Source organism: Lepisosteus platostomus, chromosome 5, assembly GCF_059453375.1.
Source record: "Lepisosteus platostomus isolate fLepPlt1 chromosome 5, fLepPlt1.hap1, whole genome shotgun sequence".
In the NCBI taxonomy this organism is placed as follows: Eukaryota; Metazoa; Chordata; class Actinopteri; order Semionotiformes; family Lepisosteidae; genus Lepisosteus; species Lepisosteus platostomus.
The window spans coordinates 52,151,710-52,223,798 of record NC_142615.1 but is presented as its reverse complement, the minus strand read 5'-3'; the positions used below and the strand labels follow the sequence as shown (position 1 = coordinate 52,223,798).

Sequence of the window (72,089 nt, the reverse complement as noted above, 5' to 3'; positions counted from 1 at the left end):
TTCAGTTTGAAGTGGTACAATGGATTCCAGGGCACATTAGTTCTTTATTCAGGATATATATGAGTGTGCTAATGGTTAAAACTGTGTTTACATGAGGTACAAACGGTAACCTTTTCATTCCGAGAAGAAAGTCAGTCTGTGTGTATTTCTCAGCATGCGCAGTGTCAGGAACACTAAACCCACAGTGACAGCAAACCTATCGATAGCCTGTAGGTACTGCCATTGCAAATGTAACAGGTTGTTCATACACACATATGATATCATTTCTATCTCGTAATTAGGAGATAATTTGGTATTTCTTAATTAAGAGAACTCTTAATTAGAAACTCCTTGGTGGCAACAATACGCTTCCACAATAAATCATAGACTCTTCTTTCAAAATAGCTGCACCAGGCACTTGGACACAGATAAACACAGGGATTTAAAATTCAGGAATATGAATGGTCAATTGCTTACAGTTGGGTTTTTTATGTTTCGTATTTAGCGATTTGTGTATCAATCTTTTAACAATTCATTAAAATGCTAACAATATGTAAAATAAAAACAACAGCACCGATAAATGCTGGGGAGACGGGTAGTTTTTTGTTTTTACAATCAGATTCCAATCTCTAATGCTGTGTGTGAGAGCTTGTAATGTAACTTTCCTTTTCTCACATTTTCTGACAACTATTCCAAAGGGGCACCCTGTCAACTCCTAATACTTTTTAAAAGTCTGCCTGCATGTTTGATTTTGTCGTTTAATTTAGAAAAAGTTCAATATTGATCATAACTAAAGAAAATTAGGATCAGGAATAAAAAAAGGGGCTAAAGATATGAGTCGCTCTTGAATCAGAGCTGGGTGACACGGGCTTCTGTTCTGATATAGTTGTACGAGAAGCAGGAGGAATCACTTCTCTCCTATGGAGCATGAGCTGAATCAGGAGGGAGACATTTCCTATACTCGTGCATATGTCAACGTTTGACCTACATCATAAAACTAAAACTAAATTTAAAACTAACATTAAGTTGTCAGAGACATTCATTTATATACGAACAAGAGACAAAGTAATAATTCTACATTAACTTGTCCTACACTGATCAGACTAATTGAAATGTATGGATGCCCGTTTCCGCCAGGGAGTAAAAAAAGATGCACTATGGTATCTCAGGATTCCGACTTAGTAACTCAGAATTCCAACTTTATATCTCAGAATTGCAAATTAAAAACTCAGAATTGCGACTTTATATCTCGTAATTTTGACTTTATATCTCACATTCGCGATTTCGAAATAGCCCATATTTCATTGTCTGTCCTTTCGTTATTGTAACGGATTCGGGTTCTAAGGGCTTGTGCCCTCACCACTCCCACCCTAGTTTGTGCCTCACTGCATTGCCTCGAACCCAGGTCTTGCCAGCTGAGCTTAAGAACACTTTCTTTAGCCCCGACGGCCAGCATCCCTGTTATGCGCAGGGGAGGGCGGTGCCATCACCACACTGCAACCAGATCGTACAAATTGTATGTTGCAAAGGAACAAGTAATAGGTTTATTCAATGCTGAAAAAAAAGAAAGAAACACAACGATCATAGGATCTATAGGCCTGAAGACTTGATAAAAATCAAATTAATTACACTAATTGTTATGGAATTCCATTTCTGCCGTGAGGCTTCCATAGTACCCGGATGGAATAGCGGCTTTTAAAAAAAATATTTAAACACCAAAAATACAAAAACGGACACAGAATATGAAATAAGATACAGAAGCGGCGAGGGCACAAACCCTAGAACCTGAATTCATTACAATAACAAAAGAACAGACAATGAAATATGGGCTATTTCGAAGTCGCAAATGTGAGATATAAAGTCAATTCTGAGTGTTTAAGTCGCAATTACGAGATATAAATTCGGAATTCTAAGTTTCTAAGTCGCAATTCTGAGATACCATAGTTTTTTTTTTTTTACTCCCTGGTGGAAACGGGCTTCCATAGGTTCTCAGTGCTGCGAAGCAAAAGCAATCTGAAAAATCAGACAAATTATTATCAGATCATGTCAAAAGCTGATCAGTATTTCTTTACTGGGAAGCAAAGAAATGCTTGTATTACACATTTTAATATGACATGCAAAAATGAAAAATAGTAAAATTATTTTAATTGCGTTACATGTTGATAGAACAGCCCCCTCGATAAAGGAAAGTGTGGACGGATGTGTCACATTTTCCGTACTCTATCTGACAGCGAGTTTAACACACTGTCCTCGGAAATTAGAAACGAACAATAAATTAATCTGAGCCAAATCTACTTGTGTGGGTGATTTTATTCTGTCTAAATTGCGTGGAACTCCTCCACTGAGGTCAGATACACACGGTGTTCAGGCGGCTTCACGGAGTCCTGCCTCATACTGGAAGCAGGTTCTAATTAGACGCTGAGAACAATCCGGGTCTCTGTGTGTAATTGATTGTGTTGATTGAGCGGTAGTGTGACCAGGTTTATGGTAGCAGGTCCTGCCAGTGTAAAAACCTAGTCACCGCGTTCATACTTTATGCTCTCTTGCTTCAACACAGTTTGGTGGTTTACTTGTCTTACTCCTGTAGCAGTTTGCCGGGACGTCAATTTGGCGATGCGCTCATTTTCTTTGTGCTGTGCCCGCACTGATCTCTGCCGGGCCGGCTGGCTGGGACTCTCGGGAATTAGCGCTCCAGGCCAACTTCCCGGCTCTCGAAGACGCAGCCCAGTCGGAGGACTTGAGCCTGGCAGATGCGCCCTCCGAAGACCTGTCTGCAAGCGAGAACAACTCGCAGTCCTCGGCTCCCGACCACCGCTGCCTTCCCGTGTCCAGAGACGCGCACTCGCCCTACTTCAACAAGGAGAAGATGTACCCCGAAGCCGGCAGCCGGCCCTTACCCGCCTACGTCAAGAGCGTCCTGTTCCCTCCCCAGCGAGGGCGGCAGCCGGCTCACCCGGCCATCGGGGGCACCCGAGGAGTGGCTGTGTGGTGCGACTCCAGCAACTCCAGATGTACGTGAGGGTCAGTGGGAGTGATAATGAGCTCAATCTAGCTCCCAACAGAATCCATTCTGGTTTGTTTACTGTCAGACTATGCGTCTAAGGATCTTTGGATTCCAACGTGAACAAAAGAACAAAAACAACTGCTCACATCGTGTGATTTCTACTAGAGGAAGGGAAGATATCACCTTAGAAAAAATCAGAACTTAATATTTGGATCTGGAGCCCCAAACTTATCAAATTATTAAAATATCAGATTGTGTTTCTGTAACATTTCGTGCACAATACGCCATATTTAACAAGAAAACAACAGTCACAACGAGGCCTTTACACGCAGCCTGGGGTATTTTCCCCTTTTATATTTTTGCCACTTCATATCGAACCTGTTATTTTCCCAAAATTGAACAGTAGCTTGTACTTAAAAAAATGTACAATTCACTGCTGCTATAAACAGATGTGTGCCTTGTTTGCCTTTGTAAGCATTTGTTTATAAAATAAGTTCACAATACGTTAAAAACACAAAAAGCACAAACTTAATAATACAACGATACAAAATCAAAACCAAATCATAAAGCCAATTAAGTACCTATCCTTTGAAAACAGAGAACACCTTTATATACAATAAAAATGTGACATTTGTATCTACTTTTGAATTACTATACAAAGTAATATAATAATAATAAACTTTATTTTATATAGCGCCTTTAAAGGTGGCTTCTCAAAGCGCTTTACAGGATGACAATAACAATAAATAAGAAGACTACAACAATAAATAAGAAAATTTCACAAGACAGGACACAATTATGATTACAACAATACAACAATAACAATAGAGGAGACCGTGGAAGATGGTATTAAGAAGAGCAGAGGGGTGAAGAATGGAACCAGTTAAGTAAAGGCTTTTCTGAAAAGGAGGGTTTTGAGTCTGGATTTGAAGGAGTTTAGAGAAGGTGACTCTCTAATATCCTTGGGCAAAGAGTTCCAGAGCTTGGGGGCATAGCAGGAGAAGGCCCTGTCGCCCATACAATGTAGACGGGCTTGGGGGACAGTAAGGAGGGCAGAATTTGAAGAGCGGAGGTTGCGAGGTGGGGAGTAGGGCGATAAAAGTTCAGACAGGTATTGAGGTGCCAGGCCATGTAAAGCCTTGTAGGTGAGCATGAGGATTTTAAAGTCTACGCGGAATTTGACCGGAAGCCAGTGCAAGGACTCCAGGATAGGAGTAATGTGAACACTTGCACTAGACTTGGTCAGGATTCTGGCTGCTGAATTTTGGACATACTGCAGCTTGTTCAGAGTAGATTTAGATACCCCAGGGAGCAGAGCATTGCAGTAGTCAATTCGAGAGAATACAAATATGTTGATTAGCTTTTCAGCCACAGTTAATGATAGCATAGGGCGTAGTCTTGCGATATTTCTAAGGTGAAATATCATAGACAGAATAGTCCCTGAATTCAAAGATCAGATCTTGGCCAAAACAAGACAATCAGACATGAGCTGAATTCGGAACAAGAGCCTCTGCTTCGTCGTTTATTGAGCTTTTGATCAAAGTCTGTGTGAAAAAGATTGGCTATTTTAACTCTTTGATTGAAGTACACAAAAAGCACCTTCCTTCGAGCCGGAGTCAAACCAACGACCTAAGGATTCCCCCATTTCCACTGCAGTCCTCCGCTCTACCATCTGAGCTATTGAAGGGATAGCAGGTATTGCTTTCTGGATCTCAATGATCTTGAAGACACGACCATGTTGAGCAGCATGTGATGATTTGTACTATAAAAGACCAAGTGCTCAAAGTGACGTTTACCGTTTACAGTTTTCATCTCAGGCGCACTTTTAGAAAGCAAAGATGGAGCAGTTGTGTTGAATCATTCTGCAGTAGCTGTGAGTAGAGTGGTGCAGCGGAAGCGTGCTGGGCCCATAACCCAGAGGTCGATGGATTGAAACCATCCTCTACTATGTGCATTTTTACGCACGATTGATAATTAAACTGTTTTTTTCCTCTCGTGTGTGTGATTTCTTGATGTCACACTTGCGGTACTCTTTAATCTTTACCAATAGCAGATGCCCAAATGTATCTTTGGTTGTTCTGAGATCCTTGATAGTTTCCTCAAATCCTTCAAATGAACATCCATATCAAAGCAATTATGTTTATATATATTACAATTAAGGTACATATTAAAAATATAAATGCACATTTGTATAATGCTCATTTAATAAGTATTGTCAAGGATTGTCAAGTTCTCCAACAAATCTGTGTTCTTATTTTAAAATATTTTTGCTAAGGATACAATGGGTGTATAAATGAATTCTCCGGAGTGCCAATTGAAGATACAATTCCACACGTGAAAATGGTTTTCTTGGACATTGACTTAAGTACTTAATCGTTTACTTGTTGTAGTTCCACACGAGTAAACCACGCACATTTCCAACAAAGTTCAAGAGGGTTAAGGTTTTGCGTAGAAATCCCATCAATTTTTTGCGGAGATAATCTGAAGCACATTCCTGAGTGTGCTTGAACCACCAGCCCTTTGTTAACAGCTGCACAGAGACACACTCCCATTGCTTTTCACCATATGTTTGTAGTTAAAATAAAATACTGGCATTTTCCTTCCAGCAGGCAGTATTTCTTCTGCACTGACCAAGTGTAACCAAGAACTTCATTTCATCTTTCGCAGGCTGTAATCTACAGAAAAGGAAGTGAATACTTGTATTAAGCTAAATTAAGCCGACAGAGATGCACTGCCGTTGTTTTTCTCCACTTTTCGTTAAAAGGATAAAAAAATCACTGGCATTTACTTGCAGTATTTCTTCTGTCCTGCTAAGGAAGATTTGTATTTTATCTTGTAGAAATTTTATGAATTTCCTGAAGTTCGGAAACAGCTTGTTCCAGAAAGGAAATGAACACTTGTTTCAAAGTAAATCAAGACGTATATCTCTCTCGTTGCGTGTGCTCTTATCTGTCTAACCCTTATCTGTCCATCTCTCTCCTCTTCTCTCTGGCAATCTGTGCAGAGTATCTGAAGGGGATGTAACACCACTTGGCAATGAAGAAAAATTCTCAGAGGCAGAATAAAAAATATTCTCTTCTCAGTCAGATTCACAGCTCAGACTCACACTTGGACAGAAGTTCATCTCCATACTGTTCTCTATCCTGACAACCCAGAACCAGAGTATATTCAGGCAATCAGTGCTGCTACATGAATAATATCAGACAGAACAGCCTAGACTCAGGTCTAATCTCTGGGCTCAGGGGTCACTGATCTGGTAGCTGTGGGCTCTGTTCCAGGTCAGAAGCAAGAAGATTCTATTAACCCTTTCCAGGACCTCAAGGCATTCAGTATTACTGTACTTTCTTTACTGTATATCAGCCTCCAAACACGTTTTACAAATGTTTTATAACACATGTGAGTGTGGAATTACCTTAGTTTTTATGTAATAAACACCAGTAGTGACACTCTGGTCAGTATATTGATTATTAGTAGTTGATGATCCGATGGTCATGTCTACAATAGTGACTAGTTGACCAGTCTGTAGCTCTGAGCAGTGGAACTCAGATCACACAGAAGATTCCACACCAGCCCTGGGATTCAGCTGCTCTCACAAGTGTCTAACAGTCTTCTAAATTTACAATTAGATTAATTATTGTAACAGTTACACAGTTAATGTAAACCATCAGACTACCTGTGGAACTGAGAGCAGGCTGGAAATGAAGCCAGGATACACATTTTAACCTCCAGGAACAGGAGTTGTTCCTCCTGGCTCCTATACTCTAATGATTCGTTTAAAACATTAAAAAATTATTACAGGGACTTGTGCTCGTTCTCTACTGCTCCACACGGGTGATAATGATAGTGTATGTATTAGTGATTAGTATTAGTGATAGTGTTACTGTTGTAATATGAGTAGTATTTGTGTTAATGTTAGTTATTGTGTATCTGTAGATACTGGACAGATAGCCCTCCTGCACATCAAACAGTCCGAGTGACTGTTAGTGTTTACTGACCATTGACAATATACAACTATTTCTTAGGGCCAAGTTAAGTAAGCGAAAGTGTTCAAAAATCCTTTTGCCCTGTTCTGAGGGCCTGTCCACATCCTATTCCATAATGTAATTATATATAATATAATACCTTACAACAGTGACCATTTCCTTACTAACTGCATGCGTTGTACATCAGCACATAGCAGCACATTGCCACAATGTATTATCAATTTTAAATTACAACCATAATATCGACAACATTAATAAACGCATATATTATTGAAATTGAAAACAAATCTAACACAGCATCTTTTCCAGTTATATACCAAAATGCATTGCTGATATTCATTGGTCGCCGTTTTGGTTAAATACTGTCACGTTTTTCAACAAAGGAGAAATCTGCAAAAATCTCAGCAATCCTCTTTTCACGAGTAAGTATAAATAATAATCATACTATTTTAATGCATCAGGTCTTACTTAATATTACTTTGATGAAAAATAGTATGTTAATAAGCAATAAATGACACATAAAAATAGTGTGAAGGTGAAGATCACACAAAATCAACTACAAATGTGGGAATTTTAAATTTTTAAGATTATAAATTACATGTAGCACATTAGCAACACTACAGTAATGCTAATATAACAATAGCGTAAGAAAATCCTGACCTTATTCCTTTCAAATGCTGATACAAGATGTGAATGATTTCAGAGTTTCAGAAGCAGGTATTGAGTCTCCTGACAGAGATCAGAGATGAATTGAGGCATGTGGGAAAGTGTACAGAATTGGTGAACTCCCAATTCCACATCAAAAGGCTGAGCACAATGGAAGAGTTCTGTACACGAGAGCGAGTCCTTGCTGCTGGTATGATACTATATTCTCTCTATGAGAAGATAAGTCCTTGAATCTGGCACCTTAGACCACTCGGCCATCCTGACAAGCTCCGCAAGTTGGTGTGTTGAAAGCACCAGTAGTTCACAAAACTGAGAAATGCTTTGCTGGAGAAGCGCCACGTTGCCTAATGTTGCCTAAACGGATCGCGGAAATCAAATATTCGGATCGATTTAGAGTGTGCTTTACAGCCTTTGTTTAATATTTTAAATTGTTTAAAGTGTGTACTGTGTACTACGTTAAGGACTAGCAATTGCGGTAGAATATGGAGGTCATCTCCAGCTCTGAGCTCAACTGCAACAACAAGTCCTGCTGAACAAAGTCAGAGTTCAGCTGAACGTGTGCTCAGTGTGGTGCTCAGGACTCAGGAGCATTGTTGTGGTTCTAATTAGCACGAACTGCAGGGGCTCTGAATCAGAACATTTTAATTTATCTGTTCAGTAAATTAAAATGCAGGACACTTTAAAATCGGATTATTACTGTGTCTCTGTCCCGTTTGTATATAACCGAATGTTTAAAAGATACCAGTAAGGACACACAACTACTAATGTGATACTCATTGGAAATAGTCCCAAAACAAGCACGTCTGGCAGCTGGTAGACCCCTGTAATAATTTTGCAGTGACAGAACACTTTGAAGATTTGCAATCTATTTAAATATGAATTTACTAAATTTCAGTTCTCTTTACTCCCCGGCATAACTGAACTCTCACTGTCGCATACTAAAGGCTTTACTAGCTGTGATACTGTTTCTAATAAAGACAGAATGAAACTGTTTTTTTATGTGTCTCATGGTGATCCTCTTCTCGATCCAAATGAAATGTTTAATATGATCCCCCAAGAAAAAAAAGGAGTCCATTTCCGCCTGGAATGATTGATGCTCCATCAAACATTTTGTAATATTCCCAGAAGTTTATACAGTAGAATCCTGGTTTGTGGCTTAAATTCAAGGTAAACAAGACTAAGGAAACGAGTTGGAAACTTGATGTCGAACTGGGATTTAAATCATCCGGAACATTTCACTACATTGGGAAGTATGTGCCAGAGAGCAGCTCTTGACATCTGACAAGTTCAGTTGGTAGAGTGGAGGACTGTAGTAGAAACAAGAGGGAATCCTTAGGTCGCTGGTTCGACTCCAGCTTGAAGAAATGTGCTTTTTGTGTATTTCAATCAAACAGTTAAAATAGCCAATCTTTTTCACTCAGACTTTGATCAAAAGCTCAATAAACAACGAAGCAGAGGCTCTTGTTCCGAATTCAGCTCACGTCTGATTGTCTTGTTTTGGCCAAGATCTGATCTTTGAATTTAGGGACTTCTCTGTCTGATTTGTACAGTAATTCAAAAGTAGATACAAATGTCATGTTTGTATTGTAGACATAAAGGTGTTCTCTGTTTTCAAAGGATAGGTACTTAATTGGCTTTATGATTTGGTTTTGATTTTGTATCGTTGTATTATTAAGTTTGTGCTTTTTGTGTTTTTAACATATTGTGAACTTATTTTTGAAACAAATGCTTACAAAGGCAAACACAGCACACATCTGTTTACAACAGCTGTGAATTGTATATTTGTATTAAGTAGAAGCTACTGCGCACTTCTGGTAGTATAACAGGTTCGATATAAATTGGCAAAAATATAAAAGGGGAAAATACCCCAGACTGCATGTAAAGGCCTCGTTGTGACTGTTGTTTTATTGTTAAATACGGCGTACTGTGCACGAAATGTGGCAGAAACACAATCTGATAGTTAAATAATTATTAATTATAAGTATGAGGCCCCGGATCCAAATATTCAGTTCTGATTTTTTAAAGTGATATCTTCCCTTCCTCTGGTGGAAGTAACACGATGTGAGCAATTGTTTTTTGTTCTTTTTTTTTCACGTTGTGATCCAAAGAACCTCAGACGCACAGTCTTACAATAACCAAACCAGAATGGATTCTGTTGGGAGCCGGACGGAGCTCATTCTTGCTCCCTGTGCTGAAAACAGAATTAGCTCTTACCCGAGCGCCATCTACAGCTGCTGGGTAGTGCTCTGCATCCTGCTGCTCCAGCAATTATTTTGATGAAAGACAGATTGTGCGCATTTAACTTTCTCGCAGCTATAGGTGATGCTGAAGCTGGCAATATGAAGGCACCCGCTGGTACACCTTCTCTAACTTTCACAATCGTGATAAACATTTTTTTTTAAAAAAGACCTTTGAAAAATTAGATATATAGATGTATGTATAAAACTAGATAAAAAACATTAGCTTTATCGGTTTGTACATTAATCGATTTTGAATCAAATTTGAACTTTTTACATTGCATTTTACATTGAAAAAAAGCGTGCATACCTAATCCACCAACAGACTGAGCAATATTTTACATTGCCTTCCAGAGCTTCCAGCATGTGATGGATTTGTATGATACCACTACAGCACTGGCGCAGGTGCAAAATCCCTTTCACAGGACTTTTTCCAGTGTCTTCTCTCTCAAATGGACCGAAGCACAGGAGCCAATATTATAGAAAACGACAGGTGTTTAAACAGAGGATGTCCCAATGTCTTGGACAATGCATTTTGATTTTGTATAAAAGCAAATGGTTTATCATTTAAAAGCCAACAACATTCTTTTTCTCCCTGGTGCTAATAAACTACCACACATGCGAGCTGTTGTGTGAAAGAAAATTCATATGTGCATAGGGAGCAAGAATAAAATCCAGAACTGTATTGGTGATATCGATAAACAGGGCTCATGTTCACAATAAAACTTTACTGTATAAAACGTTAAAATCCATAAATATATTTTTTAATTATGCAAAGTGTCTGTTAAACCATTCATGAACGATTTTTAGAGAAAAAAACACACCATTATATGAGAAAATATATTTACTATATGTGCATTTAACTTACTTTTTAACAATTTCAATTTCAAGGTCGATGAAAATTGTTGCCCTGCTTTTTTGTCATAAATACATAAGCTTGTTATGTCTTGTGTCAGAAATAAACTACATGAAATTTGCTAAAGCAACAAAAAGTAAGAGTAATGTTATCTCGTGTCTTTAAAATGACTTTAAACACAATTTGTTTTTCTCTGTGGATCTAAGGCTTTGTCATTAAGGTGTGCTGTTTTTTTACATGTTGTAAAAAAGTAGCTAAATCATACGAAACATAAAAACTCTAATTGTAAACAATTGACCATTCATATTCCTGAATGTTAAACCTATGGAGTATTTACATCTTGTCTTCGTATTTGTGAATATTACAGAACTCCTTTTCAAAAGCTGTCAGGTATGGATTAGTGCCCAGGTTTCCTGGTGTTCACCCAGGCGGTCCAGGTTTGACTCTTGGTATAGAAGCGCGTTTGTGTTGCCTTCCGGATTTCAAATGAGCAGCTCAGTGCAGAAAAGAGCCCTGTAGATCAGCATGTACATTTGCCTGGACAGTAGATTTTTCAGAAAGTATAATTGGATTATAGCACGTGCCCCTGACGATGTTATTAATACGTCATATGTGCTCTTTCTTGTATTATATGTATTTTTGTTGTTCAAATTAAAAAAAATATTAAAAAAAACTTTCAGGATGCATCCTGCTGTATAAATAAAATGACATTAAGAATGCTGTACGCAGAGGTCTGAAGCCTGCTCCACAGAAGAAGTTTATCTGGAGGTGTTAAAGAAGTCGAGATCTCTCCATGAGAGGGGAAGCATCTCAGAAAAAGCAGGTGCAGTCGGTTCCATGGTCATAAGCTATAAGCCACCTGGCTTCCTCTGGGCAAGTAATGAGACAGAGAGAGAGCACAGTGAGTAGTCTTTTTGGAGGCGTGGGTCCGAATCCCACCACTGCCAGATGCTTCTGTGAACCTTTTTCTTCTGACTTGAAAATTGGAATTGTGGAAAATTGTGGAAAGTGGAATTGTGTTTTGACAGTCCCTTGAGAACCTAAGCAAAGTTTTTAGAAATACTTTGTCAGCTTGACATCAAGGCAGAAAACAAAAGCTTTACTGCATCTTTTCAAACCAAATGCGCTTTGCCACCTTTAGCGTTATACAAGGAACAACGTCTGCTTGTTCCAGTCAGTGCAAATTGTACTGTGTTTTAATATTGGTTGTGCTGGCGTACTGCTTCTGTCTGTGAAACTTTAATGTCCTGCTTCTTCACTCCGAATCGTTGGCGAGAGTTGAGCTTGTTAAATCTTTGCACATGGTGCTCCATCAGAAATAACAAATGGAACATTTTTGGAACAATAATAATAATAAAAATCTTTCAATGCCTTGATTGCATAAGTGTGCAAACCCTTTATAAAGGGGATTGTAACTGTTGAAATTTAACGAGTCACATCCCAGATCATGAAGAAAGGTTATTTGCCTTCCCCAGACATCAATTGTATTGATTCTGATCAGTCCAAATTAATATCAGTTGATCTCATATAAAGAACCAGATTTTGGAGAACAAACGTTCAAACTGCACAGCAGAACCTGATGAGAAATCCATCTGCTGATTGACACCGAAGAACGTCGTTACAAATTTTTCTCCAAGCTGTTTTAAGTGTCCGGCCACCTCTGTCCTTCCTACTTTGCAGTGAGCACAATTATTTCAGTTTCTTCTCTTGTATTTCCTTGCTATTTTACTGTCTCTTTCTTCCATGTGGAGATGGATCCACAGCCCAAACCCTGTGTTTGTGCAGTGTCAGTCTGTGTAGAGAGAAAAGCTCACAGCTCTAGTGGTACAATTGGTTTCAACAGCAGTGTGCAGTGAAGCCATGCTGAGGTAGTGAGTTGCTTGGAGCAGTCTCGCCTGTGTTTTCAGGGGTAGAAGCTCGCTGTTGGATTTATGTTGGTTCTTCTGTTACTTTTTCTACTTGATGGAGCTGTATTAACTCAGGCACACCTGCTTCCATGGCAAGTTATTTTATCACTGCTCACAAACCTACATACTGCAGGCACCTCTAATACTGTCACTGCTTGTGGGCCACGTGTTCCTGCTGTCAGCCTACTATACCACGTTCATGCACATCTAGAAACATTACTACTCTAGAACAAGAGTGAAAAACGAAACGAAAGCACAACCACTTAAAAAAGCATATTTGTCAAACCCTGAAGTCGACGAGGATGGGACAAGAACCCACCTGTGCAGAGCACAATGGATTAACAGTCCATCACCTGTGCTGCACTGGACTCCCTGTAGATCATCAAAAGCATATTGAGCTCCTAGGTAATGAAATTGCCAGCTAAAAGCCATTTCACATCCTTTCTCAACTTGCTCAGCGAGCAGGCTCAGTGCACACCGAACAAAGATGTGACAGAGTGGTGTGTCCAAGAAGCTGTAAAAGGACAGTACTTCGCAGGTGCATGGCTTAGTTGGTTAAAGTGCTTGTCTAGTAAACAGATCCTGTGTTCCAGTGGTGCCTTTCTTCCTGTTTTCTCACACTGTTTATCGTTATAGCCATCAACATGCTTCTGCAATAAGTTTAATGGAAGTGTTCATTTCATTTTTTGCACAACTTTTTATTCAAAAAACCCACACATTGCGAAAGATAACATTCTCATCTTTCTTATTAGTGCAGAAAAACTACTGCCAGCTGGCAAGAAAACGACAACGATTTTCTTTGTCTTTAGCCAAAAATCTCTGAAAGTAGAAAAAATACGACGTCTTAGTTTCTATGGCACAATCAAGCAGGATGTCCTTCAGTTAAACACATCGTTGGTAGATCAAACGCACCCAGAGACACACTTCAAATTAATCTGATCTAAACATCACCTTCTCTAAATGTGATTGGGTTTCTTTGCACATTCTCAACCATCCTGATATTTGCAGAGATTTTAAACTTTTGGCGCGACTCAAACTACAAAAAGTAAATATTTGAGTACCTAAGTCAATATCACTGGGAATTTTAATATAAACATAAACGAAAATGCTATTCAATACTTTTTAGAATATTTTAGCTGGGGATCTTCAAAAACTGAGTGTAGAAAAGAGCTAAACACCATCAGGAGTGCAGAACATGTGATAAAAGTGTTCTTTAATCAAAAAGTGAGTTTGTCTTTCACTTAGATGTTAATCGAAAGCTCAGTATACAATGAAGCAGAGGGTCATGTTCTGAATTATCGCGTCTTATTGTCTTGCTGTGACCTTTAAAATGTACTGTCGACTCCTCACTCTTCCTAACACAATTAAAGAGCCTCAAGCAAAAGTACCAATTGGGATTTTAGTTCATTGGTAGAGCACATGCATCGTGTGTACGAGGCTCAGTTTTCAATCGTCAGCGTCTCCACTCTGGAATTCTTTTTAAAGCGATATATCTTTTCTGCGATTTCTTTCGTGTGACTTCCCTCATGTGTGAATTTCAGCACGACGGGTAAACAGACAAAATGAATGACATTGTATCTAATTGAGAAAAGTTTGACCGGGGCAGTGTTACTAGTCGCAGCTCTGAGATCAATGTGGTTGAGTTGGAGAATGTGACTCGAGGGCCAGGAGCGCTATGGGTAACGCGTCTGATTATGGATCATAATAGTAAAGCAAAACTGAATTATAAAATCATTTTAGGAATTCTGACCGATATCTCAAACAGGCGATTCAATAAGAACGTTGAAATCTTTGAATATCACCTCATTATATATAGTGCTGCTATAGTTTTTACTCGGAGTTAAACTATCGGATTGAAGGAATTCTTACCGCGGGGTTAAATGTATTGTTGTTATTTGGAGAAATCAATGAACTCGTGATTTTATATGCTTTAAAACACGGCCATATGCACAGAAATAAACGACAGTGCTGATTATTTTCCAGAGACTGAGCACTGATGACCTATCCGAGCGAACTGATAAAGCCCACCCAGAGGATACTCTAGCAGAACGTGGAAGAACGTTCAGCTTTGTAACCAAGGCAACCACAGGAACAACGTAAATAAGCACAATCAATTCCCCATTTAAGTCTTTCGTGTAAGGTATGCTTTGTGAAAGTATGAAGTAAATCCCCTAATCTCTTTTGAACATGGACATTGGAACAAGGTATTTCTGATGAAGCGTATGCGCAAAGATTCAATAAGCTCTACTCCTGCCGATGATTCAGCATGAAGAAGTTAAAGTTTCACAGACAAAAGCAGCTCGCCACCACAGCCAATATTAAACATACTTGCAGGCACACCACCACGTGCACTGGCTCATCAGTGATCTCGGCAGACGTTGCTCCCTACGTAAGGCTGAAAGTTCCAAAAGGCATTTCTGTTGAGAAAACAAAACATTTTTTTCTGCCTTGATGTTAAGCTTAGAGAGCCTGTCTTTTAGAAATTCTCTCTCTAAACGCCTTGCGCAGCCTTCAGAGAGACTAAAAATATATATTTTTTGAGAAATGGGCTCACACAACCGAAGACACCAACGTTTATCTGCGTTAGAGTATATGAATAACAGTTTAACCGAAAAAGTTTGTAATTCTGATTTTGTTAAAATTCAATAAATCGTCTATCAACAGTAAGAAATTATTTTATTTCATAAACTATAAGACAATTAAGAGAGTTTGTAGGTCTTATCCGTCGCTTTTGTTCTTTAACTCTAATGTTCAGGATCCAAACCCAGGTGCAGACGGTTGTGTTTCTTGAATCTCTTGTAATCATCAAAAGTCGATGTGTAGTCCTTCAGTACTTTCTCGAGTTGTACCATGGATATTTTATACGATCAATACTTGTCATGATCTTTTGCATTTTCCTTTACAAACTGAACAATTTCAAAGTGTGTTTATGTCTGTGCTTCACATCTACAAGAGAGCACTTGGTGGTGGTGGAGGGGAGACCCCATTACCTGTAAAGCACTTTGAGTGGAGTGTCCAGAAAAGCGCTATATAAGTGTAAGCAATTGTTATTATTATTATTATTACTTGTAACAGTACAGGACACGCAGTGAGGAGCTCGTGAAGCTTTCAGTTTAGTGCGGAGTTCAGAAGGAGGATTCGCTCGCTGAATGATCTCTCAAAAAATCCCAGGTGAGATTCAACAGGTGTTTTCTGCAACAGCCACGACAAGTGTGAAGCAATCTCAGGATTTCCTGAATTTGAACTAAATTATTAGTTCAAATAATTTAGGATTTAACAGAACTAAATGAGGTACATTTAAAACAGCAGAGCAACTCTGGAGCACGTCGAGTGTGCCTGCATTTAATTGTGTAAACCTGGCTCTCTCTGAAAACGAGCAAAGAGTTCTCACTCAACAGAAGATTGCGATGTGAGACCTGGAATACAAAGCACCTAGAGATGCCAGGGATTGAACCTGGGACCTATTACATGCAAAGTATGCACTCTACCACTGAGCTACATCCCCGATGGCGAAGGTAATGGAACAGACTTAGAGATGTGCAGATGCTCACTGATCACAATCCACCACTCACAAAAAATGCCTGCAGTTTCCCACTTTCGAGTTTCCTCTGAGTAAATTAATGGGAATGAAGAAATAAGGAAGGAAAAATAATCGCATTGAAGCTTCAAGAGACTGGGCAAAAATTAATCTATTATCCATTTGTATCCAGTCACACGTGCGACGGTGGTTAATTCCCAGATGAGGGAGAGCTTTTTTTCTACCCCCTTACTCGACTGTCTTTCAATTCTGTTTTATTTGAAAGCTTTTTGCATCTTTTAAGTGCTCTTGATTAAACTATGCATAGACAAACAGCACTACTGATGATTTTCATTGACCGATGCACACTTGTTCTGTACAACTCGAGTGATAAAGCCCTGTCTGCAAATATTGTAGAAGAACATAAAAGGGTGAAACAATGCCCCAACCACAGGAATGGTAACAGGAAGGATCGTATTCTTATTTGATAAGTCCTTTTGAGATGTCTTGTCAATGCACACAGGCGTTAGAGCTGAATAATTTACTTTTAGTGGTGTTTTTAAACAAAGATGGAACATGTTATTTCTATACCAGGAAGAAAGGAGCAGACTTTAACTTTAAGAGGCAAAAACGACACCTTATCAAAGCTAATATTAATTAAAATGACATCACAACAAAAGAGTGGAGCCTTGAGTGAATAAAATTAGTTTTCATTGGACGTCTGTGTCTCCATAACTTTGAAGGTGAGTGAGAGGATTGTGATAATTTGCAGGTGCTTCTCGGAAGTTTGTTGGTGGTACAGGCGCCTTCCAAATAATTGAGTCGGGTTTGAATCCCAGCCAGTACAAACCCAAATCTTTTCAAGATAATTTGTGGTCTGCTAACACATCTTTTGAAACACTACAACAGGTAACACCCCGTGTGAAACATCATGAACATCTGTTAAGCCTCTCTACCTGCCTGTTCCTCACAGAGACATGACGAGGGTCTAAAGAGACATTTTGAGCCGTAGAAACATTTTATCATTCCTCATCATCAGTACTTTTCTGTGCAGTCAGGCCAGTTCCACTTCAACTTCACCCGACAACGGAGGTCGTTTTGAAAACAATGAGAGTAAAGGGACACTGCACGTCTGCAGAACATCACGTCCGAGTTTAAGGACAGCAACATCAGAGATTGGAAGCTAGGGAGTTTCAGGTCTGTGTTTTTATTATAGGTTCAAGAAAGTCTGAATACCTTTGCAAGAAGTATTTCAGAATCCCACTCAAATCCAGTACGAATGCCGCATAGATCTGCATTGTACAATTAGTATACTGTTTGTCCGTTGAATCAAACACGCCTTATGAAGCATTTCTAAAACAGGAGAGATTGTTAGGGAATGCGTCTTCCTGTAAAAATAAAATGACTTGAAGGGCTCTATAAGCAGAGGTGTGAAAGCCTGAGTTTTACATACTCTAACGTAAATAAACGTTAGTGTCTTCCGGTGTGTGAGCCAATTTCTCCAAAAAATATTTGTTAGTCTGTCGGGAGGCTGTGCAAGGTGTTAAGAAATATAATTTAGAAAAGACAGGCTCCCTAAGCTTAACATCAAGGCAGAAAAAATGCTGTTTTCTCTACAGAAATGCTCTTTAAATTTCAGCACTGTTGCAACTCCCTTCATAAAGGGTGTGCACATGTATACAACCAAGGCATTGAAAGTTTTTTTAATTATTGTTCCAAAAAACGTTCCATTTGTTTTCTTTTTAATGTTGTTGATTAAAAGATTTTATTAAATGTGAAAAAAATCTGACTGTGAAAAGGTCAAAATGTTAGTGAAAAAATCAGTAATGTGAGGAAAGATGGATTGTGGGAGCCCCTTAACTACCCATGTCATGCTGTATTTCTCACTCATTCTACTGTGAGTGGTGCCGTCGCTTCTGGATAACGTCTGTCAGTGGTCATTCCAGACAGGTCAGGTATGACTGCTCTTCGGCACAAGAGACACGTGACTCGCGAGGATCCTGACAGTGTCAACTTTCTTTCAGAGCCCGGATAGCTCAGTCGGTGGAGCATCAGGCTTTTAATCTGAGGGTCCCAGGGTTCAAGTCCCTGTTTGGGTGGTTGTGCTGTTTTTAAGTCTATTGTGAATGTCATTCTAAATAGTCTTTTATCTTTCACTCTTCTAGCTGTACTGTGGTTATTTTAAATGTCCATTACTTGTATTTACAGTAGTGTATTTAGTGTTTCATTTCTCAAACCGAAAATGTTGAACCACATAATCATCTAAATTAAATCACAGTAGAGTACAGAACACGCAGTGAGGAGCTCACACAGTGAGTGCTCTTGAAAACAACAAGAGGAAAGGCACACTGCACATCTGCAGAACATCACGTCCGAGTTTACAGTGACAGCAGAGGTTGGAAGCGATGTAGTTTTTTTAATACTCGCTCGCTGAACGATCTCTCAAGAAACCTCGGTTGAGATTTAACGGGTGTCTAATAATCACGTTCAAAAAGGTGACGATAAGTTTTTTTTAACTAGGTACCCTTAATGGCATCACGGTGTGAGTAGATCTTAAAGTACCTGCAGACAGAGTACCCGTAATGGCAACACAGTGCTTTGAGTTCGGCTTTTCTTATTTCTTCTGCAGAACCAGTGGTATCGGAATATACTGATCCGCATAAGAAGCGCTTTCGGTTTCTGATCATTTTTATTGAGCGCTGTTCTAAACTTTACATTTGCTCGGGCTAGTTTTCCCCCATGAAAAAAAGACATATCGCTAATTACATAATTTCACTTTTTTTCTTATCAACGAGTAGAAAGAACTAAAATATATACTTCATTAAAAGTACCACAGGCAAGATGGCTGGTGGTCTAAGGCATTGCGTTCGGGTCGCAAGTCTTTGGAAATGAGGCAATGACTGCTGACAGTAAACAGAGCTGACGCTCAGCTGCAGACAAGCGCTCCTCGTTAGTATAGTGCCGAGTACCCCCGCTTGTTGCGCGGGAGACCGGGGTACGTTTCTGTGACAGGGCGCTGGTTTAATTTTTGAACAACCTGACTTCACTTAAAAAGTATACTACGTTTCGGACTAGTTAGTGCGGTAGAATATGGAGATCATCTCCAGCTTTGAGCTCAACTGCAACAAGAAGTCATGCTAAATGTAGTATAGTGAGTAGACATCGCGAGACAACAGAACGAGAGAGTAGAAAGCGGGAATATTGGTGTAAGGGCGTGATCTGTGTAGTTAACAAAATAGTTAAAATAATATAAAAACGTCTCTTAATTTAGATACACAACATTTATGGCGACGAGAGATGAGTGCTTGACGGACTCAAAGCGAGCAGAACACTGCAGATTTTAGTTCTCTTGCTGGTAGAAACGAACTTCTGAATTTTCAGACTTTTCGTTTAGTTTGCGCCATGGAAGATATGGCAGCCGCGCCGAGAAGCTTTGGTTATGCCCAGCTTTTTCCACCGCTTCTACTGAACCTCAGAGCTCCGGATTTGTATACGGAATACAAGATATGGATGGAGTCGTACAGATTGTTTTAAATAGCCAGTGGATCTTCAGAAGCTCAGGATGGCGTGAGACGTGCTACATTACTGCACTGTATCGGGGCTCCCGTGCAGCGGATTTTCGCCAACCTCCCTGGAGAAAAAGGTACATATGAACAGACTGTAGCTGCCTTAGACGCTTACTTTACACCGCGGAGAAATGTGGTTTTGGGACGGCATAAATTTACAGATGCAGCCATTCAAAGTGTGCGGTACAGACACGTACCGCAGGTAAGATGACACGGGGTACCGCGGTGCGTGATTGGTTGACCGACAGGGGCACTCGTGATCCGTTGGTCTGTCGTAGAAAGACTTACTGTAAACGTCTTTACTGTGCCCGTTGTAGATATTGAATTTTACCACTGAAGGGAAATCTTAGTAGCTGAGCATAAAAAGAATAGGAGCATACTGTAACGCGTGTGAAGGCCATAAACGATATTAATTTTGGAACGTAAACATACAGTATATAGCTGGTCTCGGTACTTTAAAGAAAAAAAATACACACCAGTATTCCATTTCTCCCTAAACATTGTAAGCTTCGAAGTCTTTAACTAACGTGATACCGGAGTCAACAAGCATACTTTTAGAATTTTATTAAAAGGGAATATAATATGGAATCGCGTATCTCAAGAATTTAATAACGGTATGATTATATCCGTGTTCTGCGGCAGGGCTGTGTAGGGCTGTTTCGCCTGCCTGATCATGCAAGCTGTCTTGTAGCCTACTGGTCTAGGTGCATGACTACCAACTGGCAGGTTGTGTGTTTGAATCTAGCTGGTGCTGGACCTTTCAGTTTTATTTATTTATTTTTTAATCGCGTAACATAAACATATTACCGTATGCAAACTGTATACAATATGTAGGAACAAGTAATAGGTTTATTCCATGCTGAAAAAAAGAAGAAAGAGAACACAACGTTTCGGCCGTGGAGCCTTCTTCAGGTGTGAAGAAGGCACACCTGAAGAAGGCTCCACGGCCGAAATGTTGTGTTCTCTTTCTTCTTTTTTTCAGCATGGAATAAAACCTATTACTTGTTCCTTTGCAGCCTACGCATGCTGACGCAGCTACCCACCTGAACTACAACTGTATACAATATGTATATGTATATTTAATGTCTTAACTGTGCCCGTTTAAGTATTGAATATTCATATCTAAGTTTACCACTGAAGGGAAATCAACATAAACATACAGTATATGGCTGGTCTCGGTACTTTAAAGAAAAAAATACACACCAGTATTCCATTTCTCCCTAAACATTGTAAGCTTCGAATGAAACCACTAAATAAAGACATAAATATAGAAATCTTAAGATTTGTTTTATTTAATGTTGGTAGCAGGATGAACTGTCAGAGTGTATATTTTATATACATATTTTATATGTTAACAGTGAAAAAGGTATTTAGAAATGAGTTATTTCAAGATGAAAAAGAAAACATACACGAAACATGGTTTCATTACGACCAGAATCGGTCTTGAGATATTTTTAACTTGATTTACAGTATTTGAGAGGTATGTCTTAACACCGATACTACAGTGCTTAAGTACTGCTCACGTATATGTTTCTAGGTTTATATTATGCATTTCATACGGTCAAATTACTTTTGAGCAACTAATAAGAAGCGCGAAACGGTATGCGTTTTAGTTTCGTTTTGTGCTGGAACCCGTGGATTGATTAGACATCTCAAGTACATACAAGTCATTTTTTAAATTTTGTAGTTCGTCTTGAAAAAATGTTACGAGTACATCATCTACCAACAATTACACAGGTTCTGTTTCCATATTGCGGATTTTGGTTAGGTATGTGGTGTCTCCGGGGGAATAGTTTATGTAAACGAAGGTCGTACTTACACCACACTTTACTGTCCTCCGATCCGTGGCGTTTCTTCCAACAACTGTCTTCCTAATACAGTCCGTAATCCGTTCCCTTAGTCCTGATTCGTTCCGAGTTCCAAAAGCCCGTAATAAAGACAATCCGCGATGTATCCTAAACCAGTGCCCGTAATCCAAAATCATAAACCTTTCTCCTTGCAGTCGTTCGTTAGCCCGATCCTTAACATCCACCTCTTTCCACTCTTTTCCTCCAAAACGCATTCACCTTACCGGCTTCCGCGCTGTTCACTGCCTCCGGGCCACTTATATCCCGGTTCCTGATGCGTCTCAGCTGTGTCTCGTTGTCTCTTAAGGTAGACCCTTTCCATCTACTGGTCAGCTGATTCTTTTTGTCCGCCATCTCGCTAAGGTCCATCTCTAGCATTTTCAGCGTTTCGTTTCGGAAGTACCTGTTAGAGATGACCCTTCCCCGTGTCCTCTTACAGTATTATCAAATCCAGTGGCACTGTGTTTTAGTTTACTGAGTCCCATGTCACATGGTCTGTGATTGAAACCTGTAAAACAGGTTTAATTCATCACAGCCAGCACTCTTCAGGTGTGAGGGTCTTCTGCTCAGAATGAAACGCTAAAATGTTTGTGTATATTCTAATGGTAGTGGGGGCAGGGTGTGTGGGAACAGGTTTGGTTGAAATTGCATTGGAGATCTATGTTCTTCACACCTGAAACATTTTCTCTGAAAGCATTTTCTTCGCAGTTTAACCGATCTTGTTACAGCATGTTACAGTTTACTATTATTAACCATATTAATTAAGTGCTTAATGTAAAATCTTGTAAAAATATATTTGCATTGTTCAAATATACATTAAGTCTGACTATCATATAATAAGTTAAATACAAAACTAAAGAAAAAATAGGGTTAAATATAATTCAAAATATTTTGCTAACAATGTTAACTGTTTATGAATAATAAAATGTATTAACTAAGGAGTAGGATGGCACAGTTGTTAGTATGTTTTTTGTTTTGTTTCTTTTTCATAAATACAACAGTAGTACCTGATGTCTCAGTGGCTTTCAAAATTAAATTATGCATGCAAACCTGTGAACTAGAAAGATAACTAAGATATCCATCCATTATATTCCATAATATCCATGAAATATATGGCGCTGAAATACAGTATGTGTGACGCATAAAAGACACCAAGGGATTGGGTGAGCTCCCATCACAAAAAAATAAACTGCGAACCTGCACTACAGCGACCATAGTACAGTATGGAGACCAAGGCGTTTTACGGGAAGAGACGGGGTGCTTCTGCCGCCCCAGCTTCCAAAGAGCGAAGGGTAAGCAAATACAGCAGACTTCATCTGAAATACGTGATTACAGCGCATATTACAAGGTATTATTGCTGTTTTGAATTTTAAATTCAATTATAATTATTTCTTCGTAGCCTGTTCTTCAAGAAAACACCGCACGGTCGAAACGATCTACCACCAGGACAGTAAAAAAGAAAGCGGTAAGACGGAAAAAAAGAAAAGTTTATTTTGACTTCTGTTCCGCGACTGATGAATACTACTGTGTGACTTTATTTCTTACATGAATTATGTTATTTTGCCACAGGCCGTGGGTCTCTGCTCTCGGCCACTGGCCAGGGTGCCAACCTGTAGAAGCAGCACCTGTATGGAGACATTTCGGCAGCAGCGGGAGCATTACGATGCATTACTGGGGAGGATTGGGAGGCTAGAGTTCCAGCAGTCAAACAGCTGAGCAGCTGTCTCCCGAAAAGTGCCTCTCCCCGCCACGCAGGCTGCAATGCCTGGCGGAAGCTCTGCCCCCCCGCAGAGTACACACCGCCTCAGGACACTCCATCCCGGCCTCTCAGTTCACCACCGCGCAGGAATCTGTTGATGCTGTCCCCGCCGGCTATCTCCCCCCAGGAAGCACAGCGGAATTCACAGATGCCAGTGGGACGAATAATTCTCCCAGATGTCCAGCTGCTACCCATCACCCAGGAGATGGAGGGGGGGTTGTACTTGCAGTGCATCGGCATAGACGGGAAAGCAAGAGCCGACCGCTACGCCGCCCTCGTGTTTCGAAATCTTGTGACTTTTGAAATTTACTGGGGGTGGACCACGTCTGTAAATTTCGATGGGTCCAGAGGCAAAAGTGCCTTGCCTTGCAATCTCCGGGAAACCATTAGTACGATGGTGAATCGGAGATTCTCAACCCTTGCTGCGTACGACTGGAAAAGAATTCGTGATCGGATCAACGAAATGCTTCGTAGGAGGAGGCGGTCTTTTCCTCTTGTCAAACAGTCTGTCCACAAACAAAACATTCCTGTTAGACAAGAGGAATTGAAAAAAAACAATTTTGTCAATGAAAACCGGTGTGTGTGTCTCTTCCTGCTGGATGTCCCTCTCACAAACTGCTGAATGAATAAAATAATTTTATTGAAAACGAGTTTGCGATTGTCTGGTCTTTAAATTCTTGAGATACGTGATTCCATATTATATTCCCTTTTAATCAAATTCTAAAAGTATGCTTGTTGACTCCGGTATCGCGTTAGTTAAAGACTTCGATGCTTAAAATGTTTAGGGAGAAATGGAATACTGGTGTGTATGTTTTCTTTAAAGTACCGAGACCAGCCATATACTGTATGTTTAAGTTCCAAAATTAATATCGTTTATGGGCTTCACACGCGTTGCAGTATGCTCAGGCACTAAGTAAAAGGAGATGCTTCGTATTGCTTGACTAATTTTAAAAACTAAGTTATAAATGCAGACGCTCCCTCGGTGCGCTGCTCTGGTGCGTCGGCTCCTACACAGTGCCTGTCTGCCGTAAGCGTTACAATATACATACCCAACACTGCTTGTACCCATCTGTCATGCAAATAAAACACCTTGAATTGAATTGAATTGAGGGGAGAAGGGGGGAATACTAAAGCCAATACTGGCTCAATGGGCTTTGACGTGCTAATGCGTTGGTTTAACAGTCCGGGTGTGGCAGGCTTCCAATGTCAACTCGACTCGATTGGAAGACAATGAACGTATTTTAGCCCTAAATGAATTAATAGCAAACATGGTTTACATAAAATACATTTTTCCAAGAAAGTTTATAATAATACGATCTATAGTTGAAATCTGAGCCTACTTTAAAAATAAAGGAAAAGCATTTTCAGAGAGCTATCACGCTGTATTTATGTAGAAAAAGTGATTAGGTTTATGAGCAATCTAATTACCTATTCGCTTAAAACTCTATATAAAATAAAGTTTATTTAGAGATGAATGATCAGTGTCGCAGTTTAAATAATGTGAGTCAGGAAACTAACACAGCGCCACCGGATTTAATAACGCAATAAAAACGCTATAAAATAATGTGACACAGTACAGCACAGTACAATAATACTGACCATGACTTTAGAAGCATAAATTACCTTACACTCAATTTAAACACAAGCTGTCTTTCTGTATGAACCTCTAAGCTGGTTCATACAGAAAATGTAGAAATGCATTAGCCTGATTATGATTAAAAAACACATAATTAAACACGCGTTTGCGATTTAAATCAGAACACGATTTAAATCAATATAAATGTTTATATTGTAACGCATACTGTCCAGCCTCCATTTCTCTATAAAAATTTACTGTTGCACACACACACACAATAGAAGTAGGAACCACTGTCAGAAGGGAAGATATGTTCAAAATATCGCAAATATCGATCATGTTGCGATATTTTGAAATATAAAAGTCAATTGATTGTCCATAATATCGCTTACCTATTTTTTCGAAGAAATGTTTGTTAAAATAAGAGTCCAGCACCAGCTGGATTCGAACACACAACCTGCCAGTTGGTAGTCACGCACCTAGACCAGTAGGCTACAAGACAGCTTGCATGATCAGGCAGGCGAAACAGCCCTACACAGCCCTGTCGCAGTACACGGATATAATCATACCGTTATTAAATTCTTTAGATACGCGATTCCATATTATATTCCCTTTTAATCAAATTCTAAAAGTATGCTTGTTGACTCCGGTATCACGTTAGTTAAAGACTTCGAAGCTTACAATGTTTAGGGAGAAATGGAATACCAGTGTGTATTTTTCCTTGTGATATTTTAAGCTCTAGTTGAATGATAGGTGTCACATTTTAAATCATTTTCGTAGCTAGAAATTATGAAACGCCCTGTTAAAAGCAAGGAAGTTTTTATGCCCGTTGAAGTAAAACAAAATGCCTGACAAAGTATGGCTTGGACAGATTCCAAGTGCTTGTACAAATGTGCTAAAGAAATTATACTTTGAGTATACAGCTTGTCCAAAGTCATCCATTATTAATACTATTAGTAATATCTTCAGTAAAGGCTTTGATGCATAAATATTTCTGATAAAGGTAGGTTGTGTACTTTTGTCCAACTGAGCAATCTTGCTTTCATAAAATATACCAACATTTTAATGACTGATGATTAACATGCTGTAATACACAGTTCAAAATTAAAGGCTCAAATGCTGTACATGAGAGGTTAAGCTCCCCCTGGCGGTTTTACAAGGCGACGCCGGATAGTTAGTACGTGACACACGTGAACTGCGTGATACCGCGTGATACCGCGACACGCCTACCGGGATATTCCGCGAAATACCTCACCCATTTTGAATGGCTGCATCTGTAGGCAGAGAACTTAGTCTCAGGACGAATCTGTTGATGCTTTTGTGACTGCACTAAGAGAACTGGCTAAATCGTGTGACTTTGGAGTATTGGAAACTGACATGTTAAGAGATCAACTTGTGGAAAAATGTGCACATAAGAGACTATAAATTGCTGAATGAGGAAGGGCTGACTTTAGAAAGAGCTCTTACAGTCGCTAGAATTCATGAAGCAGCTCAAGCAGAATCAAGAATGCTTTCTGACCACAGTGACAAAGTGACACTGAACGGGGCGCTCGCTCAAACTTTACAAACAAAAGCCCAACAGCAGGACGCAGTCATGCTAGAGATATAGAAGAACAGGGGACGGCTGACATTACATGTTACAGGTGCGGACTAACAATGCACAAAGCAGATGAATGCGGAGCGTGAACAGCAAGATGTCTACACTGTAAAAAAACAGGACATTATGCACACGTCTGCAGAACATCACGTCCGAGTTTAAGGACAGCAACATCAGAGATTGGAAGCTAGGGAGTTTCAGGTCTGTGTTTTTATTATAGGTTCAAGAAAGTCTGAATACCTTTGCAAGAAGTATTTCAGAATCCCACTCAAATCCAGTACGAATGCCGCATAAATCTGCATTGTACAATTAGTATACTGTTTGTCCTGAATCAAACACGCCTTATGAAGCATTTCTAAAACAGGAGAGATCGTTAGGGAATGCGTCTTCCTGTAAAAATAAAATGACTTCAAGGGCACTATAAGCAGAGGTGTGAAAGCCTGCTCTACAGAAGAACTATAGCCAGAGATGCCAAAGAGGTCGAGATTTCACCACGTGAGAGAAAGCATCTCAGAAAACGAAGTTGCAGTCGTTTCCACGCTTTATAAAACCACTAGGTCAAACAACAAGAGGTGAAGAGCCGCTGGTGATAGTAACGCGGCCAAGCGCTCTAAGGAGCTGGCTTAAACCTCCAGTCTCTTCAGGAGCATCTGTTGGAGTCACACTGCTACAGTGTATCGCCTTGTTAAGTATCCCTTTTATTGTTGTTGCTGCCTCCAGGCGATGTAAACCAGATTCAGAAAAAAATAATTTGAACAACATTATTCCCATTTTTACTTGAAGGCGTGGTGGCCAAGTGGTAAGGCGTCGGTCTCGTAAACCGAAGATTGTGTGTTCAAGCCCCTCCCGTGCCTGTTTCATTTGTCACCGCTTTCCTTTAGTTTCAAAGTCTTCAAAAAACTCGCAATGTAGGAGTCTCAATAGTAAGAGAACATAACTGTCGCCAGTGATTAGTATTCTTGCATATCCTGCCTTGTTTTTTAGTCGACAAAGCTTGTCTCTCTTCACACCCATCTTCCGAATGATCGCCTCAGCATTGGGAAGGAACGTGCACTTGGTACAGCCCCCCACTTCATGGTCTGATCACAAACGGATCAGGTGAGCTGTCAGTCCAGGTTGGAAGTAACGTTCGAAAGCACTAAAAATCGGACTTAGGAATGAGAAGACCATGTTTTTTTAAACGAGTAAATGATAAAATAATATACTGCCTGCAAGACTATGTCAAGTTCAAGTTCAAGTTTATTGTCATTATACTCATACACAGGTATATGGTATAACGAAATGCTATTTAGCTAGCTCTCGGACATAAGTAGTACAAAGAAAAAAAACACAACAATACAATTGTATAACAAAAGAAAGACAGAGACAACAGCCGATGTGCAAAAAACAACAACAGGCAGTGTGCAAAACAACAAATAGGTAACAGGTTATGTGCAAAAACAAGCATCAAAAGAATGAAATAAAGGGATAGAAATGATGGGGAGTGAGCTTTTGACATGTATGGTAGAGGAAGATTTTCAATGTGTGTTTGGGTTTTTGGTAAGAAAGAAGGAACTGTGAGGTTCAGATCATAGGTGAGAAGTGGGGTGAGAGTGAGAGAGGCTGTGAGTTTAAGAGTTTGATAGTGCGGGGGTAAAGACTGTTTCTAAATCTGGTAGTCCGAACCCGAATGCTCCGGTACTGTTTTCCATGTCATGCTAAGCGCCACAAATTGTGTTCGTCCAGTCGTATCAATCGTCCTAAAGTTATGGAAAATCCGATGCAACTGGTGCAATCAGCACCTATTTCTTCAGGATAGTCGAGCAGTTTAAAACAGCAAATTCACAGCTTCGTGTCTTTTAAGCTTTGTGTTTCACTCTCCAAATAGAGGCACGGGTTCAAATCCCACTCCCGACAGTCATGCGTTTTACCCTGTCTTTTTTACCTGCCTTTACACTGTTTCAGTCTTGTTGTGCTCGCTGACAATCACAGTACGAGGAAAACGGAGAAACTACTTAGCAAAAACATAACGGACAGAAAAAAGCTTCGTAAACACGTGAATGTGATTAGCAGCAGTAAGGTATGCATTCAAATGTTTAAGGCTGATTTATAAAAGGTGCAGCACAATGCAGTTTCTGAGAATTCGCGGGTTTTTATGCCGCTTGGACTTCTTTCAAGCCTATGAAGTGACCCCCGTTTTATTTTCATTTTCAAACTTCAGAACCGAATAACAAAAAGGTTTCATACTGTATGTGACAGCATTCCGTTGCACATACCGTTTCCACGATGTATTCAGCGACGGGAATGAAATATTTTAGTGCTGGCTCAAATGCGAGGAATTTCAGAAAAACCCGGAAAAGCAACGCTTGCAGTAAATGACAAATTTAAAGCGTGTAGTCAGCATGAACAGAACAACGCAATGCTCTGTAAAAACGATCTGAAGCCGCAATTACTCTTTTATCTCGGGCAGTTCATTCCGATATGATGTTTCCGCAGAATAAATGAAATGCCGAACTCCAAACATGTTGTTGCCATTATTGTTACTCCTGCTTCTGTAGTTTTAAGCTTTAATCAGTGGGTATGTAATGTTGTAAAGGGGCTGGACTACTTTGTTCAGTCCAAATTCCATTATGTGAATTTATGTTTTTTTAATATAAGCATTAACAACACAATGCGTGCTCAAAAACCCTTACTTATTAGCTTAAGAAGCGGCATTGTTTTGACAAAGTGTGGTATTCGAATAGTAAATGCTGAATTGTTTAATACTTGCTTGTGAGCCTTAGATAAATTGCCTGCTGCAATTTCAGCAAGTGGAGTTCTGCTCAGCTGCCTGTAGTACACATTGCTGATTCCTTTTGTGAGGGCACGGGCAATCTTTCAACGATAAGGCTGGCGTGCCTGTCGAAATTTTGTTTCCCTTTCACTGTGTTGTAATTGCCCTACTCGTACAACATCAATTGTGATGTCATCATTGCCCATTGGTTTGTGTCTTGTTGTCATTATGTATTTTACATTACAGGAACTGAAGGTACTGAACTGAAGGTACTGAAGGTAGGAACTGAAAGTACAGACTGCTTTAATCATTAGAATTCTCTTTCCTGATGTATTGGTATTTGAAGGCTATTGACAGCAAGGATTTATCTTCCTGAACTTGCTATACAGATGCAGCCATTCAAAGTGCGCGGTAAAGACACCGCAGTACAGATACCGCAGGTAAGATGACACGCGATACCGCGGTACGTGATTGGTTGACCGACAGGGGCACTCGTGGTCCGTTGGTCTGTCGTAGAAAGACTTACTGTACTGTAAACGTCTTTACTGTGCCCGTTGTAGATATTGAATTTTACCACTGAAGGGAAATCTTAGTAGCTGAGCATAAAAAGAATAGGAGCATACTGTAACGCGTGTGAAGGCCATAAACGATATTAATTTTGGAACGTAAACATACAGTATATGGCTGGTCTTGGTACTTTAAAGAAAAAAATACGCACCAGTATTCCATTTCTCCCTAAACATTGTAAGCTTCGAAGTCTTTAACTAACGTGATACCGGAGTCAACAAGCATACTTTTAGAATTTGATTAAAAGGGAATATAATATGGAATCGCGTATCTAAAGATTTTAATAACGGTATGATTATATCCGTGTACTGCGGCAGGACTGTGTAAGGCTGTTTCGCCTGCCTGATCATGCGAGCTCTCTTGTAGCCTACTGGTCTAGGTGCGTGACTACCAGCTGGCAGGTTGTGTGTTCGAATCCAGCTGGTGCTGGACTTTTCATTTTTATTTATTTATTTTTTAATCGCGTAACATAAACATATTACCGTATGCAAACTGTACTGTATACAGTATGTATATGTATATTTAATGTCTTAACTGTGCCCGTTTAATTGAATTTAAAAAAAATATTTAACACGAACATTAAGCTGTTTACATGTTCCGCCTGAGAACAGTCACCCGTTGCTACCCAACGCAGAATGGTGATTGGCTGACACCATCTGACACCCCTCTGATTGGAGAAAAAAGACGTGCTGGTGTGCTATACCAGGAAGAGGATTTCTTTCAATTCTAAACGTGTATTTTAAAAGTTTAAGAAGTAAAAACCTTACAGCGTACACAGATTTCTTAACTGATCAGGATCGTTATCTTTGTCTCATGCATAATAATGTTCACCGCTCTGTCCAGCAAATTAATAATAAACTTTATTTTATATAGCTTTTTAAACGAATAAGTAATTAGATTGCTCATAAACCTAATCACTTGCTTTTTCTTTTTATTTATGCTCAGATTTCAACTATAGATCGTATTATTAATAACCATAATAACAACCAACCAAAAACATAGATAACAACCACAATACAAAATCAAATAATCAAACCATTTTACACTCGCAAAGTCCTCCAATTATCATAATCCCGCCCCTTATGCAAAACCAAACCTTCCTCCCATCCCAGTTTATCCTGTTTATCATAAACAAAATCCACCTCAATTTTCAACATAAAGCATTACACAAAATCAATACCTCAACACTCCATACTCAACAACGATAATTCACAAACAGCCAGAACATGTAACTACACATTCCCAAACATACCTACTTTCCATAGCCCCGCCCCTTATGCAAAACCAACATCCCTCCCCTGTTCTCTCTCTCCCCTGGCGGTTGTAATTGTTTTTATTTTCAAATAAATTTTAGCAAAGTCATGTATTTTAAAAATCTTAAGATTTTTCTATTTATGTCTTTATTTAGTGGTTTCATTAGTGACAAAGGCTAAACTTTCTTGGAAAAATGTCTTTTATGTAAACCATGTTTGCTATTAATTCATTCAGGGCTAAAATATGTTCATTGTCTTCTAATGAAAGAAGGGTTCCTTTCGCCGTAGTCGGGAGCCTAGCCTTTAACTAGTAAGTACTGTATTTACTGGGTTTTTGAGGGGGGGTGTCTTTCGCTGGAAATCTCGCCTCCTACTTTGAAAATACCCGTGAAACCGGTTCAATTCGTCACAGCCAGCACTCCTGCAGAGAGTTGGGTTGTACTTGCAGTGTATACAGTACACGCGTTATGCTCTTCGTTAATGTCTGTGAAGTTTTATTTAATCTCTGAGCCATACTGATTCTTCTGGAAGCACACCAGTATTCCACTTTCTCCCTAAACATTTTTAGGATCAGAGTCTTACATGTGGTTATTTCGAAAACGTTTGTACGTGCTCCTTCTTACCATGTTACTGTTTACCGTTACTGACCATATTAAGTTTAAGTGCCTGTGGGCACTTTTCCTGTCCATGGGGGGTGGACCGTCTTTCATTAGAAGGTTAGTCTGTTCTACTCTGAGAATGTAGGGGGGTGGGAAGTGCCCGCGGTCATTTAATTAGTATTAAAATCTTAGTTATCTTTCTAGTTCACAGGTTTGCATCCATAATTTAATTTTGAAAGCCACTGAGACATCAGGTACTACTGTTGTATTTATGAAAAAGAAACAAAACAAAAAACATACTAACAACTGTGCCATCCTACTCCTTAGTTAATACATTTTATTATTCATAAACAGTTAACATTGTTAGCAAAATATTTTGAATTATATTTAACCCTATTTTTTCTTTAGTTTTGTATTTAACTTATTATATGATAGTCAGACTTAATGTATATTAATGTATATTTGAACAATGAAAATATATTTTTACAAGATTTTACATTAAGCACTTAAAATTAATATGGTTAATAATAATAAACTGTAACATGCTGTAACAAGATCGGTTAAACTTCGAAGAAAATCCTTTCAGAGAAAATGTTTCAGGTGTGAAGAACAAACCTGTTCCCACACACCCTGCCCCCACTACCATTAGAATATACACAAACATTTTAGCGTTTCATTCTGAGCAGAAGACCCTCACACCTGAAGAGTGCTGGCTGTGACGAATTAAACCGGTTTTACAGGTTTCAATCACAGATTGGGACTCAGTAAAGTAACACACAGCGCCACTGGATTTGATAATACTGTACCTAACCAAAATCCGCAATATGGAAACAGAACCTGTGTAATTGTTGATAGATGATGTACTCGTAACATTTTTTCAAGACGAACTACAACATTTAAAAAATGACTTGTATGTACTTGATATCTCTAATCAATCCACGGGTTCCAGCACAAAACGAAACTAAAATGCATACCGTTTGGCGCTTCTTATTAGTTGTTCAAAAGTAATTTGACCATATGAAATGCATAATATAAACCTAGACACATATACGTGAGCAGTACTTAAGCACTGTAGTATCGGTGTTAAGACATACCTCTCAAATACTGTAAATCAAGTTAAAAATATCTCAAGACCGATTCTGGTCGTAATGAAACCATGTTTCGTGTATGTTTTCTTTTTCATCTTGAAATAACTCATTTCTAAATACCTTTTTCACTGTTAACATCTTGTAGCAACTTTGCGACAAAATATACACTCTGACAGTTCATCCTGCTACCAACATTAAATAAAACAAATCTTAAGATTTCTATATTTATGTCTTTATTTAGTGGTTTCATTCGAAGCTTACAATGTTTAGGGAGAAATGGAATACTGGTGCGTATTTTTTTCTTTAAAGTACCGAGACCAGCCATATACTGTATGTTTATGTTAAGATTTCCCTTCAGTGGTAAAATTAGATATGAATATTCAATACTTAAACGGGCACAGTTAAGACATTAAATATACATATACATATTGTATACAGTACAGTTTGCATACGGTAATATGTTTATGTTACGCGATTAAAAAATAAATAAATAAAACTGGAAGGTCCAGCACCACCATTATGTTTATATGGTTGTTTTTGTTGGTTGGTTGTTATTATGGTTATTAATAATACGATCTATAGTTGAAATCTGAGCATAAATAAAAAGAAAAAGCAAGTGATTAGGTTTATGAGCAATCTAATTACTTATTCGTTTAAAAAGCTATATAAAATAAAGTTTATTATTAATTTGCTGGACAGAGCGGTGAACATTATTATGCATGAGACAAAGATAACGATCCTGATCAGTTTAGAAATCTGTGTACGCTGTAAGGTTTTTACTTCTTAAACTTTTAAAATACACGTTTAGAATTGAAAGAAATCCTCTTCCTGGTATAGCACACCAGCACGTCTTTTTTCTCCAATCAGAGGGGTGTCAGATGGTGTCAGCCAATCACCATTCTGCGTTGGGTAGCAACGGGTGACTGTTCTCAGGCGGAACATGTAAACAGCTTAATGTTCGTGTTAAATATTTTTTTTAAATTCAATTAAACGGGCACAGTTAAGACATTAAATATACATATACATACTGTATACAGTACAGTTTGCATACGGTAATATGTTTATGTTACGCGATTAAAAAATAAATAAATAAAAATGAAAAGTCCAGCACCAGCTGGATTCGAACACACAACCTGCCAGCTGGTAGTCACGCACCTAGACCAGTAGGCTACAAGAGAGCTCGCATGATCAGGCAGGCGAAACAGCCTTACACAGTCCTGCCGCAGTACACGGATATAATCATACCGTTATTAAATTCTTTAGATACGCGATTCCATATTATATTCCCTTTTAATCAAATTCTAAAAGTATGCTGGTTGACTCCGGTATCACGTTAGTTAAAGACTTCGAAGCTTACAATGTTTAGGGAGAAATGGAATACCGGTGTGTATTTTTCCTTGTGATATTTTAAGCTCTAGTTGAATGATAGGTGTCGCATTTTAAATCATTTTCGTAGCTAGAAATTATGAAACGCCCTGTTAAAAGCAAGGAAGTTTTTATGCCCCGTTGAAGTAAAACAAAATGCCTGACAAAGTATGGCTTGGACAGATTCCAAGTGCTTGTACAAATGTGCTAAAGAAATTATACTTTGAGTATACAGCTTGTCCAAAGTCATCCATTATCAATACTATTAGTAATATCTTCAGTAAAGGCTTTGATGCATAAATATTTCTGATGAAGGTAGGTTGTGTACTTTTGTCCAACTGAGCAATCTTGCTTTCATAATATATACCAACATTTTAATGACTGATGATTAACATGCTGTAATACACAGTTCAAAATTAAAGGCTCAAATGCTGTACATGAGAGGTTAAGCTCCCCCTGGCGGTTTTACAAGGCGACGCCGGATAGTTAGTCACGTGACACAGGTGACACACGTGATACCGCGTGATACTGCGTGATAGTTTGACACGCCCACCGCGGTATGCCGCGAAATACCTCACCCATTTTGAATGGCTGCATCTGTATAAGATATGGGTCCATGGTTATCTTAGTTTAGATGTACCTTTAAGAGGTGGTATTTTTCTCCATTGTTCAGCCTTTAGACATACTTTGAAAGTTTTAGGCACAGACATAATCTTTCTTAATCCCCTTTTATCCTGAGGTGACGTCCCAGACAAGCTTGCCCCCTCGGAATATTCACTGTGCTCTTCAGGCTTTTTTTCTGATTCTACACAGATTTTGTTTTTCCCTCTAACATGTCACCACTGACTGTGCTGCCTGTGCATCGTCTGTATCTTCTGATGAACTTCTGAGCTCTACATCCCTCACATTGACTTGAAATATTGACTATAGATTGTGTACTGTCATCTGGTTTGGAATCCCTACCAATACTCACCCCCTTCTGCGCCCTAAGCACTTGGGTTCTTACTTTTTATCTATCTTCATGCCAAATCACTGATAACCATTTCCTGTTGCTGGATCAATCCTCTCCAAGGACTCTGTTTGACAGTGTTGACCACATATTGTCATGCCACCTATTTTTTTTTTCTATCTTAGAAAACTTCAGAAATTCTTTGATCACATTCCCTACTCCACCAACCCTTGACCACAGGTCTGGCCTCCTACACCTCTGTCCTTCTTTAACATGTGCCATTGCCAACAATCTGAAAAATAGAAAACACAGCTGAATGAAGTGGAAACATAAGTGAAATTCAACTCCCACTGGATGTTAATAGTGTAGGAGTGCGACAGATGTACAAGTCCATTAAATGTTTTTATTTCTGTGCTTAATTTTACGGGCCCTATATTTTGATATAGCATCAATCACAAAACGACATTCTGTCACTGTCACAACCACCGGGGATCAACTCACAAAAGAACTAACCAGTACCAGCAGCGGGTTAATAATAACATGTGTTAATCCATCAGCACACGCTCTGCAGCACTTTTTTAACCATCCAAACCCGCTTCCTGCTACTCAGTATTGAGTCTTCTCTTTGAGAGCTCTACCTCGCGTTTACTCTGAATCTTGCTTACTGGTTACTGAACTCCCTTTTGCCTCTCGACCTTGGACCTCATCTGACGTTCTGGATTGTTCGACTGTCTCAATAATTACTTGCTCCTGCATCTGCACAGGATCTGCATACCTTTTCACTGAGGATTCCTGATAGTCACCACGTAAACAAAACTAGAAAAGAACTACGTGTTTCTTAAACTTACCCCCAAATTTAAAAAAAGTCAACATATCTGGGTTGTGTGTGCAAGATTTTTAAAAACTGCAAAGTTTGTGTAGGTATGATTGTAAAAAATCAAATCATAACTGAAGAAGGCTCCATGGTCAAAACATTGTGTTTTCTTTCTTCTTTTTTCAGCATGGAATAAACCTATTACGTGTTCCTTGGAGATTACCATGTGCCAATAAGATATGATCACTGTATTGACCATATACAATTTCTTGCATTAGGAATTCCTATTTTGCATACCTCAGCTTGCTCTCCATGAACACACAGACAGGGAGTGAAGCTGGGGGTCAGAGTGCAGGGTTAGCCATTTATACGGCACCCCTGGAGCAGTTGGGGTTAAGGGCCTTGTTCAGGAGCCCAACGGAGTAGGATTCCTCTGCCGACCGTGGGATGTAAACCAGCAACCTTCCAGGCACAGTTGCAGATCCTTAGCCACAGAGCCACCGCTCCACCTAATGTGCCAATTCTTTAAAAAGTCCCCAAAAATGCAAATTTATTTTTAAAAATAGCTGTTGTAAATAACATCAGTGGCTATTGAAGAGTACATACAAAACAGAGACAAGTTAATAAACTTGGAATGACTACTTACAGCTCTGGAAAGACCGAAGATAGTGTTTCCGGTTGTTAAGGAACAAGTAGTAGATTTATTCCATGCTGAAAAAAAGAAGAGAGAAAACGTTTCAGCCGTGGAGCCTTCTTCAGGTGTGAGAGAGACAAGGCAATAGGCAAAGGTAATATAGTGGGAGAACAAAGGCTGGGAGGGAGGAGGGGTGAGAGGCAGGAGCAGGGGACAGAAAGAGAGGCCAATCAAGAGATGTGAAGTTAGAATAGGTGTTGAGAGGTGTGAAATGAAACTACCAATGAATGGAGAAAATTTAGTAGATCAGTCTGTCGTTTAGAGAAGTGGGAGGTGTGATCCTAGCTGCAGGATAAGTTTGGTTTCGGTAGTCTTTCTAACGTATGAGTTCAGAAAACCATTTTTGAGAAAACAGACGGAGAGATTAGAGTGGTCGTGGCCATCAGAGGTGAAATGAGAAACAATGGGCTTGGAGAGATCTTTAATCTTCACAGCCCTGACATGTTCTCTGAAGCGGTCTCCAAGTCTCCTTCATGTTTCTCCAATGTAGAGAGAAACTGGGCATTTACTACAAGAGATACAGTAAATAAGGTTGCTGGAGGTACAAGATGCCATCTGGGTGATCCAGAATTGTCCTGAGGGGCCTTGAATGAGTGTGGTGTTGGATGTGTACTTGCAGGTGAGACAGTGAGCTCTGTTGCAAGGGAAAGTGCCTGGTGTGGATGGTTGCTGAGGGCGGTCAAGGGAGCTGTGAACAAGAAGGTTACGCAGATTAGGTGATCGGCGATATGAGATGATGGGGCGGTCAGAAAAGAGGGCCCCAATGGAGGGATCATCGTGTAGGATGGAAAAGTTGTCGTTAACAGTCCTGGGGATAGGAAGTGTGTTAGGGTGGTACCAAAGGAATGCGGTTGTTACTGCAGGAGTTCCTGATTGGGTTGATGGTCCGAGGGGTGTTTTTGGCTCGGGCAAGGGCCCCGTCAATAACATTGCTGGGGTATCCTCTGTTGATCAAAAGGGAGTACATTTTGAGGGCTTGGTTCTCAAAGTCAATGTCGTCCCTGCATAGTCATTGTAGCCGAAGGAACTGTGAAAAAGGGAGAGTAGTGGAAGATATGTTAACCGTATATTTGAGGGACGGGTGGAAGTTGGTGAAATGGTGCAGGAAGCACTTAAGCTGATCGTCGGAGCATATGGCAGCACCGACGCAGTCATCAATATATCGCTTGTAGAGGTCAGGGACATAGCCAGTGTAGGAAGCGAATAAGCATTCTTCTACCCAGCCAACAAAGATATTGGCATAGCTGGGTCCCATTCTGGTGCCCATGGCAACTCCACTCACCTGTTGTTAAAAAAGATTGAAGGAGAATGCGTTCAGTGTGAGAACCAGTGTTTCTGGTTATTGTCCTTTAATTGATCTGCCACCAAAACATTAATCCTCAACAGTCAAACAAGTCCATGTGATGAAAACCCTTATGCTCTTTAATGTTTTTTTATGGATTGTGCATCTGTACTAATTTTTTTCCCCCTCACTCATCAGCTTTTGGATGACAGATTCTGACCACTGTATAAGATCAGAAGCAGTTGAAGAAAAGGGCTCTTTTCTGCTTATTTAACACACTCCTAATGCAAACACATTATGAGTACAATGGAAAGGTTGCACCCAATGGGATCAAGCAATTTAAAACATATGTTCAGGGGACAGGAAAGTTGTTATAGAGATGAATGGTATTCATGAAACAAATAATATTGCAAAAAACTTTGCCAAAAGTCACAACCCATTTAACATTCATCAGACAGATTGAATCAGTTGGATATCTCTTAGATTCAAAATGCACTCAACGGCTGTATAATGCAAGCTCAAGAGTCAAAAGAACAGTAGTGAAATTACAATCTTACAAAAATAAACAGCCATTTGATCTTGTGATTGATCTATCATACACCCTTGAAATGATGTTACAGATTTGGAAGTTTGCACAGCTTGTAACTCCTTTCTAACTCCATGAGACACACAGACAGGGATAGAAGCTGGGGGTCAGAGCGCAGGGTCAGCCACTGTGCTCTTGTGCCAAACAGGTCATACAAACACTGCCATTCCTTATATCTTTCCCTGAACCTCTGCGTCACTTCCTCACCTTCCAAAAGCAAAATATCGAGCTTCCACACACCCTTCCCCACAGTAACAGCCGTTGGAATAGAAAGAGTACATGACAGTAAACAATGGTGAGAGAAACAATGGTCAGGGGTTAAGCCTGCGGTCGTGAAAGTAAAATCAAGTATCAAAACAAAATCTATGCGTGAGGCTTGGGTCCCATTAGACTTGTACCATGTGAAGCCTGCCCTCCCCTGACTATGAAGTTTGAGGGCATCTTTCAGTTTAAAATCTTTACATACCGTTTGTAATAATATTGATGACTTATCAAATTGGACCTGTCTCTCACCCCTCATTCTGCCTTCTCTTTCTAAAAGGCAATTAAAATCCCCAGCTAAAACCAGTGGTTCCCATCCCAATAAATATACTCAGTTCCTGAATTAGGACATATCGGTCATGTGGGCAACTCAGACAATATATATTTAAGAGTTTAAATTAGACATTCATGAAACCCAGATACACCACCAGTGCTCTCGCTGGTTTCACTACAAGGTGCTGACGTACCTCTACCTACTATACAAGCCTTTTTCTTTTTCCCCCCTTTGCTTTCTTTCTCTCCTCCTCCACCACCCCCACTATCCACAGGACAGTTCTCCATCTGCCCTCCTTGAGTCACCGGTTCTAAAGCTTGGTCAGTAGGATTACATATATTGGAGAGATGTAAATCTTTCTGCATCATTATCATTCTCTTCTACCCCATCCTCACTCCCTTCACTCCATTCTGAACCCTCGCTCTCCTTTTCTCAACCACATTCAGTTCCTGATCTATAACCACTGCTCCAGCCCTAAAATGCTTCTTCAAACTGTTTTTGCATTTTTGTTCTATTTGCAAAGGAAATTGGACAGTCTTTAAACACATGACCTTCACACTCACAGAGATTACATTTCCTCACGCTTGTACATTCAGTATATGCATGTCCAATTTCCTTGCATTTACCACACACCACCTTTGTAATGGCATCCACAAAGTGACCCAGCGCCCCACACCTCCTGCACAGTTTTGGCTGCCCTTGGTAGAACACAAGGCCTCTATTTTCACCTAATCCAATCAGAGAAGGAATGTGTTTAAATCCACCATAACCATTTTTATCTCCATGCAATGAAACAGGTACTTTCCATGCACAGTTCCAGATGCCATCATCATCCCAGACTTTCTGAGGCTCACCTTTCACTAAACAATACTTAGACAACCATGTCACAATATCTTCCTTCATCACCATCTCATTAAATATGTGAACAATCATAGTCCTATTGGAAAGATCCATCAGCTTCTGCCATTTAAACATTCTAATCAGGCCCACATCTTTTTTCTCTTCTATTTTTTTCCAAAATTCCTCCAGTAACTTTGCCGATTTGAAACTGATGTCAAAACCAATTCCCTTCGGCAAAGTAATTAAGCAATTGACATCTAATGCCCTAATCCTTAACTCTTTCTGTAACACCTTCCTTGAAAAGTCCAACCGTGAAATATCACCTGAGTGAGCCGAACCCTCACCACCCTTATACACCAAATGTGCGTAAAAGTAACGGCGCATGCCGACTCTACAGGCCGCCATGGCCGTTACAAATGTGTTAAAAGCAAACTAAACCTAAACCGAAACTTCTTCTGTGCACCAAACCCTCCAAAACCCTAATCCCTTAATCAAACACTTATACAAAAACTCCACTCTCGACTTCTGGGTTTAACCCTTTACATCTCCAACACTGGTTAGAGACTCAGTGTGTCCCAGGCTCAGCGGTTATATAGGACAGGACTTGGCGAGCTGCAGGTGAAACTCGTTGTTCTGTGCTCCCCGTGCGGAATGTGCGTCTCCTCCCTCCAGACTCATCAAATCGCCTTCATACTCTACAGCGGGAAAAAAAACTCCCTTTACTGTCTACATACAGTACATCCCTCTTAAATCCCAGAAACACAGAAACTCCGGGGCGTTTCTGTGAGTCGGTACTGGGTTTCTCTGTTCGAATTTACAAGCAGAAACAATAAAAGCGCTGAAAGCAGGAAGTTATTTCTGCTCGTAGGCATAAACGTGCAAAAATACATTTTCTGATTCCTAAAACCTAATAAAATCCATGCAAGTCTCCCTTTTGTTCCCAATGCACATAACTGAATATAAACCAGTCAAGTTCAGGTACTTTTCTGATGTATATGAATACATTAGTTCTGGCGCAGCTGTTACAACAAAGATACTTGCAAACTATTTTTTTTCATACGAGCTCTTGCCGTTTTTAAATTGTATATTTTTTCAATTCGCTAAATCACACGAAACCCCAACAACACTCATCGTAAGCATCTGACCAATCACATTCCTGAATTTTAAAAGTATTTAGTATTTATTTTTTACTTGTTTCATTTTTTTAAAAATGGTATACACCTGTTTTACATATTCTTGCCATCTTTGACATATTGTAAGTGGATTGTAACTTCAAATTGATAATTCCTGATCTTTATAACTGTGTATCATTTTTTTTTACCTTGTAAAAAAAATACAAAAATATGTTTTAATTATTTTTGCATTTTATAGAACTTTTTTAATATATTGTGAGCATTTTAGCATAATTTTAAAATAGGACTATCAATGCTCCTAACTTTTAAACCTGTATTTATTCTGACATTAATCTCTCAAACTGCAGATGAGGAGAGATGCATTTTATTTTAAATTGGTTGTTTTGGGGGAAAATGTACATTAATTTATTTGTACGTATCATCAGTGGGAAACTTGGCATTTTGGAATTAATTGCAATCTTTACTGCAAGGCCTTCAGACTGATATAGAAATGACGGGAGATTTAAATGACACTTTGATAAATCAGACAGGCACAGTACAACATCTAAAATGGCAGAACCCTCTAAAGTACTGAAATATTTAAGGCACATTCCTAATCTACAAGATGTTTGGTGGTTACTGTGTCCTGCTACCCTTTCGTATTTTTTAGTGTGCATGAATCTGTCCCACTTCTTTTAATATCTGAATACGAGATCAAGCCAGAAAAAAAATGATGACAATTAGTAGGAAGTAAGATACAATGTATTGACAATGTAATATGCTTTAAAGAATTAAAAGGAAAATAAATACTTTATCTAAGCAAATTAATTCAACTGAGCTCCTCTAAAAACTATAGCCTGAAGAATTCCCAAAGCACAATGTATCACTTTGGGTGACACTAAGGGAAGAGGAACACAACACTCAAAACCACAAACAACTTATTTTCAACAGCAAAAATATGCTTGAAAATATTTGACAAAAAAAAGAAACCTTACACGCATGGAAACCAATATTTATCTGCTAGGGTAGAATGCAGCAGAGAACAGTAGGGCAGAAGGTTAGTGTAACTCTATAGTGCATCACAGAGGCTGGTCTCTTCCCCTCATCATGCAGGCTGACTTGTTCACAGTGAACTGTCCTCCAGCGATAGTCAGCTGCAATCACTGACATCAGACATGATGTTAATACTCTGACAGCACTTTGGCTGATTTGGTTAATGCGTTTTCCTATTAAACAGGAGATCTTGAGTTCAAATCCCAGTGTTGCCTTTCTTCCTGTCTTGTCTTATAGAATGTATCACTATGGATGATCACGTGCGGCTTGATTTTGTTAAATGCAAGTTTTCATTTTCTTTCTAGAACAACTTGCTTTTCATGAAATTCATACAGCTTGCGAAAGATGAAACACAGATCTTGCTTATCAGTGCAAAACAAATATCACAGGCCGGCAAGAATAAAGTCTTTTTTTTTACCAAAAGGTTGCAAATGGAGAAAAGGGTTGCACGTGAGTCTCTGGGAGCTGTTAATTGAAAGGTTAGTGGTTCGAGCCCATTTCTCATTATTCTACTTAATTGGATTCCTTAGTAAAACCTTAACCCACTTGATATTTGCAGGAAATGCAGTTGTTTTGTGTGTCAAACTACAACAAGTAAACAAGTGAGTACATTAGTCATTATCACTGGGAATGACCAGTCATGGCCAACATTCAAGGGAATCATATTCAGCCATGGACTTTGACCTTCAAATGGCTGGCGGGAGAATTCATTTATACTCTCGTTGCACCCTTAGTTAAAATATTTAAAATTACAACACAGATTTGTTGGAGAACTTGAAAAGCAAAAAAGACAGTTGGACAGCATGATTATGTTAGGACTGTACATTTGTATTTCAATACTTTTGTATATTTATCTTAATTTTAATATAGATGTAACCATAAATGCTGTTCTATATATATATAAAGATTGTTGTATTTTATAATATTTTAGCGGAGGGCACAAGGGGGTCTATTATACCTTGTGAAACATCCAAGACAACTATAATAGAGGCTCATATTTTTTAAAAAAAGTGCTTTAAAAGGAAACCAAAATTTGTATGATATCATCCCTTAATACCGACGTTCAGTTGAAGGATTTGAAGAAGCAACACAGATAGGTGAGTACATTGATTTTGGACCCATGTTTGCATCTGAATAATCTTTCCTCCTGGAAAGAATTAAAAACAGGTCTGTTTTGAGTCTCATGATGAGTCTCTTCTGGATCTGAAAAAAACAGTGTAAATTTGTTTCCGATGTATTTTTCAATTTTATCAGATTTTTTCAGGTGAATGCAGTTGATACGTTCAAGTTTTTATATGATGACAGGACCCACACTTAGGGCTCAGTACTGATAACACTGCTGATATTGATGGAGTAGAAATAAGTGATGTATTGGAAGCTTTATCTGAAACGAGAAGTCCTAGAACACCTACAAAAATGTTAGGATTCAGAGGAAGAAATATTTTTCTACCTCACCCAATCCTATTGCATTAACGAGGCTGAAGTTGGCTGCTTATTCGCCAGCTTCTTATTCGCGTTTTTCGTTCCACCTTAAGTGCTGCTGCTGTGATGTTATTCCGCCTTTCGCCTGTAGATGGCTCTCTATAGTCATTTTTAAAAATACTAATCCGAGTGGATTACTGCACATATCCTCAGTAAAGGGGAATATGTAAGTAATGATTATCCAAATTGCATTTTTGTATGAAACACATTTCAGAAAATCGAAAACCAATTTTCAAAACTCACAATAACACAAACTGGCATGTTAGACAACAAGTAAATAAGACAAAGGCAAAACGTGAATTCTCAAAGTCTCAAAATCTTGCATTTTGCAAGAAATGTTATTATAGCAGTTTACAATGGGACATTTAGAACATAGCATATGAGAATATATGGTTAACGGAGGATGAGCAAAGGGTGATGACACTTTCTGCTTATTGCTATGACCCTCCCTCCTGATTATAAAATCGTCTCACAATTCTGCCACTGAGGTGTGAGACACAATGTAACAGACTCTCAAAATCCTGAACTTCAGGAAATGTTGCTGTACCATTTTTAAAATATGACCCTCTGAATGTGGCATGAGAGAATTTATAGGGAAAAGCTAATTGCTCTTTCTGTTGTATTGCGATGGCCCCTGTTTAGAAAAAAACATCTCAGAATTCTGACACAAAGGTGTGAGACACAAGGTAACAAATTATGAAAATCATGAAGTATAAGAAAATTTACTGTACCATTTTTTTAATATGACCCTCTAAACATGGCATGTGAGGATTTATAGTCGACAAAATAGCACCCCTTCTGCTGAATTACTTTTTCCCTCCTTCCTCATTACCAAAACATCTTAGTATTCTGACACTAAGGTAAGAGAGACAAAATCACTCATCACGAACATTTGTAATTACAAAACTTCACTGTTGCATTTCTGCGTTGTGACATTCTGAACATGGCATGTTAAAGTATATAGAAAACCTAGATCAGAACAGGTTAAATGTAATTCATAGTGATTTATATTTTTTTAATTCTTTCTAAATGAAAAAATATGTTTTTCAGTGATTATGACACTTTGGTATTACATAAATATGCTTCAATGCCAAAATAAATAATAATGGAAAAAATACCCACAGTGGACATTCATAGTTGTGATTATAGGAATGTTATATATCAGGTGAGTAGCTGTGTCAGCATGCGTAGGCTGCAAAGGAACAAGTAAAGGATTATTCCATGCTGAAAAGAGAAGAAAGGAAACATTACCTGTTGGCCGTAGAGCCTTCTTCAGGTGTGAGAAAGACAGGGCAGTAAGCAAAGATAATTTTCTTTATCTTTGCTTACTGCAGTTTATCTTTGATGACAATATCAAAGACGTTAGGAAGTTTTACGGCTAACAGGTAAGAGCTCCACATCAACTTCCTTTTATAACTAACCTCATCAGATCCCTCAACTCCCAACTCTTCCAATTTCTCACTTCAGAGAAGGATAAAAAACTCAATCATCCTCTACAGAGAAAAACCATCAACATCCCTACCACCTCCACCAATCCTAACCTCGTTTTTACTATACCCTCTGACCTTTCCCTTTCACCCCTTTGCATCCTCAGCTAACATATTTTAAAATTACAATAGACTGTATAGTATTTATGTTTAAACTTAAGATAAATATGTCAAAATATCAAAATCCTTTTGACATATTTATGCACAGTGCCATCGTAACAATGCTTGTCAAGTTCTCAAACAAACCTGCATTGTATTTTTAAAATATTTCAGCAGAGGATTCAACTGGAATATAAATGAAGATTTGACGATAATATTTTTTGGGTGAATATGGTTTTCTGGGGAGTTGCAATGTTGGGCATTATTGGACATTTCCCGGTGACCCTGACACGTGTTAAACACTCGCATTTCCTGCAAATATTAAAATGGTTATGGTTTCGCTGAGAAATCCAATTGACTGAAGACAACGTTTACATCGCAAAAGAACCCCGTCCCCGGGTGGACTCGAACCACCAACCTTTCGGTTAACAGCCGAACGCGCTAACCGATTGCGCCACAGACAATGACTGGTAGGGTATTTTCTCGAATCACAAGTTTTCGGTTAAAAAAAAATCTCTTACCGTTTATTTTGCCAGACGGTAATATTTCTTCTGCACTGATAACCAAGAATTGAATTTCATTTTTCGCAAGCTGTGTGAATTTAATCAAAAACAAGTTTTCCAGAAAGGAAATGAACACATGCATTTAACGAAATCAAGCCCTTTGTGATTGCCCGAAATGATACGTTCTGTACTACAAGATAAGAAGAAAGGCACGGCTGGGATTTGAATCTCGGTTCTTTCGGTTAATAGAGAAGTGCTTTAACCAACTAGGCTACGGTGACAGGGCACCCATCACCTTTTACAGCCACTTGGACAGACCGCTCTGAGACATCTGCGTTCAGTAAGCGCTGAACCTGCGCTCAGAGCAAATTGCCTCTTTTACATAGCAGCCCCGACACTGAGAAACGAAGAGAACTGGCTTTTATCTGGCATTTTCATGTCCAATGCGTTTGACATCTCCCAAGGGCGACAGAGTTCTTTTGCCACACTATTTCTTCTTCTTTTTTATTTCTGCACGCTTTGATAAAAAACGAGAAATCGTGCAAGGGAAAAATGTCTTTTTTTTCATAGAGAAAACGTGCACCAGGAAATGTTGTGTTGAGAAGAAATGATTTAACATGATACGTGACCTAATTTATCGGAGCAATTGCTCAACCAGCAAGGTCTGGAGAGGTTGGAGAGTCTGGTGGATGTGATAATTATACGGTGTTGTGGAAGAAAACAGTCTTTCTTTGAATCCTCAGTCAATCGGAATTTCAGTGCAAAACATAAACCCCTTGTCTGATTTAAATATATTATATTTTAAAACTCATAAAAAATCAGAAAACACGTTTCTCACATTGAAATTTTAGACGGAGCGGTGCATTACTAGTAGCGGCGCTGAGCACACTATGGGGAAATTCAGGTCATGTGAAATGCCAGCGGTTTACTAAACAACGCGTCTCATTTCGGATCATAAGATTGTAGGTTCGACTTCTACCTGGCTCGTGTAAATTTTATTCAAGCTCCTCAGTAATAGATGTATATTATGTAATGAACCGCACCTGAAAGCAAACGTTGGGTCTGTTTCCTTTGTTTTCCAGCATGAAATAGCAAATCGTTACAAAAAGCACCTGCTAATGTCCAATAGCCGGTTATTTATTTTTCAAATTACATTTTCAGGCTTCAGACACTTTTTAATAAAACAAAAGTGTCCGGAAACTCATTAACTTTCAGGTTTGCTTGAACCTGTATTAAAAAAAAGTTATCTGAAACATCCGTGATTCCATTATCTGATGTAAAGTTGGACGTGATGTTAAGCAGATGTGATCTGTGCCTTTTCTCTTAAAAAAAAAACAAAGTTCTTTTTTTCCTCTTCACTCCAATGCTGGAGACTGTAAGCCTGTGTGAGCTCCACACTGCGTGTCCTGTACTGCTCTATTTTGTTTAGATTATCTATGTGGTGTACAGATAGAACTCAACTGCATGGTGTGAATTCCGTGTTCAGGACCAGCAGAACCTGAAAAAGTAACAGCTGACCTCGACGTGATTTGAACACGCAGCCTTCTGATCTGGAGTCAGACACGCTACTGTTGCGCCAACTAAGTTACGGTGACAGGATGACCATCACCTTTTACGGCTTTTATTCTTCCTGCGCAGCTCTTGTGCAGGTGTTGTTCTCAATTACAGATCCAGGAACACTGATTGTTTTTTCTATTTTTTTAAATTAAGTACCCCATGGTGCAACGGTAGCACGTCTGACTCTAAATCCCCAAGTTCATTTTCAAAGTATATCGAAGTCAACTGATACTGATCAGGTTCTGCTGCTACTGAACCCGCAGTCAAGCCTTTCACCTTAAAGTTCAATTCCCCAAGCCTTTTGACCTTATATGTGCATCCCTTCTCGTCAAAACTCGTATTTTCACAGGGTACCCTTCAGAAATCGCAGTATAGAATGAAAAAACTCCAGTAGATCTCGGCCGCTGTTGGTGATTTTCCTTTTAAAATAAATGAATCTCTGGAAATTTTACGGAGTGTATCACTTTCACTGAGACCGAGAAGTGTTAAGCTGTACATGCGTCTTTGTGGTTCGGTTGTTAACCAAAAGGGTGGTGGTTTGAGCCCTTCCAGGGACGCTATGAGCCTTTTAATGTACACACCCTCCTCACTTTATTTCTCCACGGCCGGTCTTGTACCGCTAACAAATACAGAGCCCGTAGGAGGCAGTAAGCTCGCATATATAGCTTACTGTGTATATAATGAAGAAGCAGAGGTTAGTTTCTCATCTGCGCGTTACAGAGCCTTACGCAACTCGTAGTGTACCAACAGCTAGGGTTTGATCCCTGCACGGGCTATTAGTTGAAAGGCCATTGTAAATGACGTATAAGAGATTTATAGATAGATACCCTTTTGATCCCGTGAGGGAAAATAATAAAGCTTATCCAGCTGGCTTTTATGTTTCACACTAAATTGCGATCTTGAAACCAAAATGAAATTGACATTTGTACTGTATGTTTTTTTTTAATTACAAAGCAAACAGAGTATTCCCTTAATTCAAAGATCAGATATTGGCCAAAACAAGACAATCAGACGTGGGCTGAGTTCGGAACAGGAGCCTCTGCTTCGTCGTTTATTGAGCTTTTGATCAATGTCTGAGTGAAAAAGATTCGCTATTTTAACTCTTTGATTAAAGTACACAAAAAGCACCTTCCTTCGAGGCAGAATCGAACCAGCGACCTAAGGATCCCCTCCTGACTCTAGTACAGTCCTCCGCTCTACCAACTGAGCTATCGAAGACATGTCAAGCAATGCTCCCTGGCACATACTGCCCAATGTAGTGAAATGTTCCAGGTGATTTAAATCCCAGTTCGACATCAAGTTTCCAACTCGTTTTCTTAGTCTTGTTTACCTTGAATTTAAGCCACGAACCAGGATTCTACTGTATAAACTTCCGGGGATATTACAAAATGTTTGATGGGGCATCAATCATTCCAGGCGGAAATGGACTCCTTTTTGTTTCTCGAGGGATCATATTAAACATTTCATTAGTATCGAGAGGAGGATCACCATGAAACACAAAACAAACAGTTTCATTCTGTCTTTTTTAGAAAGTAGCGTTTGTGCTACATTAATTATATTTACGTGGAAATATAGAAGTTGTAAAAAAGGTATGCAGATGCATTCGCTGGTTATAGAACTTTGCTGTGCTTCCTGAATCATTTTCAGCGTTATAAAGTGCGTGTAGAGGGAGCGATCTCTTTGTAGAGCAGTTGCCAGGCTGGAGATGTTCAGACTACTCTCGTTATTTCTCAAATGCTTACATCATTTTTCTTTCACGCTAGGACGCGAGTGTGTACATGTGTTTGGTTTTCGTTTCACTGATTCTCATTGAAGATTTGGGAATTAACGACGAAAGATTCAGTTGCCTTGGAAAGCAGAAGCTTTGGTTCACAACGATATTGAAGACACGCCCATGTAGAGCAGCATGTGATATTTGTACTATAAAAGACCAAGTGCTCAAAGTGACGTCTGCGTTTACCGTTTAGACTTTTCATCTCGGGCGCACTTTTAGAAAGCAAAGATAGAGCAGTTGTGTTGAATCACTGTACGACAGCTGTCAGCAGAGTGGCGCAGCGGAAGTGTGCTGGGCCCATAACCCAGAGGTCGATGGATCAAAACCATCCTCTGCTATGTGTATCTTATGAACGATTGATAAGCACACCATCCGTTTAATGAAGTGCGTTAAAACTGATTTTTCTCTCGTGTGACTGCAAGCTTCACACTTACTGTATTCGTTAATCTTTACCAATAGCAGATGCCCAAATGTATCTTTGGTTGTTCTGAGATCCTTGATAGTTTCCTCAAATCCTTCAAATGAACATCCATATCAAAGCAATTATGTTTAGATTTATTACAATTAAGGTACATATACAAAATATCAACGCACATTTGTATAATACTCATTTAATAATGATTGTCAAGTTCTCCAACAAATCTGTGTTCTAATTTTAAAATATTTTTGCTAAGGATACAACGGGTGTATAAATGAATTCTCCTGACAGCCAGTTGAAGATAAAATTCCACACGTGAAAATGGTTCTCTTGGACATTTACTGAGGTACTTAATTGTTTACTTGTAGTTCCACACGAGTAAAATGCAAATTTCAAGAGGGTTTGCAAAGAAATCCCATCAAGTTTAAGCAGAGATTATGGTTACAGTGGAACAATCTGAAGCACGTCCCTGAGTGGGTTTGAATCACCAGCCCTTTGTTTAACAACTGCACAGAAACACACTCCCGTTGCTTTTTACCATTCACACATTTGTAGTTAAAATAAAATACTGACATTTTCCTGCCAGCCAGCAGTATTTCTCCTGCACTGACCATGAATAACCAATAACTTTATTTCATCTTTCGCAGGCTGTAATCTACAGAAAAGGAAGTGAATACTTGTATTAAGCTAAATCAAGCCGACGGAAATGCACTGCCGTTGTTTTTCTCCACTTTTCGTTAAAAGGAGAAAAATCACTGGCATTTTCCTGCGGTATTTCTTCTGTCCTGATAAGCAAGACTATTTTATCTTTCATAAGTTGTTTGAATTTCTTGAACTTCAGAAACAACTTGTTCCAGAAGGGAAATGAACACTTGCTTCAAAGTAAATCAAGACGTATGTCTCTCTCGCTGCGTGTGCTCTTATCTGTCCATCTCTCTCTCCTCTTCTGTCTGGCAGTCTGTGCAGAGTATCTGAAGGGGATGTAACACCACTTGGCAAAGAAGAAAAATTCTGAGGCAGAATAAAAAAAAACATTATTCTCTTCTCAGTCAGATTCACAGCTTAGACTCACAATCAGACAGAAGCTCAACTCCGTACTGCTCTCTATCCTCACAATCCAGAATCAGAAGATATTCAGACAATCAGTGCTGCTACATGAACAATATCAGACAGAACAGCCTGGACTCAAGTCACATCTCCCCCTTTTCTCCTTTCTCCCAGTCCTCTTAGAGACATAAAAGAGCTCCTGGTTCTCCTCTCTGTGAACTGGGCTCAGGGGTCACTGACCTGGCAGCTGTGGGCTCTTTTCCAGGGCAGAAGCAAGAAGCTTCTATTAACCCTTTCCAGGACTTCCAGCCCTTCAGTATTACTTTCTTTACTGTATATCAGCCTCCAAACATGTTTTTTAAGTGTTTTATAACACAAGTGAGTGTGGAATTATATTAGTATTTATGTAATAAACACCGGTATTGACACTCTGATCAGTATATTGATTATTAGTAGCCAATGGGCCGATGGTCGTGACCAGTTGACCAGTCTGTATCTCTGAGCAGTGCTCTGGTGATTCTACACCAGCCCTGAGATTCAGCTGCTCTCACAAGTGTCTCACAGACAGTCTTATAAATGTACAATTAGATGAAGTCTTGTAACAGTTATACAGTTAATTTAAATCATCAGACTATCTATAGAGCTGAGAGCTGGGTGGAAATAAAACCAGGATACACATTTTAACCTCCAGGAACATGAGTCTGATCCTCCTGGCTTCTATACTCTGATGATTCGTGTAAAACCCTTAAAAGCGCTTATTTCAGGGACTCGTGCTCGTTCTCTACTGCTCCACATGGGTACGCTTTGTAACGCATTAATCTGTGAAGTAAACTTTTTTTTTCTGTTTAATGAATTTCATTCCTCGGTTTGTCGCTCTCCACCTCCAACTGTTATAAATCGCCTCTCTTCACAGCCCCTTTTTTTGGGGGGGGAGATGTTATATTTGTATGAAAAGCCCTCCGGGCTCCGGACAGGAGTCTCCTCCAGCAGAGACGCGCTCTTTTTTTTATTAAACGAATTTACAAATATAACTACAACCAGAGGATCAGAAACAGGTACAAGAGAAAAAAACACAACAGAAAAAAAAAACATTTAACCACCAGAGGTAATGAAGTAAATTATGTGATCAAATTGTATTTTTACATATATGTTTTCCTGGCTTTATTATTTCTCAATTATTTATAGAATTTAGTGTTTCAAAATGCATGCGTTTCCTGTATAAAATAAAAATTAGCACTCACTTTTTTACAAAACAAAAAAAACGCTTTTCTTTTTGCAACATTTCGAGTACCTCTGGCATTCCTGAAAAAGACACACAAAAGCAGCAGAGACGCGCTCTGCTCTGTCAGAATAAGCGCTGTGACGTCACAGACACCAGCCAGAGAGCCGGGATCAGAGAGAGAAAGAGCGCGGGAGGCGCATGGAGCGCACGGAGAAGAGTTATTGATCACTTATCTATCGACAACCAATTATTTCAACTGAAGAACCGTAGAAAAATCGATTAACTTCACCGATTGGTGAGTACTGATTCTTTTCTTGATCATGTTTAAATATCTAGAAAACAGTTAATAAATAATAATAATAATAATTGCTTACACTTATATAGCGCTTTTCTGGACACTCCACTCAAAGAGCCTTACAGGTAATGGGGACTCCCCTCCACTACCACCAATGTGCAGCATCCACCTGGATGATGCGACGGCAGCCATAGTGCGCCATAGCGCTCACCACACATCTGCTATCAGTGGGGAGGAGAGCAGAGTAATGAAGTCAGTTCATAGATAGATAGGGTTAATAATGTTCAATCCAAAATTAAACAATGATTATTCATATTATTATTTAGGTAACTGTATCCTAGAGCTAGAAAATGATATTTCAAGTTTATAAATGTATGTAAGTAACAGTTTAAATGCATTTTTCCAGTGTTTATAAATCATAAGAATGGTAACCACGGCGACAGGCGCTCCATCACCGCACGCGTTTAAGTGTCTCGCATTTGTCACAGAGAGCGGTGTGACGTCACGGGTAGCAACTAATACTAATACCAGTGTCTTCATGTTAATATTAGTGAGAGTACAACTGGTAGTTTTAATGCTAGTGTTCATGTGAGTATTAATGACAGTGGCACTACTGATTGTTTTAGTTTTAATGTTCATATTCATGTTAATATTAATTATAATTATAATGTTACTGTTAGAGTATTAACACTAGTAGTAATGTTAGTTTTAGTAACAGCATTGGTGTTATTATTAGTAGTTTGTGTCAGTGTTAGTGATAGTGTTACTGTTGTAGTATTAGTAGTATTTATATTTGTGTTAGTTATTGTGTATCTGTGGATAAGTGTGTTTGTGGTATCTGTGCGTGTGTGGGTGCATGTCTGTGCATGTGTGGTGTCTGTGCGTGTGTGGGCTGTTAGTGTGTGAGCTTGTGAGGTCTCTGAGTGTTTGGTGTCTATAAGTGTGTGTCTGTGTGTCTGTGAGTATGCGTAGTGTCTGTTTCTGTGAATGCATGCCTGTGAATGTGTGTGTATGGTGTGTGTCTGTGAGTGTGTGGTGTCTGTCAGTGGGTAGTTTTATATTTGTAAGTGTATGTGTTGGTATGTCTGTTAGTGTGTGTAGTGCCTGCGTCTATGTGAGTATTAATGATGATAGCATGTGTGAGTGTATATATGTGAGTGTGTAAGTGTCTGATTGTGTGTATAAATGTGTGATGTGTCTGTGAGTGTAAATGTGTGTGAGAGTGTAGGTGTACAGTATATCTATCAGTGTGTGTGAATGTGTGTGTAGGTGGGCTTGGGTTCCACTGATGTGTCTGACAGAAGTGACCCATCAACAGGTGTTGAGTTCCAGAGCCGCTTGCAAATAAAAACACTTTCTAGAGTCCAGACCACCGTCCAGAGAGCTGTGAGTTCTCTGTTTTTATCAGTATTAGTAATAATGACAGACATCAGAAAATATCGCCTTTGCAGTGATGTCACACCTCTTCTTCATAAATTTTCTTTAATGACAGGACATTTCTGTGTCTGAGTGTATGCTGCAAATAGTGCGACAAGCCATTTCTCGCCAATATTTTCTGGTGCGGTTATTTATCGCATACAAAATATTATTCTTATTAAGAATATTTTACCTGCTAAGTCACAGTGAAACTGCTACGGCGAATGAACTTTTTATGAGTGGAAAACATTCAGAAGACTTAATGTCTCCAGGGGAGGCTTGAACTTATAACCTCAGCATGCCTCCACTGTGCACAGCTATATAAGTAACACAGACTGACTGATTGTACCATTAGACCTGTGCAAGGCAGGCTTTTACACAGATTGTAAAACTGGCACAAATGCAGGGTGAAACATGGGGTTTTGGATGTGGATACATCTCCACATGGGGGAAAGGGATAGTAAAATATCAAGGAAAATATAAGAGAAGAAAATGAAATATATGTGCTCACTGCAAAGTAGGAAGAGGTGGTTAGACAAGCAAAACAGCTTTGCAAATAATGTGAAGCGACATTGTTTTGTGTCTATCTGCTCACGGATTTCGCTTCATGTGCCTTAAGCTGTGCAATTTGTATGGTTGTTGAATGAGATTGGTTTCTTCAAAAGCCCGGTCAATTGCCAGTGGAGAGTTTGCCATGCACACCTTCATGAAGACTCCTTTAATTGTCAAGGTGCCTCCTTTGCATAGAATAGTAGCACCAACACTAAGAGAAAGGATGAGGTGTCTTTTATTAAGCTATTGCAGTGTTTGTTTGACTGAGGATCCTTGTGTGCTGAACTGGCCTCTGAAGAAGTGTAGTGCAGTAAAGGAGAAGGTTTGTGTCACTGAAGACTGTCACAGAACAGAACAATACAATTATAATACTTTTATGAGAGTAAATATTACTGGTGAAACACAGTTTTTATTATGGTGAAAACAGGAGCACCTTCTCTATATTTTTGACTGAAATATTTAAACGACAAGAAATACTATCACTATGCAATTCATTAATGCAATTGAGCTCCTCTAAATGTTCTAGTCTGATGAAACAATGCATAGAATTAGGTGACAATATCGGAATTAATATCGGAAAGATAAAGTTTCAGCAACAAAAATGCGCTCAAAAATATTTTACAAGAAAGAAACCTTACATTCACCTTAAACCTTAGCAGAGAACAGTAGGACAGATAGTTAGTGTCACTGGACGCTGCGTCAGAGAGGCTGATCTCTTCTCCCTCATTATGCAGGCTTACCCACTCATGATGAACTGTCCTCCAGTGATAGTCAGCTGACATCACAGACTCAGACTTCAGACTCAGTTCATGTACATATTATCCCTTAATTGTACCTGCCACTGCATTACAATAATTTGATTAAAACAACTGCTAAACAAACAATTATCAAATATTTCTTTCCTTCTTTTAGCAGATAAAAAAATAAGTATTTATTCCTTTCCTCTCCTACCAGTCTTTGCAAGCCACCCAGTTTTCTCTGAGCCAGTGTGAGGTATGAGGCAGTCAAGGCTAACACAGCCGAGCACTCTAAAGAGCTGGATTAAAGCTCCAGACTCTTTGGGGACGTAAATTGGAATCCCACTGCTGCCAAATATCTCCAACTATCTCTCTGTTAAGAAGCACTTAATTTTTTGTTGTTACATCCCTTTGATTTAAACCAATTTCAGACCAATACATTTAAATAACCACACTGTTCTTACGGCATTGCATTGTCTGGCAAAAAAAATAACATGACACACACATTTTCTGCGGAGGGAAAAGGAGAACTTGTGCCATTCAACCTTATAGCGTGATGTCATTTTCTCACGCTCATTTTTAGATGCTTGTGATCGAATCTATGATCCTTATGAGTGTGCTCACCCTCCATAAAGGTACCACAGATATAATGTGCCACGTTTTCAGAGAATCGCTTTAAATACAGGTCAGAAGAAGGCAACAAAATGTCCGCTAGGCAGTTCAGCGATGTCAACGGTGTTCTCTGTTGTTTAGGTGTAGAGTGCCAGCCGTTACAACCAGGAACCACACAGTTTCAGGCATCAAAAAGACTTCCCCAAAACCCTGATCCTCTCCTTACTCCGATGATGGCATTCAGACATTTCCTGCAACAAAGCCATGATATGGTCTTCAACAACACACGTGAAAAGCTTGTTCCCTACCCCTGCAATCCTTCTCAAAGAAGGACCAAGTGTGCTCAGTGTTAAACTGTTCATTATTAATAATAACAATAAACTTTACTTTATATAGCGCCTTTAAAGGTGGCTTCTCAAAGCACTTAGCAGAATGACAACAATACAATGAAAAAAATACACAAGATAAGCAGGATGAGAATACACAGTTAAAGGAGACAGTAGATGGTGGTACTAAATACAGTAGGAGCAAAGGGGTAAAGAATAGTTAATTAAAGGCTCTTCTAAAGAAGGAGGCTCTGAGTCTGGATTGGAAGGAATTTAGACAAGGTGACTCTCTGATATCCTTGAGGATAGAGATCCAGAGGTTGGGGGAATAACCGGAGAAGGCCCTGTCACCCGTAGAGTGTAGACGGGCTTGGGGGACAGATAGGAGACCAGAATTAGAAGAGCCAAGGTTGCGATTAGGGGAGTAGGGCAATAAGAGCTCAGACAGGTACTGAGGTGCCAAGCCATGGAGAGGCTCATAGGTGAGCATGAGGATTTTGAAGTCGACATGAAACTTGACAGGAAACCAGTGCAAGGACTACAGGATAGGAATAATGCGATCACTGACCAGGTCCAGTGCAAATTTTTCCCTTGTGGCCGCTGGTTCATTTTCGACTGTCGACTCATAAGAAGTCCTCTATTTGACTTGATCAACACCAATCCCCAGAGGATTTCGAAAGGCTGAATCAAAATAACATGTGACTCTAGGTGGACTCCAACCCACAACCTTTGAATGACTTCATTCTATTAACATCTAGAAGTCCAACACGCCCTCCATTGCACCACAGAGCCAACACTTGTGCTAAAACATAAAACACCTGCAGAAAGCTGTAACACATGCATATCCTTTCATCCTTAATTTTACTATCAGTGACATATTTAGCCAATGTCCACCTGGAATTTCCTCCCCCTTAAACATTTGTTATATCTCTGCAGCAGAACATAGCAGGAGCCTGGTTCAGGTCTTAAATTGAAGCTAACCCCCTTGGCTTTGAGTGTGAATAGTCAAATTTCTTATATTTCTTAATGTGTCCTCTCAGCAGAAAAAAAAAACAAAATATGAAAAAAACAGCTGGTAATGATTTTAAAACCTTCTTCTAGGTGGCTACTAGCTTGGATAAAAATTTGGGACAAATTGATCAATTAGAAAAAATTATACATCATGTTTTGTGAAGACTGGACCTGGAATGAAATTTCACGCCTATAATAAAAAATCATAAAAATATTGAAAATAATAAGAATAAAAACCATTGCAAAAAAAACCTCAGAGTTGCCTTCTGGTGTGAAAAAAAGGAGCACTGATAAGAAACTGATAAAAAACTGATTGATTACCCCTTCTGAGTCAATGATTGACAGCTAAAAATGCGGCCTGAAGCTTCTAGAGGAAGTCTCACCCCCTAAAGGCTCTGAATGGCTGAAAATACAATGAATGACAGCGGTTTTTACCAATCAAATTGCCTTATTTCTGGCACTCGTTCTTCAAACATTTACTAATTTTTATTGGGATTCTGCTAGTTCATTAATTTATTGGTTTATTGCATAATAGTGTCATGTCTGTGGAAACAAACTTTATGGTTTTGTTGTGGTAATATTTGAGAATACGTGCATGTGAGAAAATTTGTGGAGCGGTTTCAAACAAACGTTGTTTATCTCGCGTTTATCTTAAAAATAAAAAGTGTCATCTGGGGAGACAGGAGTGGTCCTCGGTGACCGCGATCCGGACTAAGTGAGCTCCATAAATATTGGCAGTGATTGGCCTGGTGTTTATGAATAGATACCACTGGGATTCACACCCAGGATCTCTTGTTTTTTAGTCAGGCACACTAACCAGCTAAGCCATGGCACCAAACATGCAAAATGTTATCTACAGCTTCAAACATCTGTGAGAAACAGGCAGCTTTGCAGTGTTACACCTGCTGGCTCAAAAGGTTAACCTTTTCAAAGATGAAGATCGGGAGAGGATTTTTTTGTCAATTCAATCAAACGTTTCAGAAATGCTGAAAGATTGGTGTGTCTCATGAGCAGCACAGGCTCTTGTTTGCTTACAAATAGAATTAATTTCTTACTCCAATCTACTCAACTTCAATTTTTGCTAATCATTTTGTTTAATTGCTTCCTACTGTATACTGCGCTGATTACTGCACTGTTCAATTTACCAGTTGATTTTCATTTCTTGTTCTGTAAGACAAAGAGGCTGTTCAAAACGTTACCTCACACTTCAGCAGCTCTTTTATTTCCAAAGGCGCAGAGAGAGATACTACAACAGGTAACACCCCGTGAGAAATATCATGAGCATCTGTAAAACCTCTCTACCTGCAAACTCCCCACACTGACGTGTGTGAGGAGGGTTTTAAAGGGACATTTTGAAGTGTAGAAACATTTTATCATTCCCTAATTTTCTGTGCAGTTTGTTCCCCTTCAACTATGCCCAACAACAGAGCTAGTGTTTAATATGACAAGAGTAAAGGCACACTGCACATCTGCAAAAGATCACATCCGAGTTTAGTTACAGCAACATCAGAGTTTGGAAGGTACAGTTGGTAGTTTCAGATCACGTTTTTATTCAAGTTTCAAGCAACCCTGAATACCTTCTCAAGAAAAATGTGAGAATCCCAGCTAAATCCAGTACGATAGCTGCACTGATCTACAGTATACAGTTAGAACACTGTTTGTGCGTTAAAAGAAGACACACCGCCCAGAGCATTTCTAAAACAGGAATTACACATTTCGGAATGCGCCCTACTTTATAAATTAAATAAAAGGTCCGAAGTCTGCTCCAAAGAAGAACTATATTCAGAGCTGCCAAAGAAGTTGAGATTTCACCAAGTGACAGGAAATATCTCATAAAACGAAGGTACAGTCGTTTCCATGTCGGGCAAGAGCTAAAGCCCAGTGTTCTTTGATCGAGTAATGTGAGGAAGGAATGTGCTGCAGAAGGTAGTGTGGCTGCGTTGTCTAAGGTGCTGGATTTTAGGCTCCAGTCTTTTTGGAGGCATGGGTTCAAATTCCGCTGCTGCCAGGTTCTTCTATGTTAAGACCTTGCTTCCGATGAGAATTTAATCAGTTAAGAATTTATTCGACAGTCTGTCGAGAGATTGCGATATCTTTCAAGATAGTTTTTGTCAGCTCAACAGGCAGAAAAAAGCTTTAATTTGTCATCTCAACAGAAATGCTCATTGACCCTTTCAGCTTCATGCGGGTAACAACAGCTGCCGAGATAACTTTTCAGTCAGTGCGAATCGTAGTGTGCTGTCTATTCCATTTAATATTGCTTTTGGCTTGCATTCAGCTTTTGTCAGTGAAACTCGAATGCTCTGCTTTTTCACACCGAATTGTCAGCAGGAGTACAGTTTATGAAATCTTTGCACACAGCGCTCCATCAAAAATACTTTGTCCAAGTTTAGAAGAAATTGTGGGATTCTCTGCATGCGTTCACAACACATACCTCAAACAACAACACCATTCAATGGGAAATTGATTCTGCTTCTTGCTGTTGTTCCTGTGCTTGCGGTAGTTATAAAGTTGAACGCTCTTCCACCTTCTGCTATAGTATTCACTGGGTCAGCTTCATCAATTGGCTCACAAAGGTCAACTGTCATTCAGGTCCGGAAAAAATCAGCAGCAGTGTCGTTATTTTGTCAGTGGGTATGGCTGTCTTTTAAAACACATGAAAAATACGAGTTTGTGGATTTCTCCAAATAGCAACGGCAAGTTTTAAACCTGCGATAAACATTCTTCCAGTTGAATAGTTTTCCTTCAAGGAAAAGGCAGCACAACAGGGATAGTCAATATTTAAAGACTTCAGCATCTGTATTGGATTGCTTGTATGTAGATATCGCTCAGAATCCCTAATATTATTCTCCCGAATTCAGTTGTGCAGTGCTTTAGCTGTTTCAGAGTTTCTTTTATTGACACTGCTGTATTAGAGAAGTGACATAATCACAAACGCAACCATTTGTGCTGGCTGTTTCACTATTAAGCTTTGTTAACTATCACATGATTTTAACTAATTTAACGTCATCTTCAGAAAGGCAAGAGAGCGCTGCGCACTGAGCTGAAAGCTGTGTGAGCTCCTAACTGGGTGTCCTGTGCTGTTACATGCGCTCTCATGTAGACTATCTACTGTATCTGCAGCCCAGTGACAATAACACCTTGAACTTGTTTCGCATTTGAAAGAAAATGCTAAAGAGCCTGAAAAGATTGAACATTTAAAATATCCATGGCACAATTTGAAAAATTGAAGGACAATACATCAACTGTTTTGGGCGTTCACAAAAGCCTCAGAAACACAGCTACCCAAAAAGGTACTTAAAACCTGGACCCCCATATTGGAAATCTGATGCTTTACTGACTAAGATAAAGACACTACCTGCTAAGCGCTCTTCATAGTCCCTCTGTGTCAATTTGATCCTCCCAATCCTCCTAGCATGACCTGATGGCTTACAGTGATCCCCAGTGCCTTACAGATGCAGCCATTCAAAATGCGCGGGCGATACCGCATTATTTTGCCCGTAAATACCGCGAGTTACCATAAATTCTCCTATAATACAGCAAGCAAAATAATAGTATCCAGAATTTCCGCAAGGTGGAGCTAATAAAGCTCACTCTCATGTTTTGAGCTGTCGCCATCAAAGTCTTTAACGAAGATATTACTAATAGTATTAATAATGAATGACCTTGGACAAGCTGTAAGTGTAAACTCAAAGTATTGCCCTGGTCAACATTCTTTTTTTCATTGACCGTCTTTGTAAAAGTAACACCACAGCATTTCGCAATCACGCATTTGTTTCCAATCATGCAAAGTACAGTGATTCACCATGCCTTTCACATGCTCATAAAAGAGATTGATTTAGGAACATAAACATATTACCGTATGCAAACTGTACTGTATACAGTATGTATATGTATATTTAATGTCTTAACTGTGCCCGTTTAAGTATTGAATATTCATATCTAATTTTACCACTGAAGGGAAATCTTAGCAGCTGAGCATAAAAAGAATAGGAGCATACTGCAACGCGTGTAAAGGCCATAAACGATATTAATTTTGGAACATAAACATACAGTATATGGCTGGTCTCGGTACTTTAAAGAAAACATACACGAAACATGGTTTCATTATGACCAGAATCGGTCTTGAGATATTTTTAACTTGATTTACAGTATTTGAGAGGTATGTCTTAACACCGATACTACAGTGCTTAAGTACTGCTCACGTATATGTTTCTAGGTTTATATTATGCATTTCATACGGTCAAATTACTTTTGAGCAACTAATAAGAAGCGCGAAACGGTATGCGATTTTAGTTTCGTTTTGTGCTGGGGCCCGTGGATTGATTAGAGATATCAAGTACATACATACGAGTACATACAAGTCATTTTTTAAATGTTGTAGTTCGTCTTGAAAAAATGTTACGAGTACATCATCTATCAACAATTACACAGGTTCTGTTTCCATATTGCGGATTTTGGTTACGTAGTATTATTTTCTAGATTTCACGTTGTGAATATATGATTTGGGCAAACAGAGCCGCAAAGAAGTACATTATAGGTTGTTGGTTTTTTTTTGCAGTTTTATCTAGAACAAGCGATGCTTAAACCTTTGTCTGATTCTTGTGAAACTATCCACACAACAGTTACAGTACCTAGGAGTTGACTTCAGTGATGTCACTGATGGGATGTTTCTAAAAATCCATCCTCTGTAAAACGTCTTCTCTAGTTGTCCTGCATATGTATTCGCTAATGAAGCTGTGTGTTCTGAGCCTCGATCTCTACATTTCTGTATGAACCAGCTTAGAGGGCTAAAGACAGCTTGTGTTTAAATTGAGTGTAAGGCAATTTATGCTTCTAAAGTCATGGTCAGCATTTATTATTGTACTGTGCTGTAAACTTGTTCTGTGCCAAGTCACATTATTTTATAGCGTTTTTATAGCGTTATCGAATCCGGAGGCACTGTGTGTTAGTTTCCTGACTCCTATGTCACATGGTCTGTGATTGAAACCTGTAAAACTGGTTTAATTCGTCACAGCCAGCACTCCGGTTGTAAAGTAGAAGCAGGCGAGATTTCTAGCGAAAAACACCTCCCCCTTCTTCAGGTGTGAGGGTCTTCTGCTCAGAATGAAACGCTAAAATGTAATGTAGGCTCTGAATGGGTTCAATTATGATTTGGGCTTGATTAAGGTCGCTGCCTTTCATCTAAAACCCTACTTGAATCCTTCTAAACTAAAAATCAGTGTTAGTGAGTTCTAAATAAAGAGGTATCCAGGTAACAGTGAAACGGGCGGACAGTCTGGGGAGATCGCCAGTTTTCCATGTAAATAGTTCCGCACCCCTTGGTGTTTCTCTCGCTCTCTCTCGGGTCACCTGATCATTAGCTCGAAAGATTTGAGTGCTTTGTGTATATTCTAATGGTAGTGGGGGCAGGGTGTGTGGGAACAGGTTTGGTTGAAATTGCATTGGAGATCTATGTTCTTCACACCTGAAACATTTTCTCTGAAAGCATTTTCTTCGCAGTTTAACCGATCTTGTTACAGCATGTTACAGTTTACTATTATTAACCATATTAATTTGAAGTGCTTAATGTAAAATCTTGTAAAAATATATTTTCATTGTTCCAATATACATTAAGTCTGACTATCATATAATAAGTTAAATACAAAACTAAAGAAAAAATAGGGTTAAATATAATTCAAAATATTTTGCTAACAATGTTAACTGTTTATAAATAATAAATTGTATTAACTAAAGAGTAGGATGGCACAGTTGTTAGTATGCTTTTTTTTGTTTCTTTTTCATAAATACAACAGTAGTACCTCATGTCTCAGTGGCTTTCAAAATTAAATTATGCATGCAAACCTGTGAATTAGAAAGATAACTAAGATATCCATCCATTTATAATGGTGGCAAAGTGGTTAGCATTGCTATCTTGCAGCACTGGGGTCCTAGGTTCAGTTCCTGCCATCCTGTGTGTGTGGGGTTTGCATGTTCTCTCTGGGTTACATGGTTTTTCTCCATATGTGTGATATGACTCCCTCTCGCACTCCAAAACATACTGGTAAGTTAATTGGTTTATGGGAAAACTGGCCCTGGTGTGTGTGTGTTTGTGTCTGTCTGTCCTGTGATGGACTGGCGCTATGTCCAGGGTGTATTCTGCCTTGTGTCCGTCGCTTACTGGGATAGGCTCCAAATCCTCTGTACTGGATAAAGAGATTAGAAATGGATGGAAGTAAAGGCACTGTGTGGATGGAACTATACACAGTGTTAGAAACCCACTATGAAATGGCAGCATCTCACTGAGAATAAAATATCTCATAGTGCTGGCTTAAGGAAACAGCCTTTCCACCTCTCTTGTACATCAGTATCCATACCTAGTTATTTAAACAAATTGCCTCTAATTATAAACATCTTAATATGCTGGCTCTGTGGATCCGCATCAGCTATGTTTGCCCATTCCTTCAATTCATGTGCATCCAACACACAGTTCAACGCTAGCAACTACACAAAATCTAAAATACAATCCTCATTTCAGTATCTATGTAAACATACAGTCTGTTAACTTCATCATCTTCATCAAAAGTATGCCTAACCCCATTAGGAAGTGTTCTTGTTATCAGTGTATTCCTCAGCTATCCCAAAATTATCTTCTTCTTACCAACATCTCTAGTCTTTTATCCTGCAATAACTCAGCCAACACTTAAATCTCCAAAAGCTGCTTGTGTTAATTTCTTGAAATCACAAATATCATGTGTAAATACTGGCCATGTAATACTCTGCATTGTGGAATAATAGTTTATTTTAAAGGGAACTAGAGAAACTAAGAACTAGAGAAATCAAGAAAGGCTTTTTTTTTCTAGAATTAATAAATGCACATCCTGTTCACTGGGGAAATTAAATCCACACTGAGCAATCTTCAATATGTTCAGAATATGACAGCGAGAATCCTATCAGGGATGCATTACACCTGTTTTCATGTCCTTGCATTGGTTATCTATCAGGTTTCGAGTCAACTTCAAAATCCTCATCCTCATTCAGTACCTACAGTATATGGCTTATTATCTGTCTACTCCCCACCTTTGTCCGTCTGACTCTGGTCTTCTAGCTGTCCTCAAGAACATCTACATTCTGTGGGTGACAGGGTCTTCTGTAGCTGCACCCCAGAGCTCTCAATTTGTATTCCCAGTGATATCAGTCACGTACCCTGAGAGCATTTAAATCTAACCTCAGAACCTTTCTTTTCAGAAGACTTAGTGTCTGTATCTGCTTCATTTTCTAATTTTGGTAGCACCTCTAACTGCTTGTCTTTCTTATATGTATTTTCTTTGTAGTCTGTGGTCCTTTTATCTGTTTTTATATCTACTGTATTGCTTTGAGATGCCACTTTTAAAGGTGATATATAAAATAAAGTTTTTTTTTATTATTGTTATAGAGAAACATGATCAGTTTTCCCTGGTTCAGATAAAAAAATCTAAAGCATACTAGTTTGTCACTCTTCTCATTCCCTTTGCTAAATAACTTTTCATACTAATCTGATCAATCTAACTGCCTGTTTTCTGTGCTTTCTCTATCCTGCTAGATTTGCAATTATTCTGAAAATTTTCTTCTTGAAATAACTCATTTCTAAATACCTTTTTTCACTGTTAACATCTTGCAGCAACTCTGCGACAAAATATACACTTAGCACAGTTCATCCTGCTACCAACATTGAATAAAAAAAAATCTTATGATTTCTATATTTATGTCTTTATTTAGTGGTTTCATTAGTGACAAAGGCTAAACTTTCTTGAAAAAATGTATTTTATGTGTTGCGGAAAAAACTGACTTGCTTTAACAAAGTATGTTTACAAATCCTTTCACCTGGCAATCTACCTGAATGCCCAACTATCTGAGAAGCCCTCCATGAAACCATGGTTGCTATTAATTCATTTAGGGCTCATTGACAGAATTGCTGTTTTTTATGCATGCTAATTTTCTGATCCCTCACTCTGCTTCATGTTTATAGATAAGACTTTATTGATCGCGAAGGGAAATTAATGTACATGTTCATGTACATGATGAACATGTTTGCATGTTCTTTTGTAACACACCTTTTTGTGATTTTTTTGTATATCTAAGCAAGTGTTCCTGCATCCCTCTTCTGCACTATAGGCATGGCTTTTTTTCTGTTTGCTCCATTTCTAAAATTTTTTGCTCATGTGCATTTTTGTATTTTTTTACATCTCTAGCACTTTAACGTCCTGAATTTTCATTTGCCTTAATTTGTAGAATGAATTTGAGTTTTAGCCTTAAAAATCTTAAGTTTTCACTATCTTTTGTTTCTTGTCCTATAACTGTTATTATTGATCACCGAATTATTGTACTTGACATGACTTCATTCAGCCTTTCCTGAACGTCTATGACAGGCAGAGAGAGTGCTGTTTCTGGTGCGATCTTTTGCAGCTGACATTTCACTGTTTTAAACGAACAAGACATTAGATTGCTCATAAATCACTTATCCTATATAAATACAGCGTAATTGCCCTCCGAAAATCCTCTTTTTCTTGTTCGTTTTAGAGACCTTGATCGAAACTGATTTTAGATGTCAGAAAGGATTTCTTTTCTCTGTATTTCCAACATTGCTTTGTCGAGATTTTAACTTTATATTTAGGCTCAGATTTCAACTATAAATCGTACAGTAATTAATAGCAGTAAATACTGATGTTTTGCTCCCTCTTACCACAAAAATATATATGTTTTGTAGCTGGGATTAACTTTATTTCGTACGCGTAGCTACTACCATTAGGACACGAAGCGGTTAAAGATGGCGGCAAATCAGACACCCAGAGAGGGGGGGGGGGGCATCTTCTCGCCTCCATAACTAAAATGCCAAATAGGAGTGGCTTAAGCGACATACACAGTCGTGTAACTGACAGTTTGAGGTAGCCTATCGTGTAAATTTCGCTTTGTTGCTGATAGGTTAAGCTTTCGAAACTCTGCCCCAAAGTCATGTGACTGATTTTTCCCCCTGTTTCGTTGGTTAAACGCAATGATCACAAGCACCACCATGGTAACTGGGATGTGTAGTTTTTAATTCCGTTTGAATTATAACTGTACGTACTGTCTTCATATTTGGCCAGGGCTTTAAAGAGAAGGCGCGCCAAAAAATTTCGGTGCCGTCGTCTCCGCTTTAAAGGTACCCCCGTGCTGGAAGAATTTGACCTAGGAACGTTTGCCCAGCGTACTAATAGCTAGCAAGTGCTCCTAGTTAGTAAAGTTTTTTGTGTCCCTGCCTGTCAAGCGGGAAACCGGGTTTGATTACCGACGGGGAGACAGCTAGTTTTTTTATGATCAGATTCCAGTCTTTAATGCTGTGTGTGAGAGTTACGTAACTTTCCTTTTCTCACATTTTCTGACGACTATTCCGAAGGAGCGCCCTGTCAACTCCTAATACTTTTCAAAAATCTGCCTGCATGTTTGATTAGTTTTGTTTTATTTAGAAAAAGATCAATATTGATCATAACTAAAGAAAATTATGATCAGAAACAAAAAGAAAATGTTGAAGATGCAACTCGATCTTGAATCAGAGCTGGGTGACATGGGCTTCTGTTCTGATATGGTTGTACGAGAAACAGGAGGAATCTCTTCTCTCCTATGGAGCATGATGAATCAGGAATGAGACATGTCATATATCAACGCATGACCTACATCGTAAAACTAAAACTAAATTAAAAACTAACATTAAGTTGTCAGAGACATTCATTTATATACAAACAAGAGACAGACAAAGCAATAATTCTACAATAACTTGTCCTGCACTGATCAGACTAATTGAAATGGTCTGATTCAGAGCCTGTGCAGCTCGTGCTAATACAACAACGCCAGTATTGAACCCTCAGCACCATACTGACTACTGAGCACAAGTTCAGCTGCTCTCCAGCTTTGTTACGCACGTTTTTTTTATTGCAAATGGAGCTGATCTCCAGACAGTACAGTGTTAATTAGTCAGCAGCCTCTACTAGTAATACATCGCCCCTGTCCAAAATCTCTAGGTAAAAAAAACACATTTTATACATTTGTCTGTTTAAAGATATAATCTCTTTAAAAAAGACAAAGGGTTTGTGTGTCAACTGTTTTGATTAATTTCGAACGCAAAGAAAAGTAGTTTTCTTCCAAGAAATCACACATTTGTCGCATCCTCCATACTATACTTCTCTCTTGTAGTAGTAAAGCATTTTGATTTAAACTGAACAATATATTAAATGTTTCATCTATACACTTACGATTAACATAGGCAGCCTTGAACGGATTGCGGAAATCAAATACACAGATGGATTCAGAGTGTGCTTTCCAACTTTTGTGTAACATTTTCCTTTGATAGGGCGGAGTTGTTTTTAAAATCTGGATTAAATAAAAAGGAGTGACGTCAGTGTAAAACAGCTTTCCTTCATGGGGAACAACAGTTGTGTTCCATATTTCTAATTATTTTGGTTTCAAGATAGCAATTTAGTATGAAACATAAAAGCCAGCTAGATAAATCTGTTACACGTCATTTACAATGGTCTTTCAACTAATAGCCCGTGCAGGGATCAAACCCCAACTGTTGGTATGAGTTTCGTAAGGCTCTGCAACATGCAGATGAGAAACTAACCTCCGCTTCTTCATTATATACACAGTGAGCTATATATGCGGGCCTACTGCCCCCTACGGGCTCTGTATTTGATTGCGGTACAAGACCGGCCATGGAGAAATGAAGTGAAGAGGGTGTGTTCATTAAAAGGCTCATAGCGTCCCTGGGAGGTCTCAAACCACCACCCTTTTGGTTAACAACCGAGCCACAAAGACTCATGTACAGCTTAACACTTCTCGGTCTCAGTGAAAGTGATACACTCCGTAAACTTTCTGGAGAATCATTTGTCAATTTCCCTACGGGATTAATAAAGTATTATCTATCTATCTTAAAGGAAAATCGCCAACAGTGGCCGATATCTATTGGAGTTTTTTTCATTCTATACTGCAATTTCTGAAAGGTACCCTGTGAAAATACGAATTTTGACGAGAAGGGATGGACATATAAGGTTAGCAGGCTTGGGGAACTGGACCTTATGGTGAAGGCTGCGGGCTCAGCATCAGCAGAACCTGATCAGTATCGGTTGACTCCGATATACTTTGACAACTTCTGGATTTAGAGACATTTACCTTAGTGTCGGTATACTAAGATGTTTTGGTAACGAGGAAGGAGGGACAAAGCAAATTGGCAGAATGTGTGCTTTTTTGTTGACTACAAGTCCTCACATGCCAGAGGGTCAATATAAAAAAAAACATAACAGTAAAATCTCTTGTACTTCACGATTATGAGTGCCTGTTACACGTTGTCTCACACCTCAGTGTCAGAATTGTGAGACGAGTTTGTAATCAGGAGGGAGGGCCATAGCAATTCAGCAGAAATTGCATTCACCTTTTCCCAATGCATTCTCACATGCCATTTTCTCACATGCCATGCTCAGAGGGTCATATTTTTAAAATGGTACCATAAAATGTCCTGAAGTTCAGGATTTTGACAGTCTGTTATATTGTGTCTCACACCTTGATGTCAGAAATATTAGATGATTTTAAAATCAGGAGGGAGGGCCCTAGCAATATAGCAAACATTGCATTTACCATTTGACAATGTATTCTCTCATGCCATGTTCAGAGGGTCGTATTTAAAAAACGGTACAGTACAATGTCCTGAAGTTCAGGATTTTGATAGTCTTTTCCATTGTTTCTCACACATCTGTGTCAGAAGTTTTAGACATTTTTATAACCAGGAGGTAGGTTCACAGCAATAAGCAGAAAGTGTGATCACCCTCTGCTCATCCTCAGTTAACCATATATTCTCATATGCCATGTTCTAAATGTTCCATTTAAAACTGCTATATTAAAATTTCTTGCAAAATGCAAGAGTTTGAGACTTTTTATGATCAGAAGACAAGGTCGTGGAAAATATGCAGAAAGTGCCAGTGAATTTACGTTTTGCCTTTGTCTTATTTACCCGTGGTATAACATGCCAGATTGTTTTATTGTGTTTCTGAAATGTGTTTCATACAAAAATGCAATTTGGACAGTCTCTACTTACATATTCCCCTTTACTGAGGAAATGTACAGTAATACATCCGGATAAGTATTTTTAAAAATGACTGTAGAGAGCCATCTACAGGCGAAAGACGACATAACATCACAGCAGCAGCATTTAAGATGGAACGAAAAACGCAAAGCAGCAGCTGGCGAATAAGAAGCCAACTCAGCCTCGTTAATGCAATAGCATTAGGTGAGGTGGAAAAGTATTTCTTGCTCTGAATCTTAACATTTTTATAGGAGGTGTTCTAGGACTTCTTGCCTCAGAAAAAAAAAACTGCCAGTTCATCACTTATTTCTACTCCATCAATAGCAGCGGTGTTATCAGTTCTGAGCCCTAAATGTAGGTCCTGTCATCATATAAAAAGTCGAAAGTATCGACTGCATTCAACTGATAAAATGTATCTTCTATGAGAGTTATATCTTTATCCAAAATACATCGGAAACATTTGCACATTTTTTTTGGGATCCTGAAGACTGAGACTCAAAACTTTTTTTTTTCCCTTCTTTCCAGGAGGAAGGATTTTTCAGATGCAAACATTGTTCCAAAATTAATGTACTCTCCATTGATTTTCAAATCCTCAAATTCTTCATCTGAACATCGATATTGAAATATGATATCGTACAAATTGTGGTTTTCTTTTTAAAGCAAATTTTATGCTTTAAATTAAATAAATTGTATTTATTATGAATGTGCCTGAAATGTTTCAGTACTTTAGAGGGTTCTGCCATTTTAGATATTATGCTGTGCCTGTCTGATTTATCAAATGTGTCATTTAAATCTCCCGTCATTTCTAAATCAGTCTGAAGGCCTTGCACTAATCCACTAATCCAAAAATGCCAAGTTTCCCACTGGTGATACATACAAGGAAATTAATGTACATTTCCCCCCCAAATCAACAAATTTAAAATCAAATACCTCCCTCATCTGCAGGTGGAGAGAATAATGTCAGAATAAATACAGGTTTAAAAGTCAGGAGCGTTGATAGTCCTATTTTAAAATGACACTAAAATGCTCACAATATATTAAAAAGCTCTGTAAAATGCAAAAATAATAAAAAAATTATTAAAACAAGGTAAAAAGAATTAATACACAGTTATAAAGCTCAGGAATTATCAATGGGAAGTTACAATGGGTTGATTGTGTTTCATACGATTTAAAAACATAAAATGTTTGAAAAATATCCACTTACAATATGCTAAAAATGGCAAGAAAACATTAAAACAGGTGTGTAATTTTTTAAAAAAATAAATAAAACAAGTTAAAAATAAATACTAAATGCGTTTAAAATTCAGGAATGTAATTGGTCAGATCCTTACTATGAGTGATGCTGGTCAAAAAAATATTCAATTTAAAAACGGCAAGAGCTCGTATGAAAGTTCGTAAGTATCTTTGTTATAACAGCTGCGCCAGAACTATTCAGATACATCAGAAAAGTACCTGAACTTGACTGGTTTATATTCAGTTATGTGCATTGGAACGAAAGGGAGACTTAGATGGATTTTATTAGGGTTTTAGGAATCAGAACATTTATTTTTACACGTTTATGCCTACGAGCAGAAATAACTTCCTGCTTTCAGTGCTTTTTTTGTTTCTGCTTGTAACCTCGAACAGAGAAACCCAGTACTGACTCACAGAAACACCCCGGAGTTTCTGTGTTTCTGGGATTTAAGAGAGATGTACAGTATGCAGTGGTGTTACGAGTCTGGAAGGAGGAGACACGCATTCCGCACGGGGAGCGCAGAGCAATGAGCCGCACCTGCTGCGCGCCGAGTCCTGTCCTATATAACCGCTGAGCGCGGACACACAGAGTCTCTAGCCAGTGTTGGAGATTTATGATTTTAACGATTTTTTGCCTTTTGAGTAAAAACTGGGTTTTCTTCCTCTAGTTAAAGTTATTGACGTTGTGGTTACTGTGCTAGACCGTCGGGAATAGCGCTTTTATTTATTTTTTTCTGTCAAGCAGTCTGCTGTGTACGTGAAATAAAGATAAGAGTGCTTTCTTGATACTTCACAAGAGTATACATAATTCACGAGCTGTATTAAAAAAAAAAAATGAACTGGAAGAAAAGCAATAGGGCTGGAGTTTATAGACTGTGATGCAAATACAAGAGTAGGAGAAAAGGGTACTAGTTCAGGAGCACAACCTCCCCTGCCCATTCTCCCACCAGGGTCTGTTGTAACCCAGTGTGGAATTCAGCTCCTTACAGATCAGCTTTGGATCACTCAGCTGAGAAGCCCTGGGAATATGGGGCAAATACAGGAGATACCCACCAGACTAGAGGGAGAGTTTTTATTCCCAAGGGATGACTTGTTTTACAACATAAAGAAACAAAAACCTCTGTTCTGCTGCTCCAGGCTTGTTCCATTGGGAGCTCATGAACAGTAATTGGGGGTTGTTTCCACAAGGGGGGCTGGAGTAAGTTGATGTAAATTGTCCAGTCTTGTTGAGGGCAATAAAACTCATTAGATCTGATTTGACCAGTTAAAGTGAATTGTTCTGCTTTCTGTACAGGAGCCAGTGCTCTCTTCTCAATGTGTGGGTGAGTCTGTCAGTGATATAACAGCTAGGCAAGACTGCTAGTGATCTATTTCATCTCCTGTGACCCCATCTTCCAAAGACAACAGTCCAGTCTAGCATGGAGTGTCCCAGACTGCTCTGTCAGTGACAGTGGGAGGTTTATCTTGTCTCTTGTTCAGCCAGAATGTGACAAATAGTGACCCCTTAATGGATGGGACTTTATCTTTATACCACTTGACAATGTTACAGGTGTTGGCGGGGGGGAATCCCCAGTGATCCCACAGTCTCACATAGACAATGGCCAGTCTACACAAACCTCCAGTCAACACAGCCCTGACCCCTGTTATGTCACCCAGGTCTTCACTGTGAGACAATGATTATTTAGATTATTCAATGGAAGTATGGAATTAAAATAGTCAAGTCTTGATAAATAGAGTATATTGTCTATTTATTATACTTTTACATTGTGACAAAAACGAATTTCAAGTCCATCATGAGCACATGCAGCATATTGAAAACAGGTCTCTGCACTGCAAAGGAATCTCAGTTCACTTATAAAAACTTTAGCTAATAAACCTGAAATTTCATTTTTTTACTGCTTGTTCTTTAAGGTACTAACTCATTGACATTATGTAGATTAAAATAAGACTATTCACAAAGAAAAAGCATTTATCGCAAATGTATCATGCCAAATACACTCGAGTAATCAAGAGCAATTAAGAAAAAACAAAACCATCTTTTGAGGATGCCAGATAGAAATGTAAACACATACACTTGTATGTGGGGCCAATTTTACCAGAAACCAGTTAACCCACCAATGATCTTGGACTGATGTCTGAAAACCAGAGCAAATAGTACAATATTAAAGTACTACAGCTATTAGTAGAACAGATCTAGCTTATCAATATAATACTAATGTCTGAACTTCATTGAATGGTGACACTTCAATCTTTCATATTCAATATTTT

The 72,089-nt window shown here is 39.0% G+C and overlaps 2 non-coding genes across 2 annotated transcripts; one reads left to right on the top strand and one right to left on the bottom strand.

Moving 5' to 3' along the window:
* The first annotated feature begins 27,276 nt into the window (after positions 1-27,276).
* On the top strand, positions 27,277-27,348 carry trnat-cgu (transfer RNA threonine (anticodon CGU)). The gene has a single exon. It is a non-coding gene; the product is annotated as a tRNA-Thr (tRNA).
* An 18,093-nt stretch (positions 27,349-45,441) lies between these two features.
* On the bottom strand, positions 45,442-45,513 carry trnan-guu (transfer RNA asparagine (anticodon GUU)). Its single transcript has one exon. It is a non-coding gene; the product is annotated as a tRNA-Asn (tRNA).
* Positions 45,514-72,089: the final 26,576 nt, after the last annotated feature.